The following is a 56186-nucleotide window of genomic DNA, read 5'->3' as shown; positions in this document are numbered from 1 at the left end:
TAGAAGAGCTTTATTAAAGTGGAAAAGAGGGGTGAAAAATTTTTTTTTTTAATGGAGAGGCTAAAGAAACATGGCACATGCCTGCAGGAACAGCTCTGTAATGTTGGGAAGTGTTAGGGCTTGCATTTAAATGTCTCTAAAGGTCTGTTTCCACCAACAAATTTTACTGTATTTGACTATAAAGGCCTGAAATTTCTAAACTAAAGGCCCTTAATAGTTACTAGGACACTGAGCAGAACTGAACAGTTCTCAGTATCAAACTAAGGATCACAATTAGACTGAATACAGGGAGATTGGGTCCAAACATTCCATCCAGCCACAGGCAGCAACTGGAAATGAAGATTCTGCAATCATACCAAAACATGTTTAGTTCATCTAGCACAGGAAAGCCATGGAGAGATGAGGTTTTGTTGTATTTTCACAGCTCTTTAAGCTCTCTCCAGCAGGGTCTTGTAAACTGCCCTGAGTCACTGATGAACTGCACTAATGGTTGTTGACAGTGGGAACATAACCTGCAATTGGAGGCCTCTCCAAACATTCAGTTTAGGGAATGCTTTGGTTTGGAAAGGACCTTAAAGACCATCCAGTTCCAACCTCCTGCCATGGGCAGGGACATCTTCCACTACACCAGGTTGCTTCAAGCCCCATCCAACCTGGTCTGGGACACTTGCAGGGATGGGGCAGCCACAGCTTCTCTGGGCAACCTCTGCCAGGGCCTCACCACCTTGCCGTAAAGAATTTCTTCATAATTTCCAATCTAAAACTACTCTCAGTTTAAAGCCATTAACACGTGGCTCTGTTTGCTGCAATTACTGTTAAACATGGAAACTATCTAGACAACCATGCCAAGCACCCACTTCACCTTTCCCAGTCCTCAGCATCACTCCCTCTGTATTCAATTCCTTCTTCACATCCTCAGAGCTACCGTGCATTCCTAATCCTCCCCTCCTCCTGGCACCTACTCCACCTCAGAAATCCCCAGCCACAAGGTTTAACCCTGGCTTAAAACACATGGAATGAGCCATTCCTCCCAGAATCACCCCCCTCCCATCGCAGCCTTCTTGAGCATCCTCCTCCCCTCCTTGAGACAAAAGAGAGGTTTGTCTAAAAGCTTCTCCTCTCCGTTTGTTCCCCGCAGGCTGACGGAGGAGTCGCTTCATGAACACACTCCCATGTCTTTTGTCCACAGGCCTGCCTTCATCAAAGGGGGCTGAAACCCGTGGAATTATGAAACCCATTATGCCTTCATTACTGGTAATCCGCTGCTGATTTCACCAGAGGTTGTGCTTCCAACAGGAAATCCTGTGGGGCTCTGATTCAGGCGATGTGAGTCCCTCAGGAGCAGAGGAGAAGTCTCAAGCTGTGCCAGATGATGTTCAGGTTGGACATCTGGAGGGATTTCTTCACATAAAGGGTGATTAGACATTGGAATGGGCTGGCCCAGGAGGTGATGGAATCACCATCCTTGGAGGTGGATAGGGAATGACTGGACATGGCACTCAGTGCCATGCTCTGGTTGACACGGTGGTGTCAACCAGGTGATACCAGAGATCTTTTCCAACCTAAATGATTCTGTGATTCAGGGGAGACACGGCCGATCCCACCAGCGCCTCGGGACCCACTGCGCGCTCGATCGTCCTCAGGTGGGCTGAGCTGCTGCTGCCACCGCAGCGGGACCGGGATCAGGATTGGAATGGGATCAGGGCCGGGATGGGGATGTGGATGCGGATGGGGATGTGGATGGGGATAGGATGGGGATGGGGTTGGGGATCCCGCCAGCACCTCGGGACCCACTGCGCACTCGATCGTCCTCAGGTGGGCTGAGCTGCCCGCAGTGGGACCGCGATCCGGATTGGAATGGGATCAGGGCCGGGATGGGGATGGGATGGGGATGGGGATGGGGATGGGGATGGGATGGGAATGTTGATGGGGATGTGGATGGGGATGGGGATGTGGATGAGGATGCGGATGGGGATGTGGATGGGGATGTGGATGGGGATGTTGATGGGGATGTTGATGGGGATGTTGATGTGGATGGGGATGTGGATGTTGATGGGGATGTGGATGGGGATGGGGATGGGGATGTGGATGGGGATGTGGATGGGGATGGGGATGGGGATGTGGATGGGGATGGGGATGCGGATGGGGATGGGGATGGGGATGTGGATGGGGATGTTGATGGGGATGTGGATGGGGATGGGGATGGGGATGTGGATGGGGATGTGGATGGGGATGTGGATGGGGATGTTGATGTGGATGGGGATGTGGATGTTGATGGGGATGGGGATGTGGATGGGGATGGGGATGTGGATGGGGATGTTGATGTGGATGGGGATGTGGATGTTGATGGGGATGTGGATGGGGATGTTGATGTGGATGGGGATGGGGATGTGGATGTGGATGTGGATGTGGATGGGGATGTTGATGGGGATGGGGATGTGGATGTTGATGTGGATGGGGATGGGGATGTTGATGTTGATGTGGATGGGGATGGGGATGTGGATGTTGATGGGGATGGGGATGTGGATGTTGATGTGGATGGGGATGGGGATGTTGATGGGGATGTGGATGGGGATGTTGACGTGGATGTGGATGTGGATGTGGATGTGGATGTGGATGTGGATGTGGATGGGGATGGGGATGGGGATGGGGATGTGGATGGGGATGTGGATGTGGATGTTGATGCGGGTGGGGATGTGGATGTGGATGTTGATGTGGATGTGGATGGGGATGTGGATGTGGATGTGGATGCGGGTGGGGATGCGGACCGCGGTTTGGCTGGGACGGGAACTCCCGCCCCAGCTCTCGCGCCAGCCGCTCGCGCTGCGGGGCGGGGGCGTGGCCGGTGACGTCAGTGCGGCGCGCGGCGCGGCAGCCGGGGCGGGGGTGATGTAATACCGTAACGGCCCTGCTCCGGCCGACATCCGGGAACCCTGCCGGGGTGCTGCTGCTTTTCTTTTTTTTTTTTTTTTTTTTTTCCGCCTTTATTTATTTATTTATTTTTACTCTCCCTTTTTTTAATCCGAAAAGCTCCATTTGTCGCTTTTTTTTTTTTTTGGGTGTTTTAATGATGTGATTTTTTTTTTTTTTTTTTTAATTGACGGGGGTTGGGGGGGGAGACGGCGAGGAGGGAAACGGCGCGGGGGCGCGCGCGCGCGCTCCCGCCTCCCCCTCCCCTCGCGGCGTTCGCGCCTGCGCAGAGGGGCGGCGGCGGCAGCGCAGTGCGAGCGTGTCCGTGTGTCCGCCCGTCCGTCCGCCCGTCCGTCCGCGGCCGGCGCTCCGGTGGGCGCGGAGCAGCTCGGGCGGGGGACGGGGACGGGGGGGGGAGCCGGCGGCGGCGGCGGGGGCGAGATGAGCGCTGGGCTCCCCCTGGGCACAGAGCCGCCCTGTGAATGAGCTGAGGCGAGGCCGCCAGCCGGGTGCCCCCCTCCTTCTCCTCCTCCTCCTCCTCCTTCCCTTCTCCCCGCGCACCGCCGGGAGCGCGGCCCTGCCCGCACAGCCGGCGCCGACGCCGCGGCCGGGGGGGTAAGTGGCGCTGCGCAGTGCGGGGCCGGGGCGGGGTGAGGGGGCGGCGGGGCCGGGGCGCTGCGGGGGCCCGTAAACAACCGGGGGCGGCGGAGCGCGGCGCCATCCCCGGCGGCACGGCTGGGAACGGGTCGGCCGGAGGGAGGGAGGGAGATGGGGAAGGGGACGGGGGGAGCGATCCCGCCGGGATGCCGCTGCTGGAGCCCCCCGCGCAGCCCCTGCATTGCAGGCGCCTGCTGAGGGTGGGGGTGTCCCCGCAGCCCCCCGGGCACGGCGGGCAGGCAGGGAGGGTGAGCAGCGGGGTCTGGGCCTGGCTCAGGTAGGAGCAGCAGCTTTCCCTTTCTCCCTGCCCCCCTCCTTTCCTCGCCCAGAGTTCATTTAATAAAGGCTATAAACAGCCTGCTCTCCCATCGCCACCCAAACGCTCGGGGCACGGCACTGACTGGGAAAAAAAAAAAAAAAAAGATAAAACAACAACACGCATCTATTTATAAAGCACCCCACCCTGGCGAGGGTCGGAGCATCAAGCGCTCCCCAAATAGTGACATTGTGATGCAGCGGGCGACTTTCCCTCGCCAACGCCTTTCGGGCGTTTAAAGTTTGTGAGAGGTTTCGGTGTCTTTGAAAACAATGTCGTGAGCAAAGGTTGCGCTGACGATCTGTGATCTGTCACGGCGTGCGTGGTAAAAGTCCGTGGAAGAAAATGCTGTCCTCGGTGAGAAAGTTGTGCGGTGATGTGCTGGGTAATTGGGCTTGTGTGTGAAATGCCAGAGGTTCTGAGCATAGGTCTACCCTTTTTGTTACATTAGATTGTGTTCTAGTAGCTGTGAAACAACAGCTAGAGGTTGACACTTTCAGGAGAATTGATTTTGCAGACATCTGTTTGATATGTATTTGTATTTATTTGGGACGATTAAAATATTTCTTAGTGTTGCCGTGTGGCTGGCAAAAAATTGTGGTTATAGAAGTAATGTTTAGGTTTACAGTAGCACTTGGGAAAAACTATTTTTTTTTGAGCTGTATCTTCTGTCAAATGGGAAAGTGCTGTGCACTAGGGTGGCCTCTGTGGTAACCCTAAAGTTTAAGGTCCTTAAGGTATTTCATTCAAAGGAAATTTTTATTTTGTTAAGCAGAAGGCAGTTTTAGATCATGAGAGCAGTAGCTGGAAAGAAGGTAGGTGATATGTTTTCCTTAGATTGTGATATTTAGCATCAGAGTAAGCAGAATCAATTTATGAAGTTCTAACTCTTGTGATTCTAGGAAGTGAATTTCCAAATATGAGCCCCTGTAGCACTTTCCTGAGCTGTTTCAGTAATTAGGTGGCTGAAGAAGGTTTTGTGAAGTACTGGTGGAATTAAGGCTGGATGGCTACTGTTACTCAGGTCCCTGAGTGAATTGCCAAATGACCAAGAATTGTGCAATTTCTTGTCTCATTTCTTTTCTGATGGCTTCCCATCTGTTGCTATTCATAGTTTCTTCTGTGAATAACATCAGAGAAAACGTGGGCCAGGGAAGTTTTGCACTCCACCGATCCAATCACAGCGGTGTTCAAAAGGAGGGTGTTAAAGGACAACAGCTTGGATTGGTGCACCAGCATTTGCTGCTCCTAAAGTTTTCACTCCAGGCCTTTCTGGGTCTCCCTTTTGTATATGAGACTGGGCTAAAAGGCTTGCTGATGCATTGTGCCAGATATTAATGTTTTCCTCACAGAGATCTTTGTTAAAATAAATCCTCGGATGAACATGGAGAGAGTTTGTCCTCTCACTTTCCTCTGGCATAGCCATGTTCTTCTCATATACAAGCAAGGCCTAGCTCTGGTTTACAGGTCTAGTCCTCTGCTTGGTGCTTGTCAGCTAAATCTCTCCCCTGGAGGTACAGTAGAAAACTATACCTGTTTTCCAAGTATTTCCTTAACTGTGTCTAGCTATGCTCGGGATACTTTTGTTGGAAGTGAGGAGAGATGGAAATGCCAAATGACTGGCAAAGCTTGCCAGGTCCAAACACGCAGAACTCACTCAGAGCAATTTGAATTAAAGCAGAATACTTTAAAAGTTGGTTTTGTTTTTTATTTTTCTATAAAATTAGGCTGGTTGCTTCTTATCTGGAGTGCAGCTTATACAGTGGAGTTGAGTCATTCTTGCTGAGATAGCATTTTGAGAACTGTCGTTAAAATGCTTAGATATTTAACTCTGGCACAGTATAATTTGCAAACTTATGTAACTGGTATGTTTTTGAATGCAGCTGTCAATAAGAGATCTTATTGCACTTTTCGGTTTTAGTGGAACTAGGGAATCTAAAGCAGCTGATTTTACAAGATGACCTAAATATAAATAATTTAAGAATAGCATATTTCTTACTAAAATGTTGACACTGCTATTGGCTTAACTTTTATGTGTTCAGGTCAATTCTGATGTACAAAACTCTTACGTAATTGGCTCAGCAGAACGGCATTGCAATTAAGTGATGGAATGATGCAGGTTGTGCTAATAAATAAACAAGTTTTAGAATGGGAAGTGCTGGAAAATAACTGTTTTCATTTTACCTCTGCAAACCAGAGACATTTTAAAGACTTGGATATAATAGTAATGTTTGAAGTCGATACAATAGTGGTTTATCATTGTTAAACCTGAGCCAAACTGCTCACTTACTATAACGTGGACCTTTCTAAGTTTTGCTCCTTTTTTCTCATAAATCATACTTGAATTTTAGTTTTTTATTTTTAAAAATTGATGTATCATCTGTTTCTTTCTAAACGACACAACGTTTAGTATCATTTGTTCTTTTGGAGATTAATCTCTTCTTGGATAATACTTGATTGCTGAACTCTTACTGATCTCTGTAGTTTTAATCACATGATCCAAATTTCAGTTTAGAATACTAGAATAAGAAATAAACTTCTGTAACATGTACACATGCTTAACTACAGTCCTCTTCATTGAATGAATGCTAAATGCAAAGTATCAAGTCTGTGTATACAATATGTAATCCCTGAAAAAATGACAGTGTTCTTAGGATATTTAGAAGATCCAGGGAATGTGCATAAATGCACATTTTATATGCATTCCATTTATCAGCACTAAAAAATATTCTTAAGGGAGGATTCATACATTTGAGCCATGATGTGATGCAGATCACAGTGGAGATAACATTTTCTACTTGGAGCTTCTTTATGTTGGTCTCTGTCTGTGAAGGAACAATTTAGCATTTAATAAAATCTAATATTTCTAGAGTAAATCACTTGACTCTTAAGACTGGGAAGAATGTTTAGGCCAAAGGAATTGTAATCAGAGCAGGAGGAGAAAGCAAGGGTGATACCATGGGAGTGAATAGGCTGATTTTTGTTCCTGGGTAAGAGGCAGTAACCGCTGGGTGTTACTGGTGTTAAGCTACTGCTGCAAGGTCTGCTTTTCTGTATTTGTGTGCTGAACTCTGGTCTGTGTTAAACCACATACTGAGTTACAGATTTCTGTCAAGTTGCTATCTTTTTTCTTATTTATTTTGTTTGTGTTTAAACACAAATACCAGTACAATTCACTAATGGATATTTCAGCTGCCTGTTGGAGTCTACAGAACAGAGTGTGTTTATAAATACATGAAACAGTTGCTCAGATTTTTTTAACAGCTCTTCTCGATAGGTGTTTATATGTGACTAAAATAACAGAATAAAAACTTCTTTCACTGACAGACAGTTCCAATGAAGTACACTTCTACTGTTTAGGGTGTAAACTTTATAGCAGTATATATTTATATGTATCAAAAGAGCATCTAAGAGTGCTCCGAAGGAAAAAGCAAAACTGGCTACCCATGTTTCAATATTGAAACGTAGAGAAATGCAGTTTACAGAGAGAGGGAAAAGTACATTAGCCTCTTCATTGCTAACAGGTTAGTTCTCAAAAGTAGGAATATTTTAGTAGATAAAAAGGTCTCTAAACTCTTCTGAGATAACAATTTATAAACCCAACAAACTCAAGTGTTACATGACTTGTATTTTGATAGCTGCAGTTTAAATAAAGCAAAGCCCTTCAGTGTGCTTGTGGTGATACACCACGTGCAGCTGAATTATGTGGGACTACTCAGATCTGTGATGTTGCTCTCATCTTCAAAAAAGTGCCTTGCTGGATTGTGACCTAGAGAATGAAATGTGCTCTCATGTTTGGGTCTCAGCTGTAACTTGAAGGATTCTCTGTATCTATGTGTGCAATTCATTTTTGCTGCCAACTGTCCTTGTCATCTGAAATTTGAATGGTAGCCGGTATTCTTCCTGACCATATATCTTAGCTATTTGTTCATTATGTGGTATTTTTTCCTTAGAAATGCTCTAAAATGCCGTAGCCACTAGAACTGTGCAAACTGCCTGAGCTCTTTGTATTTGGAGATGAGTTTAAGGAATTCTCCAGCTGTTAAGTAAAACCCAGTCTTTGGAAAGGAGTGCACAGTGTGGAAAAATGTGGGCGGTTAAGCAGCTAGCATTAAATTGTAGGAAAATTTAATGAAGAAAGAATCAGTTGCTGTCAGTAAATAATTTTCTAGTTCCCTCAGTCAATTACAGTAAGTATTTGGGCAGACCCTTGTTAAAAATCAGCTGCTGCTGTTCTCTGTAAAAAAACATTCTGAGGCTGCAGAGCAAGGCCCTGTAAGCTTAGGAAATGGTGGCAATAGCACTGCTTTGATTTTTGAAGAACAGATGAATTCAATAATGTCCTTATTAAGTGACCAGAATGTTTAGAGCTGTCATGAGCTCTGGTTTGGAGTGAGAGGAGCACCTTTACTGCTGTGTTGGGCAAATCACCTCTCTGCTGATAGAGATAGAAGTGAACTTTTCAATCAGTGTGCCCTCAGAGGAAAGCCTTCACTCCCAAAAACTTCTGTCTGCATAAAAAGCTAAGAACAAGGGCTGTTTTCGGCAGTGGTTTCTTTTTTATATTTTTATGTAGTCTTGAGTGAAAAATCTGTTTTATTGCAGCAGTCATCCTCTGTCCTTGTTCCTTTAATGAGATAAGAATGCTGGGGATGTGAGGGCAAAATAGCTTTGTAAATAAAAGCTCTGTGTGTGTACAAATGAGCAAATTCCAGCTTTTCCTAAGCTTTGAGGATTTAACTTCCAGGTCTTAATGTGCTTCTGGCATAGTTTTGATGTAATTTCCTTGCAAGCAAAGCCAGGTTCCAGCTGTAACTTCAAAACATTTCCTATTTTATTGCCATTTTATTCCTGTGTGTAGTCATCAGGTTTCAAGTCTCTCCTGTATGCTGTTTTTCCTATATCCTCACTAGAATAGTGTTAATGTTGCTGAGATTAGAACCCCACAAATGTTTTCATGTGAAGTGAAGGGTCTGGGAAATTGCTTGTGTATTATTTCATAATATTGAGTGCTTGACTAAACAGGAAGTTTTGGGGCCTCCATGCAAACATCATTTTCTAATTATTAGGCACACGCATAGTGGTTATGTTTTCTCAGAGTAGTTTATTTTTATTTTACTCCCAAGCTTTATCTGTATAAACTTTATTTTCACTTGGGTTTCATTCAGCCATATTGTTAAAATAAAATTTTCATAAGACAAACCCTAAACAGTTGGCTGGTGCTTCTTGTTGAAGTTAAGAAGATCTTAAGTTTGAAAGCTTTAAATAATTAGTTTTTAAAAGGAGCAGTGACACTGATGAGCAACTAGAAACACAGAGAGGAGAAATTGAGGAGCAGATACAGGAATGATTCCATGTGTTCAGTTTTCTTGAACTATTTAGGACTGTGTTAACGAAATTGTTAAGATGTTTGTGGTGAGGTTATCAGTGAAACCATACAACAGAGGGATGATGGGGTTCTGTAAGAATTTCTACACATTGCCCCAGGCAACAAACAATATCAACTGCAAAAAAATGCCAGTTTCCTGAGCTGAGAGTGACTGTGTGAATATAATTTTTTCCTCATATTTCAGGAATAGTTCAGTTAATAGAGCTTCTCTTTTGCTGATTTTTAAATTATTGTTATTTGAGCCTGCCTTTGTTTTTGGTGTCTCAGTGAATAATCCCATTGGGACATTTTTCCTTGAAGCATCTTTTTCCTAGTTTATTTTAACACTTAGCTAAAACACTGACAAAGACAAATTGGCAGTAGCTTGACTTCAGGTGCATTTGAACAACCAGAAAGTCATGGACAAAACCCATTCTGGTCTAGAGGCTCTTTACCCGATATCTTCACTCTTTTGGGTAGGAGCAGGGTGGGCTAGGACTCCCCAGTTGTCTTGATTTTTCTAAATAGATTTAGTTGAACTTGACAAAGAAAAAAAGTAACTGCTTTTTGTTTGGTTAGGTTTGGTTTTTTTCCTATTACACAGAAATGGCAATGGAATTACGTGAGCCTTCCTCTAAAAAAAAACATTCCTCTGTGAATCTTTAACTTTTTTTGTGGCAGGTATTATTTGATTGGTAAAACTGATAGTGAGCAAAGATACTGAGGCTTCAAGCTGTAAATAAGAGATCAGAAGAAATAAATTTAGAGAAAAGGATTTTAGCTATTATTTGAGTAATTTGATATGTTCAGATTCTTCATTAAATTCTTGCACTCTGAGTAGCTTGTACTCAAGTAGGAATTTTCAGTTAGGCCCTAGGAGTTGGGAAATGATTTGCTATGATGAGAAATGACAGTGGCAGAGCACTCGTGGCATTACAAATACTGGAAAAAATTGTAATTCAACTTTTATGACTTACTATAGCTCCATTCTTCTGGGTTGTCTCTTTCTGTTTCCTTTTCACCCATGTTTTCTTTGTGGTGAAACTGTTGCTGTGTGGAGTTCTGTTGGAATGGCTGTGTAGCACTGTGTACTCCTTCTGTCATGAGCAGCTTGGTTGGAATCCTTAAATTCACTTGTTTGCCTTGCTCTTTCAAAAAATTTGAATCTTACTGCATCTCATTGATATATAAACTGAAGCAAGGCCTTTCTTTCTCCCAAATTCTGTCTACTCAGACTGCAGCTTCCTTGGATCTTCCAGTTCTTTTTTTCAGATGCTTCAGTGGGGCTCTGAATTTTGGCTGGAGCATGCAGGAATTTCTGCACTGTTAACAAAGCAGTTTTCTAAGCTTTTTGTCTGAAATGGGTGCCTTTTGTTTATCTTCCAACACTTCTAAGTAAGAAATCTTTGGAAAATGAAGTATAACCAGAAAGGTGCTGAACTCAGCAGCAGCATGGGCATGTTTTCTGCTTATTAATGCTTTCAAACAAGGACCTTGGCGTTTTCATTCTCATGCTGTTCAGACAGCAGCACATGAATTTATGCAGAGCTACCTCATTGATTTTCATAGTTCTTGTTAGTGCCATTTTGGTTGTCTACATAGTTTTTCATTGTGATTGGGCTGCTCATACTTTGATGCTGCTGTGGTTTTTTTCTCTTATGCCTTCCCACTTCTAATTTGTAGTACAGATATTTAGAAAGAAGCAAGAATTCTGTCTGGGCCAAAAAATACTCAATCATGTTTTGAGGGTGCCAGTCATGTTAGGATCTTGATGAGTGACTGGCAGTCATGGATGCAAGTTGTATCTCCTCTCAGAATCAGTGTAGTGATTTTTCATTCCCAGCAGTGCTCTTGATTCTGGAAAGAGCTTAGTTTCTTCCATAATTGACCAGATTGCAAAATTAACTCCATAAAGAATTCTTGAAACGACATCACCATCTTTCAAACTTCTGAAGGAACAATTTGTTAGAGGTGAATTATCTATTTCAATGTCCAGAGCTTCCTTTTGCAAAAATCAGATTACACATGTCTCTGCTGGAGAGTGTTTGAACTTCAGCCAAAATACACTCATATTGAGAAGCTTCTCATTTAACCTTGGAACAGGTTTAGCTGTCTGCAGGAAAGGTAGGTAGGAGCAGAAAATAATGTTTTAAGAAGAAGCTGAAACATGTTGTTGGAGGGAGGGTGTTAACTTAGAAATGGTTACCTTCTGTGTTCCAGAAGGCTTTAATAATCCTCTCCTAAATCCTACCTGCCCTGCCATACACACCACGTGGGATAAAATATTTTGCTGCTTAGTACAGGGTGGTATTTGGAAATGCTGTCAGCTTCTAGCAAGGAGAAGGGATTTTAAGCAGAAGTTGTGTTTAAAAAAAAAACAACTCTCCAAACAGCTTAGCTCGGTGAAATGGCAGTGCCTGTGGACCAGCTATTAAGAGGTCAGAGCTCATAGGTATTTGTATCAGAAGTGCAGTGATTTGGTATTTTCTGCTGTGCTGTGAAGTTGTGATAGCCATCACTGTTGCATATTAATTACTGGGAGGGAGGGTAGTTGGGGAAATTTGGAACAGTTCATACTTTCCTTCATATGCACAGAGTTATTAACTTGCTTCCTCTGTTGTTTTGTTTTTTGGTTTTTTTTTTATTCAATCTGCCACAAGCCATACCTCCTACATCTGTCCTAAACCAAAGGTTCTTAATATTATTAGAAATTTTCATACCCATATGGCAAGTTTATGTTTTTCCTTTTGCAGTTGTCTTACTGAAGTAGAACACAGGCTACAGTTGCATCCCCAAGAAACAAATGTTCCGGTGGGGAAATGGTGGGTTAGTCTGTGTTTATTGAAATAGCCCCAGTTCTGTATTTTATTTCATTTACTTTTACATAAACAGTTCATGTCTCCTAGCTGCCATGTATTCCTGTGTCTGAAAGTACACATTCAGAAACATCAACTGTAACTTTTTGGTGTTTTATTGATGTTTCGAACTGTGAGTGCCAGAGCTCAGTCATACAGCCTCCAATAGTTTTTAAATAGTTTCATTGGCAAGAAGCTTTTTCATGACTTCATTCAGCCCATGACTGTGGTGTAATTATGTCTCCTCATCTGCGTGTTCTGTTTTATTTTAGTCATTCTTCCAGTCTCTGGGATGTTCTCTGACAAGTTGTTTGTTAAAATTAATTGATTTGGGGCATCCAGTATGTACTGTCAGTTTTTCATTCAGGAGGCTGTAACTTCTGAAGATGTTTCCACGTTTGTACAATTACATGCTGTCTGCTCCTGCATCCAGCCTGCTTAAGGCAGAGGGAAAAGTACTGTGGATCAGGCTGGAGTTGAAGTGAACAAATTCCCTTTTTCTTGTCAGTAGAAGTCTGTATAATTTGGTGACTTGCTCTGTGTCCTTTAGTTCAGCTAAAGGTTGTAATCTTTCTCTGTGGTCCTCATTACAACACACAGGGTGTTAGTGTCACTGAGAGAATTGTTCCAGGAGATTGGAGTGTGGGGGTATTTTTCAGCTTAGTTAGAACAAGTGCCTGTGACTTCAGTGTGGTTCATGTAAGCAGCTTATCCTAGTGGAAGGAATACAACTTGAACATTGTTTAAAAAGGATTATTAATTTACATATTGTTCAAGTGAAAGTTTCAAATGGGGATGATTTGTTTTCTTGGACAAAACGATCAAATCTTTGTCCAAATTGCTTGGAAAAATAAATTTGTATTTCTGTAGGGGTATGCAGGGTTGCATTAACTGTCCTTTGTGAACAGTTTAGGGCTTATCTTCGTTTGAACCTTCAGGCAAATGAACAAGCAAATAGCAAACCAGTAAAATTTATTTTCCTGTGTAGCAGAAAGCATTACAGTTGTGCTGCCTGGATAGCACAATTTGAGGAACAAATGAAGGGGCAAAGAGATTTCATGCATTCCAGTGATGTATCTGTGGTTGTCCGTGGTTGTCCATGGCCTAGTATACTAATTACCTTCCTTTTTCTTCGCCGCTCTGTTCTCCAGTTGCATCTACTTTCAAGGAGTTTAGCTGCTGACTCTTTGGCATGCTCCATTCATTATTTCAGTTTTCTTTCTAATGCTGCAGTCCTTTGAATTTTGATACTCTTGTGTTTTATCCAAGACCTTGTTATTTATGTTGGTTTTTCTAGGCTGTGTACAGTATTCTTATTTTCTGTCTGCAAACTGCAACTTGAATTTCTGTGCACTTGCTGGTGAGGCTGTCCTTCAGTTTGACCTCCACAAAATCAGCACTTCAGAAATTGTGGTTAAAATGCACTTGTAGCTGCAGAGATGCAGCCCCTGCACATTCATTTCTTTTCACAGGGGTCCATTTTCACATCTAGTTTTGTTCAGAAGCCTCTCTGTTCTTCAGAGCCAAAATCCAGAAACTTTCACTGCAGAAAGCTCTTCTCTTTTTGGACTTAAAACTAATGGAAGTCACTGATTTGAAAATGGTGATCCAAGAATCATCTTAGATTAAAATTGAAGCTTTCTTGGCTGATGGCTGTGCAGTTGTAGCATCAGATGATGTGTGAGAGCCACCATTTATGAAGAATGTTGCACCTCTGACTTTTTTACAAAACAACACCCTTATAGTACTGTTCAGAATGGTCCTTCCTTAAGGAAAAAAAAAAAGGTGGTGTATGTTTGCTACTAAACTTCATTATTAAAGTGCCTTTTCTTTTACTTTGCCTTTAATAGGAAGAGGAAGAATGCCTGTCTCCTTCAGTACATATGTGCATCATTCAAGCATCCCAAAAGCTCAGAATTCCAGATTAGAGTACTGGTTCTGTCTCCTGCAGTTTTCTGACATGATTGTAGAAATATGTGACTGGATTAAGAAAGTAAAATGATTTGGAGAATAAAGATCATTTTATGAGAGCTTCTCATGAGAAAGATGACTAAAGACATGAAGAGAGGTTGAGTTAAGCCATGTTCAGGATCTGTTCTGTGTATTGCACACATTGCATGCAGTCTGTTCTGGATCTGTGTTTTTACATAACAAAGTCATGCTGTAACTTGGGCACTTGCACTGCTATAGGTTAATCAGATTTGCATACAGAGTTATGTGCTTAACCAAAGGTGTCATTCCAACTCAGTCACTGTACTGCACAAAGCACCTCATCAAATAATGATAAATGTGCTCATAATTTAGGTAGGCACCGGTGTGTGAAAGATGTTTCCGTAGATATGCACTCAAAAACAGGTCTGAAAGGTATTTTTAGTAGGAAGGAGGCATGGCTTTCTTATGTCAGCATTTCTCTATGTCAGTCCATCCCTTCTTGTAAAACTAGGATTCTTTTTGTTCATAGCTAAGATTCTTGAAATTCTTCAGGTTTTAACTGCACATTAAGGATATGAGGGGAGAAGTAGCAGGTAGTCTCCAATTCATCAGAATTCACAGATAGGTCAGTTTTAACTGATTTTTTTTCTGAATGAGAATCAGAATTCTGGAAAAAACCTAAAGATCTGGCACATTCATCCTATCCACAAGTAGACAACGCTTTTCTCAAGTGAGGATTTTGAAAACCTGACCTATTCTCCTGCAGGTTTAGACTGCTATTCTGGTAAAAGTGTGGTTAGCTCTGGAGTATGGCAGGGCAGACAACTGCAGTCTGTTACTGCAGTTTACAGAGGGGGATCACGTCCTGCTGGGGGCAATTTCTGAAGGAGTTGTTCCTTGGCCACACTGTGGCTTTCCTTTTGCCAAGCTGTATTCTCATCCATGGGGGGCAACTCTCACCCCTGAAGACTCCTGGATAAACATCTCACCTACAAAGCTTAGCTTCAAAGACCACCAGCTTTCAGGTTCCCTTTTGGGAAGGGATAAGGCAATTTGGTATTTAAATGGAAAGTGATTTGTTAACATAGAAGGTGTGCTAGCAGTTCTGTAGTTGTTAGAACTTACACAGACTGTCTGTACCTATTTCTAATTTACATGATAAACTACTGAGCAGGACAAACAGTTTATAAAGCACAGCTCTGAATGTTGTATGCATACTAAGGTGAGAGATTAAAAGAGAAATGGCCTTTTTTAGTCCTGATTCTGACAGTTTTTTTGGCCAGTGTAACTGTCCCCTGCTCTTAATGTTGCACCAATAATGTCAAATACTTCACAGAAGTATATTTGCTAGGGCAGTTTCTGCTTTTTGAACTCTAAATTAAGGTGGAAAAGTTGAATATCTGTTCTGTTTAATGATCTCCTCAACAAAGAGAACATTCAGTGTTAAACTTTGCTCCTATCATAGAATGAATAAAAAGTGTTATTCAGCAAAATAATTACCCATGTGATTTATAGCAACATTCTGTAATTATTTTGATCACTCTGACTTCACTAGAGTTGCATGTGAAGATAAAAAAGTCTTAAGTAGTATATTTTTCCTAGCAACTACAGTAATGTGAACCTTGTGCATGTGCTTGGGACACAAGACACACGGTGCACACTCTGTTTTGTTGGTTAGTTACAGCTTGCTTGGGCATCAATTTTTTGTGTTCACTTGAGAAGTGACAGAACTCCAGAGCAGGGTTTAGGCTGAGGGGAAGCAGAGGTGAATTGCTGCTGCCATCCCCATACAGCTGAAGTATGTGTTTTGTTTTTGTTAGCAAAGCATGTGAGCCAAAGAGTGCATAACCAGTCCCCATGCCTCACATTTGAATCACTGTGGTGGTGAGATCAAATATAAACATTTCTTGACTGTTTAGTTTAACACAGATGTTTCAGAAGGGTTGACAGTGGCTGGAAGAGACAGTGTGAAGAGCTTTGTTAGATATATGGTGTCACTAATGACTGGTGCTGTATTGCAATAAAAGCATGTTATAAAAACATGATGTTGTCACTTAGAAAACTGGTCAAATATATTCCATGGTCAAATTAAACATTTCTGAAACACCTGGTGTGCTGATTTTTTCTGCTATTGCAGCTGTTAGTTGGGGCCTTAGGTAAAATCTGTTTTTGAGGTTCTTTTCACAGCTAATTTTTGTCTGCAGTCTTCAAACAGAAAAGCTCATACTTTTGTTCCATTACTTTGTATTGTATAACAATGATTTGCAGACTCTTTCATGCTTCCCAAGGCATAATTTGCAAGTATGCAAAATGTGTGACCTATTTTGTACGATTTTTTAATAACGAATGCACAAATAAAGTAATGTGGATTAAAAGGGTGGGTTGGATGGTTAGGGTGTGAAAACCATGAAGATAAACCAGTCAGTTTACACTGCCCTCAAATATAACTCTTATTCTCTTAAGCATGAATATTCACTGCATCACATCCCAAGGAGGAGAGAGTGGGCAGTGTATAGGTCTGGCTTGAATCTTGGTTCACACAAGAATATACATGTGATTTTACTTCCAAACAGATTTCCTCAGTCTTGTCAGGGGCAGTTGTCTTTCAGTGAAGCATGAATACATGAGGGTTTTAAGTAAATCTGCAACACAGACATCTGAGAAGCTGCTGCGTAATTTAACCGAAAATCTAAGGATGAGCTTTCACAAGATGGCTGAGCCAAACGAATGGCTTGCTGCTGCCTAAAGGGACAGCTGCTCTGTTCCTTCCCAGTCCTGCTGCTAGTTTATCCAGTGCTGCTTTTTCCCTTATGCAGACTCTGGAATCCTCTTGGTCATTCTTATAATTTATCTGTTTAAAAAAAGCCAAATAACAACTAAACCCAAAATAACTTGAAACCCCGTTCTTGAAAAAAACAAAAACTAATCAGTTTGCTTTCATTTTCCCCATCACTACCAGAAAAGCAATGTTAGCAGGAATTTGTGGCCAGCAGGTAGGGATCTAGGGAATGCCAGTGTCCTGGAAACACTAAACTCTTTCATGGCTCAGTAGTTACAGGGAACAGCCATTCAGATGTATGCCAGTTAACAAGTCCTCTTTGATACTGGTTTTCATACATAGTTCTATTAGAGGCTTTTGTCAGAACCATGAATGACAGTGAATATAAAATTTTCAAGTAAAACAGCTGAAAATACAAAAATATGAAAAGTGCAGTTCAGCTAGTAGTAGTGTCCTTGTTTAAATTAGATGAAAGCAATGCAAATTTGACTGGAGACACAGAATATCAGCTTTATAGCTGTGCATTTTGGGCATCTTAACATTACTTGCACCATTATTTAATATCTTCCAAAAGGATTTTTAAATAAGACACTTAAGGAATATCTTAATAATCCTTTTTTTTTTCCTTTGTAGAACTGAAGGAAGGTCACCATGGGAGCATTTTTAGACAAGCCAAAGATGGAGAAGCATAACGCCCAGGGGCAGGGGAATGGGCTGCGTTACGGTCTGAGCAGCATGCAGGGCTGGCGCGTGGAAATGGAGGATGCACACACGGCTGTGATTGGTTTGCCAAATGGACTGGATGGATGGTCGTTTTTTGCTGTCTATGATGGGCACGCTGGATCCCAGGTTGCCAAGTACTGCTGTGAGCATTTATTAGATCACATCACGAGCAACCAGGATTTTAAAGGGCCAGATGGGCCACCATCTGTGGAAAGTGTAAAGAGCGGCATCAGAACAGGTTTTCTGCAGATTGATGAACACATGAGAGTCATCTCTGAGAAGAAGCATGGCGCAGACAGAAGTGGGTCAACAGCTGTGGGTGTCATGATTTCTCCCCAACACACATACTTCATCAACTGTGGAGACTCGAGAGGTTTGCTCTGTCGAAACAGGAAGGTTCACTTCTTCACACAGGATCACAAACCAAGTAACCCGCTGGAGAAAGAGCGTATACAGAATGCAGGTGGCTCCGTAATGATTCAGCGTGTGAATGGCTCCCTTGCTGTTTCAAGGGCACTTGGGGACTTTGATTACAAATGTGTCCATGGGAAAGGTCCTACAGAACAGCTGGTCTCACCCGAGCCTGAAGTTTATGAAATTGAGAGATCAGAAGAAGATGATCAGTTCATCATCCTGGCTTGCGATGGTATCTGGGATGTTATGGGAAATGAAGAGCTGTGTGACTTTGTAAGATCCAGACTTGAAGTCACTGATGACCTTGAGAAAGTTTGCAATGAGATAGTTGACACCTGCTTGTACAAGGTAGCCAGACTTGAGAGAAGGAGTTTACTGTGCTTTCACTATTAGAAGTTTATGAACAAGCTAATAATAACTTTGCTTCCAGTCTATAAATATTCAATGGTTTATGGTAATGTGACTTTGACAGTGATGACCATGTTCCTGCAAAAATGGTGATAGAGGGGGAACGAACACACAACAGAAACAATGTTTTTCTGGGTGGTTTTGGTTAATTAAGAGGTTATAATCATGTACAGAGACACTGTGATCAGTGGAAAACTAGAAGCTAATGGGAATTTATGGGCAAGCTAAAGACAATAACTGCTCTTTTCTCTTTCGTAATGTACTTTACAAAATCTTAACTCTTAAGACTTAATCAGGCTAGAGAGTATATTTATTTCCCCTCCTTAATCTTCCTCTGCTTTCTTGGGCACATAGTATTAACATTACTGTCATATTTACATCAAGATAAATGCAGAATCAATGAACCTTGACTTCATATTTTGAAGACCTGGCTTCCTAAGTTAGTTTTGATTTTGGTTTAATTACTATATTTCTTATTCACTGTTGTGTGATACAGCTCTGAAACCAGCTCAGGTACATGGAGACTATTTGGTTTAACACAACTATGTAACTTTGTCTGCATTAACTTCTACTCTGTATTAATAAGTTGCAGTGTGATGCAGTTACTGAGTTTCATAGCTTAATACTTACTTTGCAAAGGCAAACTGGAAGTCATAGAGAAAAAAGCTGACTTTTTTCTAAAGAAACAAGACAACATCCTTGCTCTTCCCACATGGCTAACAGGATCATTGTTTCCCATCTAGAAAATTGTAATTGCTTTCCAATACCTTGGCAGATTGATAATGGTTATGTTTTTGCTTACTATGTTTCTTTGGCAATCCTAAAAGCAAATACCAGGAAGGGAACAGAGACTTGTGGATGCTGTAAGCTTTGCAGGAGCCAACTGTCAGCACCTCACCATGCCCATATACTGCTGTTTTGCACACTGGCTTGTTCTTGATCTCACTGACATCAGTGGAATTAATTAGTGTTAAAAGTTAAGCCTGTGGATGCATGTTTGTAGGCCAAAGCACAGGGGTATTGAAAGTAAACCAGTTACTTTGCATATGCAGAATGTGTTTGTATTTTTAGATATTCAATATTGGGTTTCCTTTATTTGGAGTTTTGAATGCAAACATTTTTTTGTAAGATCTGGGTACCTTACAGCTGGTTTTCTAACAAATTCTTTCATTTGCAACTTTTCTTGTTTTAAATGAAAAGGAGAATAAAAAGCCTAATAGATGTGATTTTTAGTGGAAGCACTGTCTGAATTTAGCACCTTTCTGATTAGTGCTTTTGAGCAGTAATGATTTTGTTCACTCATTCAGCTGTTTTCCCAAAATGATTGGCTGGTGCTTAAAACCAGATGGAACACTTTGTATTTATACATCACTCATTACTAATGTCAATTTTAGATGACAATGGGGTGTCTGTAACTGGCTCCATGTAGTCTTCAGATCATAAAAGAGGGAAAAACAATGACTGAAGGGTTGTACGAAATGAATGGGCCTGGAATTCTCTGAGGGGTACAGGGAGATTAATTCTATTGATAATATTAATCCATAATAGTGAAAGTTGGATTCTGATACCATATGATTTGTGAATTTCTGTATTTAAAATGCTTTGATGTGTGTTAAGCCTGGTGTGTATACATTTCTCAAATCATTTTTTCTTTTCCACCAGGGAAGTCGAGACAACATGAGTGTGATATTGATCTGTTTTCCGAATGCACCAAAGGTATCACCAGAGGCGGTGAAAAGAGAGGCAGAGTTGGACAAGTACCTGGAAAGCAGAGTAGAAGGTGGATCATTTAAAAAAAAATAAGTAACTTTGTTTCTAAACAGACCCCTGGCCCCCTTCCCCTTCCAACAATTAAATTCTTAACACATACAGGCTTTTTAATAGACCTTCAAGTGCCATTGGCCATCCTGTGTACCTCTGAAAAAGGCACTCCTATGTGTCCTGAAAAAGTTCTCCTATGAAAGTACAGCAGCCTGTAGCCCTGAAAATTATTCAGGATGGCAGAGAATTTATTTATGCCCAGTGTTCTTCCTGAATCTGTTGACAGCACTAACTTCAGGCCAGTGAATCCTGGTTCCTGTTACATGGAGTTAAAGAAAATAATCAGAATATTTTACAAAGTGTCTGTGAAGATGGTAATTTGAGTGCCATTTATAGTTAAGTACAAATCAGTTAGCTATAATATTTTATTATCCATTAATAGTAGGGTTATAAATTGATGACTGTAATTGTTAAGCACTTGCTTACATATTTACTTATTTGAAAGTACGTCAGAAATTTGTCAACGCTAATCTTAAAGCATTCATGACAAACAAAACTGGGAACTCACTCTGATAGTAACTTAAATTTTTCTTTAAATTTGTATTTTCAGGAGTTCTTAAACTTTACATTGAAACTGCAAGTCTGGGGCTTTTTGAATCACATAAAAATGATATTTAAAATCAGTTAGATTCAAATAATTTCTGATTAAAACTGCATTTGTAGTGCCTTTTGATATTTAAAACCAACTACATCTTGGAGTTTGTTTCTGAAATCTAAGACATGCTGTATGCATTATTTGCATAGGTTAAGTCTATTTTTGAAGTGGACTCCTCTATATGTTACAAGTCTAGTTATGTGTGTGTATACTCCCAAGAATCCTTAACCGCACAGGGCACGATAGGCAGAGTTCTCCACAGCTATGGTGGCAGTGATTAGTAAGTTAGAGGAGTACATTATGCACTTTTTTCCTCTTTAACTTGCATGATGGTAACACAGTGCAGCTCCAGAAATTCAGAGTGAACTTTGCCTGCATGGGAATTTTGGGCTCAGACAAATCCATGTGCAATTTTTAAAGCGCTTACAACCTGTGTAGGTGCTCCTGCAGAAAGTACCACATTTTTCAAAGGCCTCACTCGCCAGGTCTCAGCAAACTGCATCTGTTCTGTTCTGCTCCTGAAGAAAGGGCCAGGCAGACATTTGTGTGTTTTAATCTCCACACTTGCCTGCAAGGAGAGGTTGGTGCACAGCCAGTGCTGGGTGAATCTCCCTGAGAGCGTGGCAGGAATATCCCGGTGCAGTCACACTGCGGGAGGGAAGCGCCAGCAGAGCAGGGAGCAGCTTTGCACCAGGCGTGTGAGGAGCTCACTCTGTGTGCCCACCCACAGATTTGGGGAAGAACAAGTGTGCTGAACATTCACACATTGATTCACAGCGTGGTAATTCTCCTTATCTGGGCAAGTACTGCCTTCTTATCTTAGATTTTGTGTCTGAGCTTAGACAAACCCGTGACCTAGAATATAAAATATGATGAAGCCAAGACTGCATCTTCAGCTGGCCTCATCGTATCCCAGGAATAATTACAGTGAGGAAAGCTGGCATTTTTGTACAGGTGCTTTATTTTGTAAAGGAACAGCCTAAACACTGGGCCTGCATGTCGTTATGGTACATAGAAGGAATTTGGCTGCTTGTACTTTGCATTTATACAAATAGGAAATTTGTAGGAATGATCAAAGTGTGATAATTGCATAGAGGCAGGATTCTGTATGTAGTTATAAAGCACTTTAATACTAATTTAATGGGATGATGTCTGAACGACTTGAGAAAATATATTGTACTTCCTCTCAAGGTCTTTGCTTAATTTTTAGAGTTAGCCTCAATCTTTTCTCTTTTATTGCACAAAAATATTATTTGAATTAAAGAATATTTAGTAAACACTACTCAACCCAGCAGTGATTTGTATCAGCTGTTTGCAGAATTTGGCCTTTTAGGACTTGTGCATGAGGAAAGTTGAAAGGCCTGAACTAAGGCAGAATTTCAAGTACAGGAGTTGATAACTTTGTTATATTTAATATATAATTAATTTCTGTGCCATAAGTGGATAATGCCTTAATAAGGTAGGACTGATGCAGCATCTGAAACTTTATACACTACAGTGATATATATATATATACAATCTTGCTCTTAGGATACTGTAAGAGTGGCAGTGCTTAACTTTAAAAGCCCAATTTTTGGCTGAAGGAACTAAAAATATAAAGAGTATTTTTAGAATTATCTTACTAATCTGTAATATCAATTTAAATTTAAAATTAATTCAAATGGAAACTTGGTCAAAATACATATTACATATTTTTATGCACTTCAGTACTCAGTGAAGTCCAACAGGTAATGAGAGTCAATCCTTTCTAATGTGCATTTTTTTTCTGGTTGTATTTTTATCCCCTTGGCCCAGAATATGCATTTATACTATTAAAAACTAGTGCAAATTTTAAGACTGAATAGGATTTAATAATGATGGTCATCTTCAATAAGAAGAGATGATTCAGATATTAAAAAATGTAGAAACTTTTCTACTTACTATGTCACTTAAGACACTCCTGATGTGTTTGTGGTCCAGATTTGTAGCTGCAACAAATAATGGAAGAAGCAGCAAGTGTGGAGAAACATCCTTGTGCCATTACTTGCAATAAATCAATGTTACTCCTAAAGTATAATGTGAACTTCATGGTCGAAGTAATCAGTCATTCCAAAATGTGTTGCTATTATTTGCACTAATATGTGTTATCAATGTGTTAACTCTAAAAAGGAACTTGTCTAAGCTTTTTTTTCTGTTCTCATTTTTTTTACATAAAACCATTCCGTAATAGATATTCCCTGCAATATTTATACCTATGTAGAGATAAATAATTTTAAGTTAGCTGTTAAATGTTCCATCCCTAATTTTCACGTAAACAAAATTCTGGCTTTTTCTTAAACTTTGTATAGAATTCCCATTTTTGAATCCTTTATTTTAGGGTTGTAAGTACATTTTTCCAGTACTTGATGCCATGAAAATGTGTAGAAGGTTTAAAAGTAAATTAAAGACTGGGGGGAGGGTTGAAGGTGTATTGAAACAAGATAATTCCAATAAATTAAACACAGCTAGCAGACCGACTCCATTTGTTGTGTCTTCAGTGTTCATTCAGTTTGTATCTATAGTTTTATCAAAATATAAATGTATTCATTTAGTGGAGACTGTATGTTAAATGTACTACAGTTACAGGTTGTGAAACTGTGTAGTATAGGTCAACTATAAATTCCTTATTTTTGTACAGCAGAACTTTAGAACTAGCACAATGTAGCATATTCTAGATGTTCAAAATTGCACAATAAAGGAACTTGGCAAACCAAATCTGAGATCTTGGCTTCTTATTCAGATTTAAGATTCATAGATTATTTCTTTGCTAAATGTAAGATGGTAAAATGAACTTTGGCTGTAGATTTTGAGGAAATGGCAAGTTTTTGAGGTGTCTCTGGTGTGCGGTGTCATGTATTTAAAATTTAGGTTCTGAAGTAAACAGCTTAAAGCTTTGTGCTACAGGGTTTGGTGCTGGTTGAGGACTAGGCAGTGGTTCCACTATACCTTGCAAATAATTTACACAGCCTGACTGCAAAACAGAGCTGATGGTTTTTGTAAACACACACAGCCCTGAAAAACCATTACATATGCAAAAAGTAATTCACAATTGTTTTTTAGGTTTTGTTTTGTTTTGGCTAAAAAGGACTGGATTACATATTGGTTTTAAAAGCTTTCAGTGTGCCTTATCTCACAAATTATAAAATGGAAACTTGGTATGTTCTTCTGGAATTTAGGGCAAAATCTGAATGCTTGAGTATTTTTCAAGAGTGGTATTGATGAATTCCAACTACTTTCAAACTGTGCAAATGCTTTATTACATGAAGAATAGTGTGTATGTACATACATGCATGTATAGATGTGCACATATGTACACATTATTTATGCATGTTGCAGTATTCACTTGAGGATGAAAAGCACCAGGTCTTAATAATTCACGTGTTTCGCAATTTCTGAGAGCTCATGTTTCAGAGAAATGAATGAGATGCATTTTAAAATATGTTCTTTAAATGTCATGAAATCCCTATTTAAGGCCTGACTCTTCAGGGCTGGTATGAACTGGAATGTCTTTAATTCAAATAAAATTGTGTGCTTTTGACTTGAGGAGAAAAGTGAAAAAAGCAAATGTGAAAAAACAACAAAACAAACCAACCAGGCCTAAGAATAAAGTTAAAGAATTAATGCCTTGACAAATATGGCTGTGGCTACAATGGAGATTCTCTTCACCCAGAAGCTGGAGTGGATCACTTTAAGTTTCTGCCCTGAATTTAAATTTCTCCTGAGTTGAGGATGAAACTGTCAATTAGATGTGATGTCCCTGGCTTTTAATTTATGTGTAATAGTTCTTAAAATTTGCATGTTGCTGTAATGCAGTGAAGTACAAGTATTGGTTAATACACATACAGCCATGGGAATTACTTCTGACCTGTCTAACCTTGTATTTCTTGAAAATTAATATGTTTTCTCTGATGGCAATAATATTTTAACTTGTGTTGGCAGTGATAAAGCTGATGTTAATATCTGCCCCATGCCTTGGGCATATCGTGGGAAGATATTACATCTCCTGTCTACTGTATAGCAGGAAAGCCATTAAAGATTTCTTTTACCCCACTGTTACTAGGTAGCTGTGTATTTCTAAAACCAAGTCAGCATGTGAACAACAGTAAATCTGTGTCAAATCTGTTACAGGTTTTTACTTATGGAACCAAAGTTAACAATTACCATGTTGAGTACGGTCTGTCGCTTTTTTTTTTTTTTTTTTTTTTTTTTTAATGTTAAGCTGCCTTTTTGTAAAATTTGAGTGTCTCAATCTTTTGAAGTTAAATTTGGACTGCACTTACAAAAAAAGTACTTCTGATTCCCAGAGATCATAAAGAAGCAGGGTGAAGGAGTGCCAGACTTAGTCCACGTGATGCGTACGTTAGCAACTGAGAGCATCCCAAACCTCCCGCCCGGGGGGGAGTTGGCAAGCAAGTGAGTTCACATCGGTGTACCTGTGGGGTTTGATTTAAATCACATTGTAACTGCAAGGCCACTCTTAAAAGTTGGGGGGCAGGGAGGGAGGAAGGGCACAGGACAAAAGGTGATGATTTGTTCTCTAGTTTTTGTTACTCAGTTGTTCTGGATGAAAAGGACAAGCCTAAGAATGGGGTTGACAATGAATCATTGCAAAAATGAAATGTCAAACTGTAGTACTGGGAAGGATTGAGGGGTTTTTAAGGGTGGCCTGAATGTCTGATTTTGTGATTAACTGGGATTTCTGGGGGGATGTTATATTTGAACATGTGAAAGTAATGCCCTGACTTTAATTACGTGGGTTGAAGTGTTATACATTTCAACAAGAAATGCTATGCATAAAATATTTTGCTTGGCAGCTTGCTTTTCTTGTCTGTAGCCATGTTGTAATTGCTTAAAAATTTGCTTTTGTTCCTCTCTGCTTGTGACAAATCTGAAAGCAAGATAGAAATCTATCAAAAAAGAAAAGTGGGAAGTTTAAATTTGTAGCTTTATATAGCTGACTTTGTCCTTGAAGTGTTCAGTGGTGATGCTTTGTGGTTTCTCAAATATTCAGTCTTTAAAGAAGCAATGTGCTCAGCTTGTTTGCACCCCAAACCAAGTGCTTTTTGATTCAAAAGATTCTTCATGAGCCTGTGCTGTGTTAAAATGGATCAGGCACATATGATACAGAGTATTTTTGACCTTTCAGAGTATGATTTTTGTATTGTTACACCAAAGCATCAGGACCTCAGGCATGTAATTGAATAAATTATAAATTAATAAACTGAATAAATTATAGAGTGATAACTGTAAAGATGGCTTCTAGAAAAGAATATTGTTCCTATAGGAACTGTTTGACTAGGAGAAGAAGAGATGGCAGTTTAAAGTATAATAGCATCTATTTAGGATGAGCTGCTGTAGTGTTTGAAGTATGAGTGAGTCAGTTACTCATGAAATGCAGCACACAAATTGATTTTTCTTAATCTCCTTTGGCTGGAAGTAGCATCATGGCTGTGAAGAAATGCTGAAGTGATGTGACTTCAGCTGGATTTTGTGTCTCAGTGATGCTAATTTGAATAGGGACTTAGAGAAATATTGATTTAATTGGATGTTTATGTAACTTAAAGCAGTATTGCCAATTTGGAAGGAAAATAATGCTTTCCAAGAAACCTGCCTATATTTAGAATCAAATACACCTATTTCTTGAAAGATATGGGAAACTTTCCAATCCATATATATAATGTACCTTGTGTGTAATTGCTTGATTTTATTACTTTAAATCCAACCTCTTCTTTCATGCCCTATAACCATTCACTATGATGTTTACACATGGTAGTTCCTGACTCTTCAGCATTGCAGGATGATTACAACGCTTGTCATCTGCTTTTTTTCTTCTTTTGCACTCCTTTGTGATTGTTCTGCATGCATTCATCAGCAGTTTAAAGGTTGCTCTTTGAGGTTTGTTTTTTATAACAATCTCCTACTTCATCTTACTTGGTTCTGCAGAAGGGGATCCAAAAGAAAGTTACGTTTAAAAGTCCAATATGTAATTTCTGGTTTTTTACTCCCCTCTTTCCTTCTTGTTCTTTCTTCCAAGTTTTTCCCTTATGTACTGGAAAAGGCATAGGCAGCTTCTTCCTTCATATTCGCTTGTGTTTTGTTTTTTGGGGTTTTTTTAAATACCTGTTTTCAAAGGGTTTTTTGACTCTGAGTTTTTCACCCTATGTTAAAAGAAATGAATAAAAATCATGCTGCTCATTTGCATGTTGATTGCGAATGTATTCATATTTTATCAATCTATTCCTTACCAATTTTCCATCACTATTAGAAAAGTAAAGAATCCCAGAGATGAAGGTTAATTTCAAGCTATCTTAAATATGTTAAGCAGGGGCCTTTTTAAAAGGAGGTAACTGTCAAAATGCTTGAATATTTTTTTTTTTTACCAGACAAAATTTATCTAATTCTGAAGATACAATACACAAACCTGCAAATTTGATTTGTTGTTGTTTGGGTTTTTTTGAGAAAAAATTGTAGGAGAGTGTTCGTCATGTCATTGTAGAAGAGTACTGTTCTAGATCTATTTTTTTTCATGTTTGCACATGGGAAGTACATTTTAGGACATAACACAAAGAAAAATATACTTCAGAACGTAATTTTTGTATGTCCAGAAAATAACACAACACTGTTCCCCTATGGAAGTAATACATAATACATGCCGTAATACATGAGGCAATATTGCAGTGGTTTCTGGGCACAAATGACCAGGATATTCAATGTCCACTGAGGTTTCTGCTGCCCTTTTTCAAAGTGAAGATCTGATTGTCAGATTCTGCCCTTCTCCTGCTGAACTCTGAGGGATATTCAGCCTTGTTTGTCTTGAGCCTAAAGGTTTTTAAGGATATGGAATCTTTAAGGACACAGTGCTAGCTTGCAGTAAGAATGGTTCTGTGATGTGGAGTTTTCTAAATTTTGCATTAAAATTAAAACTGGGAATTTGACTTGGGGAAAAAAAAAGAAAAAAGACTTAAAATCTTGTGGATTTTTTGTTGTTTTTGTTTTTTTTCTCTAGACGGAGTGTGATTGAAGCTGTGTATAACAGACTGAACCCATACAGGAATGATGATGCTGTAAGTATCTTGTCTCTTACATTCTCTTTCTCCCCACCCCAATTATTTGAGCTGTTTTGTAAAGAAAGATATTGCAAATTCCTGTTAAAGACCTCTTCCCCCAAGAAAGGAATAACACTGTTGTGCTTTTTGGACTGTGTTTTTTTAATTGTTCTCTGCTGTCTTCTGCTGATCATCAGCTCAAAACTCCAGTAGGGTTGATTCATTTGTCCTCTGCAATTTCATTCTTTCAGTCCTGCTTGGGTTTCCAAGTGCTGCCAAATGGTGGAAAGAGTCATGGGGGGCCTCTTTTCCCCCTTCTTTGTAGGAGACAATTTTTCCTAAATATCAAGAAGAAAAATGCTATATCTAAAGGTTAAATGGATGTGTTAAGAATATATTAGTTTACCAAATGGACTGTGTAAACACTTCTATTCTTAAGCATAGAGCATCTTACAGCAAGCAAACACTTTGGGTTCTTATATGTCAATGGTGAGAGAGACATAAATCCACTGTCAGGATGAGGGGAAAAAAAAACCAAGCAGTGAACCTGAGCATGATTCCAGTGGCAGTTTGATCACCAGAAACAGCATTCTGTCACTGAAAATGCAGTATCTCATGGAGCAGTTAAATTGATCCTTTAACTATCAGCAGAAATTACTTCCATGCTTGGATGTGACAGAAGTGAAATGCAGCCAGACATAAAGATTGTGCGTTGGCCTTACAACCGTGCACTAGTTTTATTTGGCAGCCTTCTTTCTATTTTTAGCATAAAAATTCCTAAACAGGGGCTGAAAGAGGATGCTTTGCCTTCAAATACATTCTGTAGTATGTTGCTGTTCTACAGACCTGCAGTACACAAACTTTTTGATCATGTTGGCAACTGGGATACAGAAATTTACATATGGAATAGTTGGCAAGCAGCGCCTGCATTTTTACTCATGCTTTTATTCTTCATTCTTGAAACAACCATTTTGCTCTTTCATGTAATTGCTCTCCTTTGCTACTTCTGGTCTTGAAGGAAAAGCTGGAGGTGGTACTTTTGCAAAGGGCAATTTCAGTTGGTGTTTTTTTAACTACACCTCCGTGCCAAATGTTCCTCTCTGGTTTGCAATGGATTCTGTGTGCAAGTTTGAATGAAGGGTGCAGAACTTCAGTGCTAAGAAATTATCATGTGTGGCATTGCTAGAGACTTAATTAGCCTCTTTCCTCTCCAAGGAGTCACTAAGGCAGTGCTCTTGAAGAAAAGTAATATTTCTACCTCCTGCAGCCTCAGTAATGATGGGGAGGTGTAGCTGTGGAAGAACCACGATGAGCAGTTGTAAAAGCCCATCCTGCCCCTTAATTAGGGAGAAGGAGCAGATGATGCTGAAACCAAAGGTGGTGCACAGGAGCAGTTTGCTCTGACTCCTGTGCTGCTGATTCAGCTGTTACTTCAGCTGCAGAGCTGTGGCCTCTCTTGCTCCTGGTTAACCTGTGAGCCCACCTGGTGAGGCTGGTAGAGAAAGCTGAATACAGAGCAGTCTAAGCAAGCAGTCTGACACAAACCAAATGGATTAAACACTTGGTAAAATTAAATACTGGTTAAACCAGGATTTGCTTAAACATTTGTCAGGCTTGTGGTAGTTATACAAAATCTGCTGTTGCCTGTGGGCCTAAATGGAATTAATTTTTGGGACACTCAGGTATTGGATAGGTTGAAAGACCCAAGTAATGTGACCATACAATTATGATTTGAAGCACAGCATGTTTCTACTTCCAATATTTTTTTGTTATATATATTTATTTTTTTCCTTTGCAGTTTTATTACCATCCAAAATTACGATTTCCTTCAGTTACCTAAACTACACTTCTGTAACCTTAAATTAAAAGTGCTAAAATAGCTCTGAGTTATAACAGGGTGTCAGTTGATGTCTGTATCTTCCCATGCAACGAGGGAGGGCTGAGAACACAAAAGATGTTAATGGTGATAACACATCCTGCTCTTTTTTTGCACCTGTGAGCTGAGTGGATCCATTTTGTATTACTTCCAGCTACTCAGGAAATAGCTAGAAAGGCTCTGGAAATGCTTTTGAGTAACATTTCTAGGATCTTATTTTCAGGATTTATGAAACACTCGGTCGTATTTTGAAATTTCTTGATTTGATGTTTTGTTAATTAAGAATATTAATAATTTTGGTAATTATGAATATTAAAAATAAGGGTTTAGATACTTTTAAAAAGCTGTTTCTAAAAGGGGAGAGAAAAGAGACTCCTGAAATGATTTAAGTCTTTACCCTTTTCAGTCTGGATTATCCAGAAACTGCCGCAAGGATGGGCACTCCAGACTTTAAAGGGTTCCTTCTTTTTTCTTTAAGGATTCTGCCTCAACTGATGATATGTGGTAAAACTGCTCATCTAGCTGTGGAGTTCACGTTTCATCCTGCAAATGAAAGTGCAGCCCAACCTCAGTGACCCTTCTTAACATCCATCCTCAACCTTAATTAAAGAAGGGAATATGATGTGTTGGTGAGAGTGACTACAGCAGTACAACATCTAGCCCAGGAACTGATCTTTTTTGTAAAACAGACTTCTGTAAACGTGATTTCAAACCATAAATACATGTTGTAAATCAGACTCCAGCAATTTATGTTGTATGATTTTGTTTTTGTAAAGTGCAATTGTCTTTGTACAAATGCTCATATTTAATTATGAACCGCTTTAAATCACTATAAAGGTTAGAAGAAATGTTTTGGCTTGTGTGATGCAACAATATATATCCCTTTTAAAAGTCATGTTGTGGTTTTGGATTGCAAGGAGCAGCAGCCTAGCCAGCTTGGTGCTCAAGAGGTGCACAAAACTGTTAAAGATAACTTTTTGGTTTATATGAAAGCTGAACTCATGGGCAACCTACCAGAAATTGTATACAGTGTGTGAATTTCGCTTGGCAATGGAAAAATAACTTAGGAGTAGTGCACATTCTTCAACAAACATATATCATTTCTTGGATGCACTCCTGCTCTCACATTGAGTCGAAGGGATTTGTGATTTTGAGTTCAGTGGGAGTTAAATCATGCCCTATTAACAGTATCCTGTTCATACATGTACCAACCGTGGCATTAGAACTCCTTGGTTCTTTGCACCTCTTTTTTCATTAACCCTTACCTGAAACTACTAATCACTGAGCACGAAGACAACTTTCTACGTAAAGTAGGAGTCTGCAGCATTTTTACAATCCTGATTGGCTGGGTCTGCTGCTGTTCCAAGAAAAATACTCTGAATTCCATTTTATCAATAAAGCTTGATTTAACAAACAAGACATTTACCCATAAATGTGTAATTCCTTCTTTTCCTGCCTTTTAAAATGTCAGTGCCATTGTAAATGATATTTTACTTGTGGAAAAAAATTTTTCTTAATTGGTAGCCCATTTTTAAAATGGGAAGGATTTTGATTATTGCCCAAGACATAGCCATATGCTAGAGGATGATGTGGGATTAATCCGTTACCCTATTTTTTACAAATGTGGGTTTTTTCAGGCTTTTTGGTGTTGTTTTTTTTTCCCTCCTCTCCCTACTGAAGATGTGCATTGGTTTGAATTTGCCTACTGTTTGATAAAAATACATTTGTCAAAGCCTGACAATCTTTAACATTTTATGGTGTGTGTTTTTAATTGACCCACTTAGAATGAGAGACTAGTGGTTAAACAGTACTTGTGATTTGAGGTATAGCATGTTGACAATATTTAACTGTTTGTTGTTTAAAATTCTAATTTAAAATTTTATAAGATAATAAACTAATTTGATTTAAGCTTAGCTTTTTCCCATTGAGCATACGAAAATTAAGTTTTCAAGTCAGTCGTGTTTGCAAAACTGCTGTTTTGTGCACCTTGTATTGTCTTTTTGGTTGAGAATATTGTATTTAATATGTAGTTTACTCATTTAGTAGGCAGATTCCTCAAAAGGAAAATCAGTAAAACAAGTAGATTGTAACATTTACTGCAGTTAAACAGAATCAGAACTTGGTGTATAATTACTTTTGATAGGAAAATGTAGTACAATGCATTTTGCTATATTTGTCTTTCCCTAACTTTGACATATACATATTTGTATATATAGCCTTAAAACTAATGCAGAGTTAGGGAACACTGAACAGTGAAAAAGTAACTTATAGTGTCTTGAACCTAAGTATAGTATATACCAGCAAACTTTTCTTTTATCCCTCTTGTCTATGTGGGGTGCTTAAACGTAACTTCATTGTATTCAGTTTGTAATCTGTTCAAGCATGAATGAAGAAAACATAAGCACTATTTGTATTTATAAATTTATAGCAATTTTTTGCTTAAAGAACCAATTCCTTACCTACCTATGAATAAATGCTTAAAATGTCTAATTTTGTTGTAGAGTGCAAGACTATAATGATGTTAAGTTATAGCTTCACAGGCACCTAATTAACGAGCATATTTAATAATACATGGTGTATTAGTGCAAAAAGCTAAACTTAATTTAGGACTAGGCAGATAAAGTTCTGTCCTTTTTTTCATAGAGACTAAGGTTTAGTTTTGGAAACTGCAAAACCTTGAACTGGACTGTGGAACCTTTGAGTTTTAAACTTTAAAAATCAGAAGCAAAACTGTGGTGTGAAAAGCCATACTTCAAACCATAATCACTTAAACTGTCTCAGTGACAAAGGAGATTTTTGAAGCCTCTTCTGATGAGGTCTCCTGAAGGTTAGAAAGAAAATAATTCTGCTGTTGCTACAGGCAATGTGAGTAGGTTTGAGGGGAGTGCAGAAAGCCCGTTTCAGGCCTTTCTCTCTCCCGCCTACGTTCAGCGTTTTGATGAGCTCAGAGCACTGAATTATGATGTATGCATAAACACTGCCATTTTAGATACAGACTTTGATTACAGAATAAACGAGTTAAGTATATAAAGCATCCTAGAAAAGAGGCAAGCTGTACTTTTTTCACTGCTCTGAGATGAAAAAGGCACTTTTGCACCTTTGTGCATCTCCTTCTTGCACCAGAAACTTTTTTTTTTTTTAAATGCTAAAAACATTAGCACCTCAGGGGCAAGGCAGCAATTTTTATTTTGAAATATTGTGTGCTATTTATTTCCCTCTTGGAAAAAGATTCATGTGTGACAAAAATGAAAATTGTGTGATGTTAACAGATGTATTTTTAAATACATGTTCAAATAGGATGGTCCCAATTTGCTTGTTTTTAAAAGGAAATGACATTTGTAAAGCTACTTTGCTTCGTATGCCATGCAACTTTGTTTTCCTTCTACATCTGACAGCTTCATTGGCTACAGTTTCTGTGAGTTTTGTCGTAGTCAGATTAAATGTTTGGCTGATCGTTCTGGGAGAATACCTGTAACTGCTTTATAGACAACTGTTCCAAATAATTCTCACTAATTCAGCATTGAAAATATGTTCAAGACAGAGGCTTCTAAAATGTGCTTTAAACCAATGTTGGATGAACTGAATGCAGTGACATTAAGTAGGATCCTAGGTTTGCAAGGCTTTGTAAATCCTTTGTATCCGTAGAGTCCCTGGTACTCATGCTGGGGCAGAAACAGCCTGAGCCTTTCAGCTGGGCTTGCTCTCAGCTGGCCCAGGAGCAGCACCACCATGGCCTTGAGGCACAGCCATCACTCAGTTAAACTTTGAGCTGGAGTCAGAATTGGAGAGAGAAATTCCATCAGCTTGTGGTTAAACTGCTCTGAAGGTTGTGTCAGAGAGGTGCCTGGTGAATACTGAGCAGCAGATGAGTCATGGTAGCACTTACCTTGAGAGTTCCTGCAGGTGCCAAAGCTGATCTTTTCAACATTTTCTTGTAGCAAACTGACTTCAGTGTCCATTACATTATTTATTGCAAAGCTGGTGCTGTCTATATAGGTTCATGTCTGAGCCATTTTGCTCAGTTCAAGATTTGAAAGCTTAAGATGATTTAACAAAATTAGGGATCAGTTTTCACTTCAGTTGATTCCCTGATAAGAATCCCGCCTTAATTTTATACACTGGGATAGGAGACACTTCCTATTACATTCCATTTTTAGTAGTTTATGGTCTAAGGATATGGTTTCATGATCTTAGGCCAAGACTAAACCATTGCTCCTAGTTTTTCCCTACTGCCTTTTTTTGTGCCAGTGCTTGTCCTTAAGTGGGTGTGCAGTTAGGAGAAAGAAAGAGAATTGTCCTCTTGAGCTGGGTAAATTGATAATCCAGCTGTGGGGTACTGGTGCTAGGGAAAAATGGAGAGTGGGGAGACAGGACTGAGAGCAAAGGAATGCTTGCCTCACCCCTCCTGCCACAGTTTGGGAAACCACACCCAGATAAATGATGGCCTGTGTAGGGAGCATTGAAGTCTTTGCAGATCTTTCCCTGCTTTAGACAAACATTTTGCTTTGATAAACATTTTTCTTTAAACTGGAACCATGAAACTTTGGTCTCAATGTCTTGTGTGTGAGTTCTGTGCTGACAACTTCCTCTGTGTTCACATTCTCTGGAGGTTTGGAGCTCTGTCCTGTGGGAGAGACAGCATGGCTGCCACAATTAGGTTAATGATATGGTTGTTACAGCTTACCTTAGTTCAATGTACATCAGGATTTCATCATGCCAAGATGTTCACTCCATCTCTACCTGCACCTTCTTGAACTGCTTTTGTGCACAAAGGACTTGGTGTGTTTCTATTCCTTGGTATTTAAACTTGGCCACGTCTGAAAGGGGCTAACCTTTAGGCAAGCCAGTGCCCTTTTCCTTATCCTTTGGCAAATACAGTGTTTGATACAAACCTGATGTATGGGTTCAGAGGCAGCAGAACTGTAGAGCTACAGGGCTGTACCTGACATTCTTGTGTAGAAAATGAATTGTTACTTGCTACCAAGCTTTACCAGCTATGAAAATAATGTCTCCTAGATAATGAGTGTGGCTCCTTGTTACTACAACTGCCTGTGTCTGAGGTGATCATACCTGAGCCTTTACAGACCAGTTCAGAGTGTAAACTCTCCATCTGGCTGGAAAGGTTTATTGACTCTGTGAAAAGAGGCTCCAGATGTGAATTTCCAGGATGCTGGAGCACAAAAAAAAAAAAAAAAAAGAATCTGATTCTTGCTATAAGCTATAAGAAAGGAGCAGAGTTTAAAAGTATCACTCTGTGGCTAAATAATTTTGACTGACCTCTCTGAAATACTGATCAGAGACTCCAATCTTTTGTGAGCTTTTTCTGGAGTGCTTGCACAGTCTGCAGCTTTCTGCAGACCCAGGTGTGCACATCTGAAGCACTCTGTGGCCTTATTTTGCTTAACAACGTTGCTTTATAAATGAGGTAGCAGCCACCTGGACTGTGGCACACCTTCTCAGGAGGTCAGGAAGCTGTAGGAAAACTTGAATCTTCTCTTTAGTATCATGGACCACTAAATGCATTCAAGTAGAAAAAAAAAATAGACATTAAAAGTTGAGTTTACATTGTCTTCCATTGACAATTTGTTTCTAGAAAAATGACAACTATTTCTACCATTTACTTAGTATGTGAAAAAAATGTCTGGAGCTTTAATCCCCTGATTGTGTCAGAGTTGTTGACTTGTAGTAACTTAGGCTTTGTGCATATTTCTCATTTTCTCTGTGTTTTTGTTTGATGTTCCTTTTGAGTAGCAGTAATACAGATCTTTCTTTTCCCATCTCTTGTACACATTCTTCTAAAGTCTTCGCTTCCAGGCTAAGAGAACAGGAGTGATATTGATGTCTTAGGAAGGTGTTTTGGGAAAGGTTTGCTTTAAATGCAAAGACCACAAAACCCCCAACTTTTGCACCACAAAAGTTGGGAAAGTGGGCTTAACTTTAAAAAATGCCTTTTATAGAACCAAGAAAATCTGAAAGTGTCAAAACTTGGGTAGAAGTGGGATGACAGGTCAGATTTCCAGAGTGGTTTTTGCATAGCCAGATTTTTACACATAACTTGAACTGATCCCTGCCCAAGTACTTTTTAAAATATCACTAGGCACCTGCTTTCTTATTTTTTCTTTTTTTTTTTTTTCCCAAAATGGGAAGAATGAAACCTGTGTGTGACCAGCCATTTATCTGAAGGGCGGGTGCTGTGTCAGGCAGTACCATTTTCCTTCAGGAACACAACACCAGCACTTCTCAGCTTGCTCAGTAACATTGAGGCAAAGCTGAAATTCCTTTTTGCTTCCTTGCAGTGTTGGCTCTGAAGAGCTTGGGTGGGAAGGTGGGGTTTTTCCAGGTGGACAGGACTCCCCATGTGTGTTGTGAGGAGGCCTCTGGAGCTGCCATTATTATTTATTTTGAGAAATAAATGGAATAATTTATGGAATAATAATCAATGGAGTAATAGATTTAGGAATAATGAGACAACAGACCAGCAGGTCCTCAAACCTTCAATACTTTTATTCTATTGAAGCCTGTAGAGTAAGGTTCAGAGTTTCAATTCAGCTGTTACTGAATTCAGCTAGTCCAAGCAGTGCAAATACTGGGTCCCCAGTTTCATTTTCACTGTTGGGATTTCAGGCTGGATCACAATATTTCTGTTCACACTACAGGGGAAAATCAGAGTCGGATAGGCTTGGGAAAATCAGGCACAAACTTAACTTTACATCCTGCTGATGTTGATGAAGCTTTTGCTCACAACATAAAAATTCTGCACGTGTTGTTGGAGCCTTAACTATCCCACTTCTCTTGGAATGAAAAACAAATGTAATCTTATTTCAGTGTAGGTTTTGAAAAAGCTTTTCAAAGCCAAAGGGAAGACAGTGGTAATGTTAAAGCAAAATGTTTGGTTAATCTGAGATAATTTCTTAATTCTTTAAATGTCTTAAGAATTTTTTTTGCTTTTAAAACCGCAGAAGAGCACAGTTTCAGAGGTTTGATCTTTGATCTAGTGCTTTTAGCTGCAAACAAATGAAATCCAAAATGGCATATCCAGGATGGAAAGACAATGAGACCTTGAGAATGTAGGAATAAATGTCCTGAATTTACATATAATTATATCCATGTTCAGTGATGGACTCCTGAAAGGTTGGAGCTAGATGATCTTTAAGACTCTTCCAACACAGATTATCCGGTGGACCGTGCTGTGAAAGGATCTTTGACAGTGTTTACAGGGGAACTTTTTATTTTTGCTGAGTGATGCCAGACTGAGAAGTCTGCTGTAATTTGAAATTTCCAGCCCCTTAAATTGGAAACTGGGCATTGCACATCAGAGTCCCTGGTGCTGGGACGCTGTTACCTCATGTTCCATGGGTTAATGCCCTGCAGCCTGTGGGACTTGGGGTTTCTCAGCCTGTTCTTGCTGATGACCTTGGGCACCAAGAGTTAAATTGTATTCATTAACCAAATCTAACTCTTTGGTGCCAGGAATCCACTTTTTCGAGTAAGTGCTGAATTATGCAAATGTTCTTGGCAAATGGAGCCAGGTATTTCACTGCGCAGAAAACTCAATTACTCATGACCAAGAGCTGATAGGAGACAAAAGCTGAGGTTCTCCCAGCCAGGGAGTGCTGGATATCTGAAAAGTGTGAGCTTTGATTTCCAGGACCAGCTATTTGATAAATCTTTATAAGCAGAGATTTTGGGTTCTAGCATCTGTCTTGTTCCTAAGACCATGTACAAACATGCTGAATTAGAGAGTTTTCACCTGTCTTCTCACAGAATTGACTCCACACCGTACCATAAGAGTCTCGTTTGTAGTGACATGCTGTGCCTGTCTTTTTAGAAAATTCATGACCTCTTTATATCTATTTTGTGGAAAGTGTAACTTTTTTCATTAATGACCTGTATAAATGTGTGTTACGAATGGAGAGATTTAAGCTTGAAAAGCATGTTTGCAGATTACACAGCTTCATTATGGAATTTATAAATTTAACAGAGTAATATACAAGAGCATAACTATTTTCCTTAAGTAGAATGTATAACAATATATAATAAATTATTCTCCACATAGTTCACCCACTATTTACAGTTTTACACAATTCAAACTGTGTGTTTACAGAAAGTTCAATAAATGTATATTTTGTACTATGTACAGATTCCTGGTCCCAAAGAAAATGTGTGAACTTAGTTTCTAACTTAACTTTTGAGATTGTACTTTTTTTTTTTTCCTTTTTTTTTTTTTTTCCTTTTTTTTTTTTTTGGTTTGGAATCAGTTGAACAAACTGCGTTACGCCTGTCGATGGTGGAGGCTTGCATTGAAGTAAACGGGAATTGGAAATATTTCTAATCTACAAAAGTGATTCCACTAAATAAAACAGGCAATTACAATGTGTGTGTGTATTTGAGTGCTACACATATCGTCCTCACATCTCTTTTACTGTCCCTGATTTGCAAACTTTCCAGGCCTGTTTCTATTTTCTGCCTCAAGGGAATTAGTTTAAAATGAAATACTGAGGGCTTATCGTGATCACTTTTTAGTTACAATTATAAAACTCCCTCCCTTTTGCTGTTTTTTCCCTTTCATGTTGAAATTCCAATATAAAGCTACATGTGCTTGGCTCCAGCCCCAGCATTCCCCAGAAGCCACCTGGTCTGGGGCTTTCAAGAGAGATAGGGATGGATTAGGATGCCCAACTTCTGGAATACTACATCACACAGGAGCAAAATACATTTGTATCTTTTGCCCTGATTCAGATTCAGTACTGTAAAATAAAAGCTAGACCTGTGTAATATAATTTCTAAGAATTTAAGGGTGCTAAAGGCAAAAATAAATATGTTTTTAACCTTTGTGATTTGAAGGAAAAATGAGCCAGGATGTAACCAGCTCAGATTTGTCATCTGTGGAAATCTTTATAGGCAGAGCTGGAAGGATTTTAACATGGATTAAATGAATTAAAGCTGGGGAGGGGACAGGAGGGGATTCTGCTGTCACCTGAGACGTGGAGCAAACTTGTCTGTTAAAAGAACTTAAAGATTCAGCCCCATCCCTTTAAGGATTAAAACTCGGAGCTACTGAATGGTCTAGCAAAAGAAAATATTTTCTGTGGATTAAAAAAATGGAATTGCTATGATAAGATTGACTATTAGCCTTGGTTCACATTAATGGAGCAGACATGGGAGGCAAAATATATCCCTGTGTTTTCCAGCTCAGAGTGTATAAAAAGACTAGTTTATCCTATCTAACTGAAAATATGCATTTTAATGTATTTTTCCTCAAAGCCAAAAAATAATATACCTCTGAATGGCATTGTTGGTTTGTTTAAATGGGTTTTTTTCAATCCTGACATGTGATAATAAATTTTAATGCCATCCAAGCTGTTTAAATAGAAATACTGGGCCAACTGCAGATGTTCATCGTGGCTGAATTTCATGAGGCTGCATTTATGTGAGCTAATTTAAAAGAGGTAGAACCCTGAAGCCTGGTGAAGTCATTTTACTCATTTCAGTTTAAGTCTTCAGCAATTTTTCAGAATATAGGCGATTATTCTAACAGCTTCTGAAGGAACAGAGGTGAATTTGGCAAAAAATAGAAATATTATCTTAGATTTTCTGAAGGTTTGACTCAATCTCAGAGTCTTTTCCAACCTTCATGATTCTGTGCTAATGAAGACAATTATCTCTGCAAATACACATGGCCAGGAGAGGCTCTGGGACTTGGGTGAACGTGGTGCTTGGCTCTCATTTGTGAGCTTGCAGGGCTGGAAGTTCACCAATATAATGAGAATTCCTATATTGATGAAGTTAATTTGTATGTACCAACTTCAGTGCAAACTTTCCAGTGTTTTTACTGGAAGTGGGAGAGCTTAAAATTATCTGCAGCCTTTCAAAGGTCCTACTTAGCCACAGCTATGGGAGAGATTTATTCTCTTTTACCAGTTAGCAGCTTTTGCTGGGGTATCTGCTCTACTTTAACAAAATGCTTGCTACAGGTTTTTAATCCTATTAAACAGCACTGAAAACTTTGTGACCTACAACTTAGACTTGTCTGGAATTAAGGGTTTGCTGAACAAACATTTGAAACGGAGTTTATTTGAACAGTAGAGCGGATATGAAGAAAATACAATTAGCTCTGTGTTTTCTTGTCTTTACCTCTGCTCCTTAGGAATAGAAGTGTTTGTGACACTGTCCAGTGTCCTGCTGGTTCTCTTTACAGGTGTCACCTCGCTGAAGCTGCTCCATGGCTCTTCCCTCTTTGAGCAGAACATCAGAGTTTGTTCTGGCTCGTGAACACCAAGTGGAACTTGCTGAGAACACTCACCTTCCTCTGAAAATTGACTCCTGTCCCATACTATAAGAAAGAAGCAAAACAATTCAGGGTATATTACGAGCATGCAATAGAACATTTTTTAAAAAGGCTTTTAAGGAAATAAAACATTTCCTGGTCTGTTTTTAAAACAACCTGTGGAGTTTCTGGGCCAAGAGGAATAGGATTATTTGAACAAGCCTATCCTCCAAGTCTTGAGCTGTGGGGTTTTGTTTTCCCCTGCATTTCCATCTTATCCAAATTGCCTTTTCCAAAATGCCAGAAACCTTTTGAAGTATTATTTTAGAAGAGTAATTTATTCTCCTGGTGATCATCCCTGTCAGGGATACAGAAGAAGTCTGTTACCTGAAGAGTGACACCATCAAGTTAAATCAGTCTTAATCCTGAGAATGTTTTAGCTCATGTTGTAAGTATCTGGAAATGTGCACTTCAGAATGGTTTTTGGATCTTAGTATTTGCAGTTGTTTCAAAGTTGGGTTTTTTTGTTTGTTTGTTTGTTTGTTTGTTTGTTTTTTTAATTTGGGGGATTTTAATGTTCACCTACAGCTGTTTTAGTAGACTATATATAATTGGAATAGGAAAGCAAGTGAAGTCCACCCCCCCCAGCTGGTTGTTGTTAACTCCCAGTAAAGAACTGGAGACTGGTCAGATGTCAAGAATCAGTTTCAGGGAGAAAACAAAACCAAAGCAGAAGGCTGATTTAGAAGGCTTTTAGAGAGAGTAATATTAATCAGATGTGCAGCATGAATTAAAGTAATGTAAATGTTTAATTACAGAAATGTATTAACCTAATGCTTCTACACTCTTAAAGCTCATGGGAATTTTAGCATGAAAACTGTATTGTTCTGTAAGGAAATACTGATAGGTGCTAGCCCAATGGACTGTTTCAGATATTAGGCTGAGGGTCTCAGTTTGCCTGCACCCAAATCCTCAGCATGGGCATGAGCTCAGTGCCAGAATAAACCTGCCCCAGGTCCCAGCCCAGCTTTTATTGTCAAATAGCTAATACAGAGCTTTCATATTAGCATTTGATAAGGGGTGTACTCACCTTATCACCTGGTTTCTAGATAGACTGTAGCCTTTAGCCTGATTTTTATATTCCCTTTACCCAGGGATCAGCTGGGTCTTGTCCTGTAGCTGCCTCTTGCTCTGCATGCAGTGAAGCACATTCCTTCTGCCACCTCTCCTGTGCATCTGAGCTCTTTGATTTTTCTCCTTTGTCCATCTCTTTTTGGCCTGAAGCTACCAGACTATTCTGTAAAAGTCTGAAAATCCCCTCAGTGTTAGGAACTGTGCCCCCTCTTGCATCTTCTCTGCATTTTCTAGGTTTTCTCATACTAGGAGTAGTGTCATTCTACATGGCCCCACCTGGCTGCACCCTCCCTCAGGCAGCTGAGGAGAGTGAGAAGGTTCTCCCCTATTCTCTGCGGGCTGGACCCTCTCACAGGGTTCGAGGCACTGCTAGAAAGCCAAACTGAGTTTCCTGCAGGCAGGTAGCTCACCCATGGTGTGAACACCCCTCGCAGCCCGTCTGGCCAGGCTGTGCCCTTTGCCTGGCTGGATCCCTGCTGGCAGAGCCCTGGAGCGGGTGCTGAGCATCATTCCCAGCTGAGGCCAGGCAGCTCCTCGCGTGCTCAGGAGTAAACCCCTGCAGATGTCTGTGTGCCACGGAACTCACAACTCATTTCCTCTGCTGCTTCTGCTGCTCTGGGGGATTTTCTGAAAGAAGAAACAACAGAAGACACAGTTGCACAGTCTGTGTTAGCTGACGCACAAAAGATTAATGGAGCTTCTTCTGACGCTTTTTGATTTTTTTTTTTTTTTTTTGAATTTCAGTAGTGCTTGACTTCAAAAGTTTTTTGCACAATTTCCTGGAAAATATGCTTAGTCTGGTGTATCATGCTACTGTATCATGTTCTCAGTGTTTGAAGAGCGTGTGGTTTTAAGTGATGTAATTCCTGTGCTCCAATTTACGAGTTCTGTGCAAGTAATGCTCTCCAACCTGATTCTCAATTCATTGGATCATAGAATTGTTTACATTGGAAAAGATCTCTAAGGTCATCAAGTCCAGCTGTAAGCCCAGCACTGCCCATGCCACCACTAACCCATGTCCCCAAGTGCCACATTCACACATCTTTTAAACACCCCCAGTGTTGGTAACTCCATTACTTCCCTGGCAGCCTGTTCCAGTGCTTGACAACCCTTCTAATGAATTTTTTTCCCTAAAACCCAATCTAAATCTCACCTGGCACAACTTGAGGCCATTTCCCCTTGTCCTGTCCCTGTTCCCTGGGAGCAGAGCCTGAGCCCCACTGAGCTGTCCCCTCCTGTCAGGAGCTGTGCAGAGCCACAAGGTCCCTCCTGAGCCTCCTTTTCTCCAGGCTGAGCCCCTCCTGTTCCCTCAGCTGCTCCTCATCAGACTTGTGATCCAGACCCTTCCCCACCTCTGTTGCCCTTCCCTGGACAAACTCCAGCCCCTCAATGTCTTTCTTATCCTGAAGGGCACAAAACTGACCCAAGGATTTGAGGTGCAGCACTGATGGAGAGAGCAGCCTCAATGCATGGCACTGAACCAAAAACTTCACCAGTTTTACTCTTAATGAGGATGATGGAAACAATTACCAGAAGCAGGGTATCTGCCCACCAGTAACACAACCAAACTCATATTTCTGTGTCTGTTGGGAGTATCAAGAATCTAAGGGGTGCCACTTCTTTGCTACCCAAATCACCATTCTGTTCTCCCCAGAGAATGACTCAGTGGTTCTCTCCTGCGTCTGACTGTTCTGCTCCAAATCTCATCACTGTGTGTTGGTCACAGCTTTCACTGCCTGAGCAGAGCAGCTGGAACTGGCCAGGAGTTACAAATCCTCTAAGTACAAAAAAGCAGGCACTGGCAATTGGACATACCAGCTGAAACTTAGCCCATTTCACCAGTCCCACTTCTCCTGTACTTGTAGGCAGAGAAAAACTTAAGACAAAGGCACAGGGCAGCCCAGCCTTCAGGCCAGCTGTCTCTTTTGACATATATTTCACTAGGCAGTTGTAGTTCCTGAATTAAACACGTTCTTTGTCTATTACGTCCTGACCTCCAGCACAGCTGGTGATGTTTTTCCGAAGGGGAAGAGGGAAAACTGGGGTTCATCTACTTTGATCTCATGGAAATCCAATCTTCTCAAAAAGAAAGCCCATGTTTTCATCTCCTGGTCTGAGGTAGAGTAGCTGGGAGGGGCTGTTCCCATGGTTGTCCCCTTTTCCTGGCCACCATGAGGATCCTGGGCTGGGACCCCTGGTCTGTGTGAGCTCAGGGAAGATGTGGCTGTTTTCTGTTGCCGTGCAGGGAGAGGGTCATTGACTCCATTCAGCTGAAGGCCTTCTGTAATCGATTTTCAGAGCAGTCTGAGGTCGTTGCATGCTGTGCCCCACGGCGTCGCAAGGATTTGTACATTGTGTGCTTTGACCTGATTCTTTTTCCCCTCTCCCCCAGCATCCTGAGGTAGATCTGCCTTGCTTTGTTGTCCCTAGCACGCGTCTGGAGGGGGTGGGGTGGCAGTGATTTGATTTGATTTTTTAATTAATGCCTAGAAATGCACATTGCAGCATCAGCTTTTTGACTTTCCACCGCCCAACCTTTGGTGTCATTGCCCTGAAGTGCAGCTCTGGTGGGGCCTTTTGCTCAATGTTTGGGCCTGTTCTGGAGCACATTCACAAAAAAATATTTATGAAGCCACAAGCCATGGGTTTGTAAGATGTAAAAAGATATAAATTTTGAGTCATGCTGCTTAGTTCATTGCAAGACCCAGAGATACAACTTTGCTTTGTGTAGATCCTTGGTCTCGGCTAATTAACTGAGCCTCCAGGAGAGGTTTCTTTGTCATTGCAGTCAGCTCAGAATATTTTAATTTGATACCTGGAGCAGTTAAAATGTTTATGTGGATCTGCCCATACATGTGGTTGGTGCTGTACAGTCAGGCATAAACAGGAGATACCAACCGCAGCAGAAATTTAGAAACAAAAGGACTTAACTCAGCATTAAGTGTAGGGGAAAATTTGCACTGAAAAGAACCCTTGAACAGCAAAAGATGATGTTATTTCTCTAGATTAAATGTTAATTAGTTAGATTAATATTTACAAATATTACATACTTATAGCAAATATTTGATTAAATTATGAAAGTAGGATAAATACTTATTTTAATAAAATTTGGCAAACAAGCTCAGCCCTGTATAAATGTGAAATACAATCTGTATTTAAATGAAGTCACTGCTGTCAAAAACAGGCGTAAAAAGTCTCAAGACATTTCCCAAGCAAATCCATGCCTATGTTTCAGTCTCATTTAGGAGCACAATCTCTAATTGCAGGAGTGCTTTGAAAAACTGTATTAGGAATTTTCTCCACTGGCAGATCAGCGATTTTCTTTGCAGAAGCGAACAATGGAGAAGTGACCTAAATACACACAATTATGCAGGAGATTTTGCTTTGGGGCACAAAATGGAATTGTAGGCCGGGTATGAAAGTTAATTTGAATTTCAGACTGAGTCCCAACTGTTGCAGAAGGGAGAGTCAAAGGAATCTACATTTCAGGGGTTTTTCCAGCCAGCTGCAAGCGCCGAACTTTCCTGCAGTAATCTCCTGTTTATAAACCAGACTTGTAAATGCTTGTGGAACATCCTCTCTCTCACTACTGAAGTTTTCTCACCCCTTTCCCTCCTGTGCTTCAAATAATTGTCTGTGTGTTCTCAGGGAGGTGTCCTAGAATAGGATGGCCTCGTTCTCCTGGTTAGTGGGGGATTGCTGGATCTGGGGTGTTGCCACAAAGCCTGGCTGCTGCAGAGCTGAGCAGTAGAAAAAGCAGCTGATGTGAAGACAAGGTCCAGACATTTCAGCAGTAGAAAACTGGAGAGAAATCTGAGGGTCAAACTGCTGTTCTTGCCTTCTCTTTCTCTTTGCAGACAGGGTATGATTTCCAGAACAAAAACAAGGTAATGAAAACCAAAACAGGCCTGTGTAATCAATGGGAAGAGGCCAGAACTGTCTGTTCATCTCAGCTGATTATAAAGCAGAAAGATGAAAAAGTAGCAGAGGAAATGAAACAGAAAATCAAAAGAGAAAAACTAATAGAAATATTCTAGAAAAACAGATAGAAGTATTAAAAAGTTAATAGAAAATCAAATGTAATAAATAGAAAATTAGAGACAATCCAAAGCTGGTGGTCTCCTATATTCATACAGGCTGAACCTGTAGCCTCTGATTAAAAAAAAAAACCTTGCATTTTCAGTGTGCTGAGAAAATCAGGGTGCTGCAATATGGTAAACCCACACCTGTGGTCTGCAGTGCTTCTTACTGAGCAAATTCCTTCACTCAGAGATATCAAAGCCTTTCCATGGGAACCATGTCTCCAGTTCTGCTCCTGGGCTGGAAAAATCCTCTTCTGGGAGAGCCAGGCAGAGCAAGGCAGTGGGGTGGGACAAGCAGACAGGCTGTTGTCATGTCTGGGATCCAGGGGAACCTGAAAACTCCAAGAATGCTGCAGTGCAGCCTCTTATCCATTTCTGTGCTCCTCTGTTCAGCAGCTGAGGAAAACCTCTAAGGGTCATTGTGGGGTGACCTGGGCAAACCATGGAGAAACAGGCAAAAACCTGGCCAGGGCTTCATATGGAATAGGATCCTCATCCCACTGGTGAGCCCATTTCCTACAGTACTTGGGATCAAGTCCAATTTGGAGACAGGAAGGTTTTATTAATTTTTTTAATGCTGTTAATTTCCAGTTTAGAATAACTTGTTCATGGGAGAAATATTTACTGCATCAATTGGCAAGGCTGAGACTGCTGTTTCAAATACCCAAGAGAAGGAGTGTCCCCCAAGAGATTTATTTCCCAGTGACTCCTGGTTTTAAGTCACACCAGTCTCACTGAGTGCACAGATGGTCCTGGGCATGGCCAGATGTCCTGGGAGCTCGGCAGGTTTGTAGGGAGAGGTGGAGGTGGTAGGAAGGAGGGACAGATCTTCATTTGGCCCAGAGAGAAGCCAAACTGGGATCTCCACCGTGACGCTGTGCATGTGCTCATGCCTTCATTTCTTTAGGAATAATTACATTTGGCTCCACTTTGTCCTACAGTTCATACAGTTGGAGAATATAAAAAAAAAAAAAATGGTGATGTAATGTCTCTGTTAAAAATATCTGCCCACTTCCTCCTCCAGCCCATGGGTCAGAGGGAGCCATGGAAAAAAGGACATTCCTCCTTCCTCTGTCTGATCTCGGCCTTGATAGGGCTCAGACCAATGTTGCTTCAATTAATTTATTTTCTTTTATAACACATGTTTCAGAGCACTTCAAAAGCTGGGCTCCCTAATCTTTGGGAGATCAGCATGAGTCAGAAGCATCTGCAGAAGAGCAGGACGGTGCCTGAGCCGGGATCTCCCAAGCCAGCAGCAGGCACGCTCCTGGCAGGGGGAGCAGCTCTGGCAGGGCTAACTCAGGGGCTTCAGGAGGAGGCTGTGCTGAGCTCAGCAGAGCTCAGAGCTGCTCTCCTCGTCTGCTGTGAGCTGCTGCCTTAGGGACATTCCGAGAAAGCAGCTTCAGTTCTGCTGCCCTCCCCTGGATCACAGAACCGTGGAATTATCAGATGGTTTGGCTTGGAAGGGACCTTATAGATGGGCTCATTCTAACCCTCCTGCCATGACAAGGACACCTTCCACTATCCCAGGTTGCTCCAAGACCCTTCCAACCTGGCCTTGAACACTTCCAGGGATCCAGGGGCATCCACAGCTCCTTTGGGGCACCCTGTGCCAGGGCCTCAGCACCTTCACAGGGAAGAATTCCTTCCTAATATCCCATGTAAACCTACTGACTTTCAGCTTAAGGCCATTGGGATTTTTGTTGGGATTTTTCTGGGAGGGAAAGACAGGACACACCTTTGGTTCAGGTATGTGCAAAGAAATCTCACATGCAGTGGAATGGCCAGGCTGGGTGGGGCCCTGGACAACCTGGTCTAATTGAAGATGTCCCTGCACGTGGCAGGGGTTGGAGATGATCTTTAAGGTCCTTTCAACATAAACCACTTGTGATTCTGTGTGTGCCACAAAGCCAGGGCTAAAGGGGAGCACTTCATCCCTGGTTCATCCATGCCTGGACTTGCTGCATCAAACCAAATCAAAGGACAGAGCTGCAAGCCTAAATCATCTCAGTTCTCACTTTCCTGTGGTTATCACTGTCACTGGTCATTTATTTTACAGCAGAGCTCAGGCTCACCAGTCGTGGGTCAGCCCTGGCTGAGGAGAGTTCCTGCCACAGAACAAAGGGGTGGCTCTGCCCCGTGTGGGTGCAACAGGCAAATTCCAGGAGCTTCTGCAAAACAAAGAGGCAGCATGAGGCACCCAGAGATGGGAAACCCTGCTGTCAGGGGCTGGGGAGGTGTGGGAAATAATAGTAAATGTAAGATGAGTTAATAGTAAAGGTAAGATGATTTAATAGTAAAGGTAAGATGATGGTGAGGAGGGAGAGGCTCTTTCATTTTAAGAGATAATCTGTTTTGTTTTAATAGCACGATTGTCTTAATCTGGGACTTCTAACATTGATGGCTGAACAGTCTAGAAGGGTTCTAAAATTAATCTTCTCCTTTAAGGGGCACTGTTTGTGTTACATCAGGCAGGTGATCGCTGCCTGGGCTGACCACCCTCCATCAGCAACATCCTGCCAGCTGCAACACTTGGGTCATTGCAGCTTTAAACCCTCCAGTGGCTTCTTCCAGCTGAGACTGAATTTCAAATAACCTGTGCCTTAGTTTTCACCAAGACCCCTTTGATCTGCAAACTGAATGACTGAAGCAGGAATTTGCTTCACCAGCCACCCAAGCTGGATTTCTTGTTCCTGCAGCAGCTGTGTGGCACTAAATTAATGTTGTAAGTGGTGGGGGTGATTCTCTGCTTGCCAGAGATGTGCAGTGATGCTGAGCTCACCATGGTCAAAGCTCTCTTTTGGCAATTCTCTGGACTTTCTGCCCCTGCAGGAATCAAATGAGCTCATGTGGGTGAAATATGAAGTAGAGAAACATCTTTGACTGGGAGGGTAACACCGTGCTGTTCCTTTTGAGAAGGAAAGGAGGGGGGGATTTCTAGGGGCCTCTAAACACTGGGGCTTGGAAGTGTGTGTGCAAACAAATGTTCATTCAAGTTTAGTCTCTTGTCCCCACACAGGTGGGAAGAATCATGGAATCAGGGAATGGTTTGGGCTGGAAGGAGCCTTAAAGAGGCACTGGCACAGGTTTCCAGGGAAGCTGTGGCTGCCCCATCCCTGGGAGTGTTCCAGGCCAGATGAGGTGGGGCCTGGTCTGGTGGAAGGTGCCCCTGTCCATGGCAGAGGAGTTGGAACAAGATGATGGGATCATCCACAGCTTCTCTGGGCAGCCTGTGCCAGGGCCCCACCACCCTCAGAGGGAAGAATTTTTTCCTAACATGCCATCTAACACTGTCTTCTGTCAGTTTGAAGCCATTTCCCCCTGTCCTACCCCTCCATGGAGGGGTAAACAGCCTCTCTCCAGCTCTCCTGGAGCCAGTTGAGGCACTGGGAGGGGCTTTAAGGTCTCCCTGGAGCTTCTCCAGGCTGAGCAGCCCCAGCTCTCTCAGCCTGTCTCCTCAGCAGCCCTTGGATCACCTCTGTGGCCTCCCTGGACAGTGATGTCCCTGTACTCACTGTTCTCCAGTCCTGGGACTCGTGCTGCAGTGAGTGACCCCTCTTCTTCCCAAATGTTGTTTTCCATCATACCAATTCAATAATACACGCATTAAAAGAGAAGCTGTTGATCCTTGGGCAGCAATCCTGCACCTCCAGAAGAGACCATGAGGAGCTGTCAGTTTGCTTCCATGCTACTTCCAGACACAAGGATCCAGGGAAAGGCACCCTGAGGCCAAGCACACCAAGCCTGGGTTGGGTTCCCAGTGCTGGAACAGTGCAAGGGCTGGCAAACAAGTCTGCCTGCATGGATCTCAGGGAAATCTGCTGGGTGCTGCTGGCTTTTCAAGGTGGATTTTTTTGACCCCGAAATGAACATGATGGAACAGGCATTGTGGAAATAAGACTAATGATGGGAGGTAACCCAGCCCTTTAGGAGAGATTATTTATAATTCCTTAAACCAGAGAAAGGTTAACTCTGAAACAAAGCCCTTAATTTTTTTTATCTTGTCTTCTTTTCTTCATGTGCCTCGTTTCCCAAATTTTATTATAAACCACAAGAATAACAACAGTCAGTGTACATTTTTCCACTCTGTGTGCTGTTTCTTTTTTTTTTTTTTTATCCACCTCTTTATCTATTATAGCACTTCCCTCTCCCTTCCCCCTTCCCCTCTCCCCCCATAATCACCATAACTCGAGGGGAAAGAGTCAGGATTCTGGCAAAACCTGTTTCTGACTGAACAAGTGAAATCCTGCCCCCACTGACACCAGGGACACATTCACTTTGCCTTTCTTGAGGCCAGAGTTTCAACCCTTATTTTTGTTGATCATTTTGGAGAGGCCATCGGGGAAGAAAAGAGGAAAAGAAGAATTCAATTAGCAGGGACCTTTTGCCCCAGAGCAGGTGGAAGGGCATACACAGGCTGAGGACTGGAGTTAAACGTGGGAGAGCAGCTAAACATCAGCCACCCATGGATGCTTTTCTTTCCATCATGACACATCCACTGCCACAATGCTTATTTAAGAAAAAAATAAATTAAAAGAGCTGTTTCAAAGGCAATACAAAGGCATTTCATTGCTTTCCACCTTTTAAAAAGTCTGGGAGTGCAGAGGGGCTGGGGGAATCCTGGCCATTTCCCTGCTCTGATGTTATTTAGCTCTTGTCATGCTCTGTTTCTTCTCGTGGCCATTACAAGCCACTAATGCGGCAGCACAGCGCCGGGCAGGGCTCTCCCTGGGGCTGGGGATCTCATGTCAGGAGGGTAGGATCCAATTCACCTTCAGATGGATGCAGTAAATCTTTTTGCTCCATGCCTTGTCAGTGCAAGCCGATCTCTGCACGCCCAGCCCACGAGCAGCAGCTCCGTGTGCTCGTTGGTACAGAATGGATTGTCACTAAACCTTTCAGGCGTTGTTGTCAAGGTCAATAACACTGATCTGCTTTAGCACAACAGGGGGCTGGGGAGGGGAATTCTGTCAAGATGTGACCTTTAAAAGACCTCGTCTTCGGAGACTCAGAAGTTAATAAATAAATGAATTGTGGGGACGATGTTATTTTGGTACCTTTGGGCTTATCTGAGCTGGGAGTAATTATCCGTGCTGGCAAGAGAGCAGCTGAGAAAGGGCACGATCCATCCAATGAGGCCACCAGGACACTAATGTGGTGAGTTCACCTAAGGATGTTTAAACTTCATTTTTCCAATGGTCATTTTTAGCAACATACATAGAATCATGGAGTAATTGAGGTTGGAAAAGAGCTTTAAAATTATCAAGTCCAACAGTTAACACAGCACCACCACGGTTCTGTGCGTGCACCACAAAACCGTGTCCCCAAGTGCCACATCCACACATTGTTTTGAGCCCTTCCAGGGATAGTGATCCTACCACAGTCCTGAGAAGCCTGTTCCAATGCCCAGCTTCCTTTTCAGACATGAATGTTTTCCTGATATGTATTTCAAACCTCCCCTGGTGCAAGTTGAGGCCCCTTCCATCCCTCCTGCCCCTGGTTGCCTTTCCCTTAGTAGGATACAGAGGTGGCACATCCAGCTGCCCTCACCCTCCCCTCCTGCCCTGGGTTACCCTACACTTTAAACCATGGTTTTAAACCAACCAGCAAGGGCTGTGCCTGCCCTGCACAGCCCCTGGGTTTCCAGTAGTGACATTAAACATTTGTTGGGGTCACACACAGTCTACAAATTGCATGAAGTCTTCAGCCACAGAGGAGGCAAAGCAGAGGCAAGGCCAGGAGTTGGACTTTGATGATCCTTGTGGGTCCCTTCCAATTCAGGGTATTCTGATTCTGTGACTCTAATAGATATGGGTCAGATCAAGACTTTTTAGGCACAGACTCCCATCACTGCTTTTCTTCCCTTTATCAGAATGATAACTGGGGTGGGTTACATGTCTTAAATCACTTGGCAGTGAATCACTGGTTAACTCACACATCCACCACCTACAAACATTAAACATTATCAGCAAAAAGATGTGTCATGCAAAATTACCAGGCTGGTTACCCTTACCTGGGGAGAGCTGTAGGTAAGAGGAAAACAAGTGTGTAGAACAAGCAGTTTTTCCAGCCAGCATAAATAAGTTGTTGTCTACTTTGCTCCAGGGAGCTAATTTTTCATGTGCCACCAACACTGGCTTTTTCACTTGACTTGATCTGTATTGTGGCATATGCACAAGCCCTTCTCCCTTCCTCTGTGTTACATTTGTTTTAGGCCAGCATAAAAACATCTCTGGAAATCTGGAGAGAGTCTAAAGGTGTTTTGTGCATTGTTTGAAAAAGCTGGGTTTGTGTAATGTGCTCAGAGCCTCCATCCTGCAGCCTGCAAGCAGAAATAGCAGAAATCTCACCTGATCTGGGATTTAGTGTTTATTCAACAGCAGCCCAGCCCATTTGCCTTGGCTGCTCTCTTCCAGTCTCATCCTCAGCAGCAGCAGTGGCAAACACAAGTCTCATGTCCCAAGTGACAGAGGATTAAAGCCACTGTTCCCAGAAGTTCATTTTCAAGAAGTTTCCCAGAGAGATAGCACAGAACACTTTTAACTGACTTTAAATGTGAGCAGTGCTGGCAGAATCCATCCAGCAGGAGATGGAAGCTCCTTTCACCATGCCAGAGCTACTGGGAGCAGCTCTGTCTCTGTCTCATCTGCACACAAACTCAGAGAGTTTTTCTGAACAGTTCCCCTGTTCTGGCTGTCCCAAGGCCTCCACCAAATGTCAGGTGGGGGATGACTGAGCATGGAACTCCGAGTGTGAAACTTTTAACTGTGCAAAAAGGGAGTTTTAGCCATTCTTTTATCTGGAAGTTATCCATTTCCTGCCAGTTGTAGCAGACACCAGGGATGGCAGCAATTTGGTTCCTGCTCAGATGAGTTTTGGGAGACCAAAGCCAGTGAGGACCTTCCCTGTTGCATGGGAGCAAAGTCCTACTTTGTCAGAGTTCTCTGGAGTGGAGAATTCCCTCCCACTTCCCCATCTCATGGTATAATTGGGAGACACTGAGCATGTAGGGCTCTGTCTACTGAGAAATTTGTCTTTTTGCACATTTAGGCAGTACAGAATGTTTCCAGCAAGAAACTGGCTCAGAAATCCTTGTGCCACCCCTGAATCTGAGACTGAATTGAATTTCCATCTCAAATCCTTGGTCACTTAAACTTCTGAAAAAGCTGGACTCAAACTCATTGCTACTTTACAGCTCTTCACCTTGGCCTTATCCCAGCAACAAAATCCCTGATTCAGGATTGCCCCATGCAAGGTTCAGCTCTGGGCTGTCCCGTGAAATTCCTCTGTCTTACTTTTTGGAGCAGGGCAATGACAGAATTCAATTGGAAAGTATTTCTTGAGTTACTGAGCTGAACTTTCTACAGTGGGGACCCAAGTCCTGTAATCCCTGTGATAGACAAAGGCACACACAAGGAGTGCAATTGCTTTTAGTCTCGTTGGATTATCTCCTGGAGTATAAATGCACAGACATAAATGGATGACTCAGTCAGAGCAGTGAGTAAGCACAAGATAGCAGCATTTCCATAGCTTGGGGAAGTCCAGACTGTGTGGGCTCTTTGGTGTCAGCTGAGATGAAAAATGGTGGGTTTAGCTAAAATACATCTGCACGGGATACATGGCTTTTCATAAAGCAGGCAAACACAGGCAGTGCTGCCTAACAGAAATATTCCATCAACCCCGTGCATTATACTTTCAAAAGAGGGACCATATGTACAATTGTATGATAAAGTTTAACAGAATCTGTGAGCTCTGCCAGTGTCCTGAACCATGAAAGCTGCAGATATTTATAAATGTCAGCAAGAGCTCCAGTGAAACCGTCACATTGGTATTTACTTCGGGACTTCATTACTATTTATTAATGTATAAGATCATAGATTTGAAAGTATAAATAGATGGAGGAATTTTCTGTGGACAGCAAAGCATGATTTGGAATAAATGTGTCTGGGAGGCAAGTGGGATATCTGATGCATAGGAAACATTAAACAAAGGCTTTTTCTTGGAAATCTTTTTATACGCTCTAGTTCAGTTTATATTTCTGCCATCACAAGCAGGGCCCAAGCACAGGCAAGGAGGAATTACATAACTTCTGTTTATATTTCTGTTATTTCAGTTGATGCATTTAGAACAGCTTGATAAATTAGTCATGACTCATGGTCCAATTCACAAAAGTTTGTCATCCAGTTTGTATTCCTGTGTTTACAGAACCCAAAATGTGATGCACTTAAACTTGGGACGCTCAGCAAGTCCTCTCTTGGGGCAAGGGATGAGTGTCCTCTCTTTGTTGAACTAACCTGTGCCCTAAAATACCTGCTCACAGAGGGCTATTAACCAGGAATTCAGTGGCAAGAAAGGAATTACCTTAGGTTTGTGCAAAATGAAAGATTTCTTCCTCACTGCTGTCTCCTTCCTGCCCCATATTTGCTAAAACAACCCAGGGTGATGGTCGTGTCACTGAGAGAATTACACTTCAGATCTAATCATGCTTGAATGCATCTGGGTGTATGGTTGGGGTTTTTGAACAGTGAGATATCTTCTGCAAATTTTCTTACATCAAAAGAAAAATTCCAGTAGCATTGACCTCAGATCCAAAATTATCCTTGCCTCTTTTTTCTCTGCTACTTGTTACCCACACGTTTCTAAAGGGATGCTGTCTCAAGGACATTCTTCTTTCTCTCAGGATTTTTCATAGCGAAGTACAGAGGAAAGAAAGAGCAAACAATTTCTATTTCTGCTCCTTGTTTTTCTCATGTGGGATGTGTTTGGAGAATTGTTAACCTGGAGTGAGCTCTTGGTTGGATTCTGGTGAAGATTGTTTGAGCCTGATGGCCAATCCAACCCACCTGGGGCTGGACTCTGGAGAAGAGGGTCACGAGTTGTGAGTGAGTTAGATATGGTAGTTAGAGAAAGTAGGTTTGTAGTTTTAGTATCTCCTTTAAATAGTATATTAATGTATTATAGTATAGTTATAATAAAGAAATCATTCAGCCTTCTGAACTGGAGTCAGACATCATCATTTCTTCCCACTGCCTGCATTTACAATAGGATGCTCTCTTACTCTCCTGGAATTTCTACCTTAGCCACTGGTGTGCATCAGTCCTGATGATCTGTCCCCAGAAGTAAATAAGGTTCAACTTCAAAAAGTGCAAAAGAACTTGTCATTTTTCTCTCCAGGTTTCCAGCTGCTTTAGCTCCTTCAGATTATCTCGCTGACCTCTCTGTCAATTCTCATGAATTCTCCCAGGCCCCACGAGCAGCAGGAGCAGCAGCAGCAGCATCCTGTGACATTGCAGCACAGTGTCACCGCTGCCCCTGCCCCCCCTGCCTGCCTTCCCATCCCACCATTCCCACTGCAGAAGGCTCCTGGAGCAGCAGGGGCTGGGAGAAGCTGGGCACTGCCCCACCACGGGCTCTGGGGCTGGTTAACTTCACACCCCATGGCATGGCATCCTGTGGTGGATGGTGTTGGTAACCATCTGCACCTCTCAAAAGGGGCAGAAAAATTGCACACAGAACTCCTCATAGTTGGCCATGGTCAGCAGGTTTCAGCAGCCTGTTCATCAGCACTGATCTTCTCAGGACAAGACTTACCCATTTGCAGTCACCAGAGACAATCCTCAGCCATTAAATTGGAATCACAGACTCAGAGGGTTTGGCTTGGAAAGGATTATAAACATCATCTTGTTCCAGCCCTCCACTATCCCAGGCTGCTCCAAGTCCCATCCAACCTGGTCTTGAAGGCTCCCAGGAATGGAGCAGCCACAGCTTCTGTGGACAGCCCAGTGGAAGGTGTCCCTGCCCTTGTCAGGGGGTGGAATGAGGAGGTCTTTAAGGTTCCTTCCAACACAAACCATTCTATTGTTGTGTGACACAGTTCTGAGCATGAGAGCTCAGCAGCCTCCCCACGTAAAAGCAAGAAAGATTTAGCTTCAAAATATCTTGGCCAACATGAATATCTAATGAGTAAACAAATAAGCACTGGTTGAAATATTTCAGAAAGTTGTAAATCATATTGTTGCAATTAATCTGTTCATAAAAGCCATTTTGCCATTAGTAATATTAAACATTTTTATTTCTGTGAGAATTTTTCATTTTAAGATTCCTTAATTTTAAGGAAAATTGCATCGAGGAACTTCGAGGAAAACAAAAGCTTCCCATTTCAAGTAAAACAAAAGATTAAATTAAAACCACAAATGACATTTGCAGCTTAATAAAACCCTGGCTTTTTATAAATGCAGGCTGCAATCTCAGTGCATGGAAGGGATGGGAAGAGCATCAGGCCCTAATTCTCCTCTGGTCCAAGACCAGCAGTGCAGGGGCTGATCAGGAGAAGCTTCCCACAGGACAGACACCTACAGCCCACTGGTGGTGAGGTCAACCATGATTTAAGAAGGTGAAGGGAGGAGGGGGTGTTTGGGATGGGGCTGTGCAGCAGCAGAAGGAAGAATGGATGTTCTCATCTGGATGTGAAAGGAGAGGCTGGATTGCAAAGGGTGTTTGGAGAACAAAGGGCTGCAGAGGCCAGGAGCAGCAGAGTGCAATCATGTCATGATTTAATCATTTTTATTATCACACCCAGCTCTGTTCTGGCTGTCCTGACTCAGCTGGAACACGAGTGCTCTCCAGGGCCTGTGTGCAACACAGGCTGTGGTGCTCTGCAGCCATTAGCATGTACAGTTATTAATATTAGCTCTTCTTTTCCATTCTGAGTGGGTAATAAAGCATGTTTATTGCTCCTACAACTGCAAACCCAAGTGCGAGCTCTTTCCTGAGATCAGTAGTGCTGCCTACAAGTGACAGGTGACTTTGTGCTGACCTTGGGCTTGGGACAAGCATTTAGCTGCCAGAGATGCATCCAAGAAGTAAATGATGGGAATGTTGCTGCAAAGCTTGTTCTGAGCTGTCAGGTTTCCACCAGGGGACAAAGTTTCTATGCACTCTTTTTAAATTTTTAAGAACAAAATAAATGGAAAAATACTGTAATG

General features: G+C 41.3%; 1 protein-coding gene across 2 annotated transcripts; it reads left to right on the top strand.

The window, feature by feature from the left end:
• The first annotated feature begins 3317 nt into the window (after window positions 1-3317).
• PPM1A (protein phosphatase, Mg2+/Mn2+ dependent 1A) lies at window positions 3318-31137 on the top strand. 2 transcript variants are annotated; one of them, XM_021554509.4, is made up of 6 exons: window positions 3318-3525; window positions 17451-18302; window positions 20025-20142; window positions 25101-25209; window positions 27803-27860; window positions 30197-31137. In XM_021554509.4, the coding sequence occupies exons 2-6, from the start codon at window positions 17469-17471 to the stop codon at window positions 30224-30226; spliced, it is 1149 nt and encodes a 382-aa protein (XP_021410184.1). In that variant the 5' UTR covers window positions 3318-3525; window positions 17451-17468; the 3' UTR covers window positions 30227-31137. The 2 variants fall into 2 exon arrangements, with proteins under 2 accessions (XP_021410184.1, XP_021410183.1); XM_021554508.4 differs by having other exon boundaries at window positions 3390-3525; window positions 30125-30216.
• The last annotated feature ends 25049 nt before the right edge of the window (window positions 31138-56186 follow it).

The sequence above is a fragment of the Lonchura striata genome, chromosome 5, assembly GCF_050655825.1.
Source record: "Lonchura striata isolate lonStrDom1 chromosome 5, ASM5065582v1, whole genome shotgun sequence".
Classification (NCBI taxonomy): domain Eukaryota; kingdom Metazoa; phylum Chordata; class Aves; order Passeriformes; family Estrildidae; genus Lonchura; species Lonchura striata.
Note: the sequence above shows the minus strand (reverse complement) of the source record. Positions and strands in the feature narration are given on the sequence as shown.

What these genes read in the sequence shown, in the direction of transcription:
- PPM1A (XM_021554508.4), top strand. Translation starts at nt 17,469, where the DNA reads ATGGGAGCATTTTTAGACAAGCCAAAGATGGAGAAGCATAACGCCCAG. An exon ending in CCTGGAAAGCAGAGTAGAAG is followed by an intron (nt 20,143 to 25,100) that starts GTGGATCATTTA and finishes TCTGATTCCCAG; the next exon opens with AGATCATAAAGAAGCAGGGT. An exon ending in GGGGGGGAGTTGGCAAGCAA is followed by an intron (nt 25,210 to 27,802) that starts GTGAGTTCACAT and finishes TTTTTTCTCTAG; the next exon opens with ACGGAGTGTGATTGAAGCTG.